Source organism: Dermacentor silvarum, chromosome 3 (genome assembly GCF_013339745.2).
Source record: "Dermacentor silvarum isolate Dsil-2018 chromosome 3, BIME_Dsil_1.4, whole genome shotgun sequence".
Taxonomy (NCBI): Eukaryota; Metazoa; Arthropoda; class Arachnida; order Ixodida; family Ixodidae; genus Dermacentor; species Dermacentor silvarum.
This window is the reverse complement of record NC_051156.1, coordinates 77,402,984-77,473,698: the sequence shown is the minus strand read 5'-3', so window position 1 is coordinate 77,473,698 and position 70,715 is coordinate 77,402,984. Positions and strand designations below refer to the sequence as shown.

General features: G+C 46.6%; 1 protein-coding gene across 1 annotated transcript; it reads left to right on the top strand.

Moving 5' to 3' along the window:
- Positions 1-41,162: 41,162 nt before the first annotated feature.
- Positions 41,163-62,561, top strand: LOC119444494 (lysosomal aspartic protease; the record flags this gene model as incomplete). The annotated part of the gene is made up of 5 exons (XM_037708887.2): positions 41,163-41,295; positions 43,151-43,586; positions 52,516-52,660; positions 57,163-57,261; positions 62,149-62,561. Coding segments are annotated over 5 exons (975 nt in total), but the record flags the coding sequence as incomplete, so codon positions are not given.
- Between the last annotated feature and the right edge of the window lie 8,154 nt (positions 62,562-70,715).

The window sequence follows — 70,715 nt, the reverse complement described above, 5'->3', positions numbered from 1 at the left end:
AAAACTATAACATGGGCTGCACGGCAACATACGCCGCAAGAAGCACCGATGGGTGTTGGACTACCCCTGAAGGCCGGTGAACACGTATGGGACAAAAAAGAGGATGCACACAGACGTGCATACATAGCGACAAATCTTTTGAGGAATGACCGAGGCATGACAGAGACTCTGCTGTGCATCAACGGCGATGAACCTGTTGTTGATATGTCGGCAAGTATTGTTTTAACAACAAGAGCGATGAGAATGCTTAGTACTTAGGTATCCGGTCTGTGTTTACTTGTAACATCTAACGATGGTACTATACCTTGCTTCTGGTATTCGGGGCAAGTGAAATGTGCTTATGACATTCATTTTAAAGACCAATCATTACTATGCGAGCTACTAATCAAAGCTACAAAATCAATGCGGGAGTATACTACGTTCCCTCGACTCCATTCAAGAGTGAGAAAGCCGCAGAGTCAGAGCGCACCCCCCTGAAGGAGCCCAGGACGCTATAGGTGATGAGGATGGCGATCTTGACCTGGTTATAGACTTCGCCTGCGACGCTTTAAAGGCAACACCGTGCTGAGAATCCAGTTAGAAGAACTCTGATGCGACCTCAAGAAAACTCCTAGTCATATTTCTTTTTCATAGAAGAGCATTGCACATTCTCCAGATAAAGTGACAGCTATATCCCAAGTCGGTTTGGCAATTTCTATTGAGAATATTGTTGCAGTTTTTACCGACGTGAAAAGCATTGACCGCGATAGTGATATCGTTTTTTTAATATCATCAGCTTTATCCACGCTCTCCCATTCACGCGCATGTGACAATACAACCGCCCGACCCATGTGACTCACGCGAACACAAATTGCAGCCTCCTGGATCAGTCCAGCTTACAATTACATTGTCTCAGGGATCGCCCCACATTACTCGGCGAAAAGCCGAACTAGCATGCAGACACGCCAGGCACTGGGGAGAGAGAGAGAGAGAGAAATAGAAGAAAGGAAAGGCAGGGAGGTTAACAAGACGCACGTCCGGTTTGCTACCCTGCACTGGGGAAAGGGGTGTAGGGATGAAAAGAGAGAGAAAGGAAATAGAGAGAGCACAGTTTCGCGCACATTTGACACTTCGCACAAAGTCTACAGACGGTCGCCAAGACCTGTCGACTTGAGGTAGTGCAACAAGGCTTTCGTGGCTTTCTGTGCCATCGACGCATACAGCCATGGTCCAAGGATCTTCATTTCCGAAAATGGTCGAGAATCCAGCCGGTTCAATGCTGTCCGGAGAGCTTCACGCTCGACGTCGAACTGGGGACAGAGACATAAGACATGTTCAATTGTTCCTCTGGTTCCTCAAGAGTCACACATGGGCGTATCCCCCATTCCAATGCGGAACGAGTAGGCCTTTGTAAATGCCACACCGAGCCAGAGGCGGCACAGTACTGTCGCCTCAGAGCGGGAAATGTTTGATGGCATTTGAAGCTTCATGGATGGGTCAATTTTATGGAGATGGCACTTCGGGTTAAGAGAAGACCAATATTTGTGTGTCATAGCTTTAGCCACGAAAAGAAGTTTTCCTGCAGCGTCGGTCCTGGATAAGGAGATTGGGACTGGTCGGCCTTCCAGATGAGCTGACCGGGCGGCTTCGTCGGCGAGGTCATTACCTGCAATGCTGGTATGTCCCGGTAGCCACTGAAATATAATGTCATGCCCTCTAGCGATAGCTTGATGGTGGTCTTCTCTTATCTCATATACCAGCTGCTCATGAGTCCTATGATAAATGGCAAAATACAGACTCTGAAGTGCTGCCTTAGAATCACAAAATATGACCCATTTCTGAGGTGTCTCTTGCAGGAGGTATTGTACAGCAGCACGAAGGGCAGCAAGCTCTGCCGCCGTTGATGTTGTGACGTGTGACAGTTTGAACTTGAGTGTGGTTTTCGTAGCCGAAATGACAACGGCACCTGAAGAACTGGTAGATGAGACGGAACCATCGGTATAGATGTGTATTCGGTCCCAGTAGGTCTCATTCATTAATAACAGCGTCATCTGCTGCAGAGCTATTCTTGGGTGATTGGCCTTTATCTTTACGCCCGGAATACTTAGGCGCACCTAAGGCTGTTGCAGGCACCACAAGGGGAATGAAGGCCTTGCTGCTGGGGTGTATCCTGATGGAAGGAAATCTTGATTGGTGACGATAACTTCAGAAAACGTGGAACGAGGTCTCTGCGAAGGCAAAAACGCCAAGTGATGATCGGGGACGCGGGAAAGATGACGGATATGCGCCCTGAGACAATCCACTGCAACGTATGTTTGGATCGGATGATCTTTGGCGAGGACGATTGTTGCAGGTGTGGACGCACCGCGAGGAAGTCCTAAGCAAGTGCGCAATGCTTGGCCCTGTAAGCTCTCCAACGAGCGAACATTTGACTTGCACGTATTGGACAACACTGGAAGGCTGTAGCGTAGGTATCCTAGAAATAGAGCTCTGTACAACTGAAGCATGGAGCGTACAGATGTGCCCCATGTTTTCCCGCACATGAATCTCAGTACCTGGACAATCGACGACAGTTTTTTCTTCAAGTACGTGCAATGAGGGCTCCAGGAAAGATTTCGGTCGATTATTACGCCTAAAAATTGATGGGTCTTTCCGTAGGCAATAGTGTGTCCGTTAATATAAACTGGGTATGGTGTCATAAGTTTTCGAGTGAATGCCACCAATGCACATTTCTCGCTTGATACAGTCAAGCCTTGTGCTTGTAGATATCCTGATGTCAAGGTTGCTGCCCGTTGCAAACGCGCACGCACCTGAGGCCGAGTAACTGCAGACGTCCAAAGGCAGATGTCATCTGCGTATATCGAGAGGCAGATTGTCTTAGGTAAAATGTCAGCTAGTCCAATGAGTGTCACATTGAACAACGTCGGACTCAATACTCCTCCCTGAGGCACGCCGCAGTACGTGTAATGTTCAGCTGTGGGGCCGTCTTCTGTTTGCACAAAAAACGACCGGCGAGTTATGTAGTCGGATAACCAACGAAGCATGCGGCCGTCGATTCCAATAGTCTCCAGGGAGATGACGATGGCTTCATGTGCAACGTTGTCATACGCGCCTTTCACGTCGAGAAAGAGCGCAACTGATATGCGCTTACGGCTTTTCTCCTGCTGCACAAATGTCGTGAGGTCAATGACGCTGTCCATTGAAGAACGACCCCTACGAAAGCCTGCCATGGAAGCGGGGTAGATATTGTAACGCTCGAGATACCATTCTAGACGTGCAAGGACCATCCTTTCCATAACCTTGCCGATGCAGCTGGCAAGAGCAATAGGGCGATATGCCGCCAAGTCCAACGGAGATTTTCCAGGCTTTAGTAATGGTACCAGCCGACTTGACTTCCATTGTCGGGGAACTGTACCTCTATGCCATGAGTTGTTAAAGCTGTTCAGAAGCGCTCTTCTTGCCTCTTGTCCAAGGTGTCCCAGGGCAGAATAGGTGACGCCGTCAGGGCCTGGAGAGGACGATCGTTTAGAGACTGCCAGGGCAGCCTCGAGTTCTTCCATGGTAAATGACACGTCCATTTCCGGTACCTTAGCCGCTGGGAGGTCACTTACATCAACGTTGATGTTGACAGGCTCGCCAGTGACTCTCGCACAGAATTCCTCCGCCACACCAAGCTCTGTTTGGCCAAGATGGAGGGCCAAAGCTGCAAATGGGTGTCGTTGTTGTGGGGATGAACGAAGACCACGTACTGTCCTCCAGATATGTGAAAGCGGCTTGCGAGGTTCCAGTGACTCGCAGAATGTCTTCCATCGTTCTCTCTCTAGTTTGTCTATGCGACGCCGAATTTTCTTCTGAATGCGACGTGCGTCTCTCAGATCATAAATTGATTTAGTGCGTCTGTATCGTCGTTCTGCACGCCGTCGAATCGCCCGAAGTCTTTCAAGTTCAATGTCGAAATCCGTTCGGCTTGATGACAATGATGATGAACACTTGGAAACTTTAAGTGCTTCTGCGATGGTGTCGGCGATGTCGCCGGCGAAATCTCCCCCACATGCTTCTTCCATAAGCGACGTAAACATAGTCCAGTCAGTGCTCTTCAAGATACCCCGAGAGAAAGACCGAGTGAGTCCATTAATCTTTAGGTATGTGGGAATGTGATCACTCACATGATTCTCGATGTCGCAAAACCATTTAACATGTGATGTGAAGTTCTGTGACACCAAAGTCAAGTCCAGGCAGCTGCTATACGTAGGACCCCGTAGATACATCGGGCTACCATCGTTCGTGATGCAGAGGTCATAATCAGAGGCAAACGACGCAGAAAGCAAAGAAAGCTCAGGGGTGCTATGCAGGATGCCCCGAGTTTGGCGGAACTCGGGATCTTCATGAGCTCTGGCGACGCCCCAAGATGAAACAACTAATGGTAACAAGACAAAGTTTGTCCGTCGGCACATCTCCAGTTTCATTGGTTTATCTAGATTCACTCTGGGTGGCCATCATCCCTTAGGCGTTGCCATATGGGCGGTCGACAAACTGGGCCTCACGTGATCATACGGTCGGTGCATGGTCGTGCATTCTTTCACTTGTTTGTCGTTCCATCGAGTGTTTTAGAGGTACAAGCAAGTTATCAAATAAATGCATTTAGTACAATGATATTAGTCACATTACCGTAGGGTATAAATGTGTATTAGACTAATTTGTAGTTTAATCGTTTCGCTTTATACCACGAGGGCACGCTCGCCCTCCTCTTTCTTCCTCTGGATTGGATTGGCGCGGCTCGCTACGTGCTTGCGGTAGCATTTCCGAGGACAGATTGGTGTGCGCTTGATTTTTACACTGGGCTTTCAACAGATCGCTCGTTGCTCGCGCTAAAGTAAGGCTGCGAAACGAGGGGAGCGTGGACTAACGCAGGAGTGGTTTGCCGCGCGCTTACCGTGTAAGCACTCAGGAATGTCGGAAAACACTCATGTAAGGATAAAAAAACTACGCTTTATTTTCTTTTACATTGTGACGCACCTTCATACTGGCTAGCGCCGAGCGATGGCTTCTAACAACCGCAGGAAAGATTATTTATTCTGGCTAGCCCGAGCGATCCGTGGCTTCTAACAACGCAAGAAAGGGTCTTTGCAGCGTACGTGGCCGTTGAGTGCCACCACATTCATCCCAGGTGGGACTCCAGCATCAGCGCAGCAACTCTGTACCCACTGCTGACGAGGTGGCACTTCACTTTTTGACAATAACTTTCTATTTTTTGCGTGTGAACGCCCGTGTTGGTTTCCACAAAGTGCACGCTGTGGTTAACTGTCTCCCAATGCAGATTGAGCATAGCCCCATTAGCACCCACTAAATTTGGGATACAGTTGTATGCGGCCAATTCGTCACTATGAATAATGGTCCTCGGTTGAACAATGGCTGCAATAATGGCACCAAGCGTCCGCCGCCTTTCGTCGGTCGACCTTGAAAAGTAGCAGCACCCCTCAGGTAGCGCAGACCATGCCGAAGACCCATGGGTCACCATCTTTAACACCACTGTAATTTTGGCGGCTCGGCAGAACGTTGTCACCCGTCATTAGGCGGCCTCGATTGCGCTTTTGCTCGCCGCGAAGAAGACACTGGTCAATTTGCGCTGTCTTCCCGGGGCCACCGAGTGGAGCTCGCGCCAGCAGCTCGTACCTCGCGACCTTACGGGGGTAGCTCCTCCAGTCGGCGATGGCGTGCTCCCATAGAGGAAACAAGTCTACGGTCTCTTTCAACATCCATATGTCTACGCTTTTGCTCACGCAGTACGTGAGCCAAATCATTTGCCGCCTGGAGAGGTGGTCGTTCGGACGGCCGAGGCGGTCCGTGTTGGCGTAGTAACTTCCTTCGCCTCTCTGTCCGTGCAGTGCAGCGGTACCGTGTACCTGCGAAAACTGATTTCGGCACCTGTTGCACCGGAAGGCAGCCCGGCGTCCATTCTGAATCTTCGAGTATAATGTGGACTACTTCGCCTGCGCAGGTTGGTTGGTCCGGGTTGAACCCCAGGTGCTCGCAGGTGCTCCAGTACTCCGATGACGACGCCGGACCTGGCCTGGGGCTGGGGCGCGGTGGACGAGCTTGCTTGAAACAGGAGAGAGCCGAAGCGATCGCACTAACTATTCCTCCGCAGCCTAGTCACACCAGTCTGCGCTGGGAAAACATCATTTGCCCGCCACCCTATCTCCGCAGACGACGGCCTTCGCCTAACTCGTCCACACAGCCAGCGCACTCACGTTTTGGAAAGGCAAAAATGACGCTGAAACTCTACGTCGGACATGTAGGTGAACGGGTCCAGACGGTCATTTTGACGCTTGCTGCCGCTGGATGCGATTACACAGGCTGCTGCTGCCTGCCACCATGTTCCCGAGTTCAACTCGAGGGGGGTTTCGCGATGTACGAGTTTGGCCCGAGTTCGCGTGTCAATAAAAACCATACGTCACGCCCCGCGCGAGGAGTGTAACTCTTGCACACACCCACTACGATTGGGCCACTCCCAACGTATTTTTCGGCAACAGCTACGTGGTGCGGAACTGAGAGGCATCAACAATCTTGACCGCCGACAGAAAATACGCACAGCACCTGTCATCGGTCATGTATTGAGAAGCACTTCAAAAAACAAAGCGGCGACTTTCGCTGGCTTAAGCCTCTATCTTCTTAGGCTGTGATCGCCCCACAACGTGGTTCATTGTCTGAATTGTAGCGACGTAGCGCACAGCAAATAATTATCGGAACGACACTGTAGCTGCTTGGAAGGCGTCGATGAGCCGTGGTGGATGACGATGCTGAGCAGTGCGTAGTGTTTTCCAACGTCAAGGTATCGCAGCTGTTATTTGAGATGGCTGCTCTATCATCGGTGATGTATCTGATCCGCAGTGTCGCAAACACGGTCAGCGCCGAGAAACGCTCACTTTTTAAAACCCAGTGCGATGACATTTCTTCATCCAAGCACGACGCACCAAACAGTTGCAACCCCTTCCTGCGTTCGAAGTATAATTTCATAACTGCACACAGGAGCCATCACCCGCCAAATGCGATTGCTGCGCTGTCGTTACTATATCCATCTGCGATCGCTGTTAGCTCAGCAGCAGAGGCAATCGGCAAGCACACTGGAGACAACAACACACTCAAACTCTGCGTATGCATGCGAATGGAGGCACCTTCACTGGGCTAGCGATGACCAGCGATGAATTGTGTCACTGGGCAGCGCGCTCTTCTTTGCAATGCATCGTGGAGGCTTCCCGCACGCAGGTAAACGGGCGCATTTTCACTGTGCTGCGTCGCTGCGAACCCTAGAATACCGCACAGCCATTTTGCAGTGACAACCGTTGCTCCCGTCGTTTCAGTTGGTAAAGCGGCGATCTTAATAGCCGCCTCAGTGAAGCACCTGCGGTGAAAACCATGCCGTAGCGCTGCGTTGCCATTCCCCTAATAGTCAGGGAATGGAAAGATCATTGTCATGACTGTCTTTATCAAGGATTAGAGTGCCTCGATGCGCGCGGGCATCAAGGCAGCCTATCAAGGACTAGAGTCCCTATATAAGAAAAGTACCGCCATCTACTCTTTCCACCGCCGCCTTGTCTCCTAAAGCGCTTGCTTTTTTCTTTACTTTTTGCTTGCGAAAGCCAATTCGACGGTAGCGCACCTAGACAGTCCACGTTGAAGCTTTCAGGCCGGGCGCGAGCCGCCGCCGGCGACTGCGGCTGCGCAGAGGACTTTCAACATGGCTCTGAGGCGGAAAAAAGAAAATATAAAGAAGTGAAAAGCGCGCGCTATCATCGTCCAATCGGAGATACAGGAGAGAGAGAAGCGGCGTTTATCAAAGGATGGCGGTACTTTTCTTATATAGGGACTTTATCAAGGACAGCACTGCAGTGCCCCCTGGCGACTGCTCACCGTATGAACTCCCTCGTGCGTGCGACCCTCTACAATGTATCCGCTTGTAAGCTTTCGTCTCACTGTCGCCACTCGCGCAAAAAAGTGCAAAATTCAATAATTCGCTCGATCGCTGTTTGTCATCAAACATTTATGGCATTCCAAACGAAAAACAGATACTTCAAGAAATAAAGTGTTTCTTATTTATTTGTTGTATTTGAACGTAATCGTTTCAGGGAAAGTGTAGGCGCAACAATGCACCGCATGTGCCCTGTTCGCATTCGACGGAGGATAGGAAGATAATGCTCGAAAGAGGAGGCACGCCCTTTACGCGCCCTAGAAAGGCGTGGCAAGTGGCTCACGGCAAGTCTGCAGATAGACAGCGGTACAGTCACGGTATTGCTAAATGGTGATAATACGTTGATAACAATACGCGGCGCTGGCGCGTTTTGCTGCGCAGTCTTCTGTGCTTGAAGCACGGAATCACTGTGCCGCGCAGGGTGCGCTCATGTTGTCATACGTTGCTTTACCTTGACATTTCTTTTTGCCTGCTGTGCTTGCACGTTCCTTGCTATCTCCGTTCACTGACTGCCATCGAGCAAACTCGGGTGAAACTCGTGCGAACGAGAAACTCGGCGCACCCTGCATAGCACCCCAGCTTTTATAAACTTTATATATATATATATATATATATATATATATATATATATATATATGGCATTACGGCACTTCGGTCATCTATTCGGTGAGCAAAGAATTAACTCACGCAAACCTCTCACCCTCACCGCATGTCTCGGCGGCTAATCAGCTGGTTTTAGGTTAGAAAGGCCATTACCAACCAACGACGACGAAAAATAATTTAATTCTGTGGTTTGATTATGATATGATTATGAGGCACGCCGTAGTGGGAGACTCCGGATTCATTTTGACAACCTGGGATTCTCTAACGTGCATCCATTGTACGGCACAGGGGCATTCTCGCGTTTCGCCTTCGTCGAAATGTGGCCGCCATGGCCGGGATTCGATCCCGCGACCTCGGGCATAACAGCGCAACGCAATGCCACTACACCACCACGGTGGGTAAAACGACGAGTGAAAGGGCTTACCAGATCGTGTGAATTTCGGAGCAGTGGTCGTTTGAATGTTCAGCTCCATCAACACTCCATAATATCACCGGAATGAACCAGACATGGTTCAAAAGCACCTACACCGTGTTTTTCACGTAAATTAAACGAGACATTTCTACTGGAGTGGTACAGCTTAGACAAATAAAAACAACGGCACTGTGCTCCTAGTCGATGAGGATGCTTTTCGAAATTCGATTAGTTTGCTAATTAGTTAATTTTAGTAATGTGAAATATAATAATTAATCGGTTGAGAGCGAAATTCGTACAGGGAACGTGGTACAGCATGCTCAGAAGCACGCAGTGAAGTTGCTTACATGACGTTATATTTCCTTCGGTATGTAGCGTGGTCGCTTAGTGGTTATGGTGTTGAGCTGTTGCGCACCAGGTCGCGGGATCAAATCCCGGCCACTGCGGCCGCATCTTGATGGGGGCGAAATGCAGAAAACACCCGCGTACTTAGATTTCGGCACACGTTAAATGACCCCAGGTAGTACAAATTAATCTGGAGTCCCCGGCTACGGCGTGACTTGTAATCAAATGGTGGTTTTGGCACGCAAAAACCCCATAATTTTTAAGTTTCTTGTGTAGGTACTTTTATGGCCGAAACGCAACTGAAGCTATGATGTGCCAGCCACAAGGTAAGATTTTAATTTAAAGTTAGATAGAAGTGTTTGAAGGAACAAAAATTATCGTTGCATAGTTATTGTTGCAAATACCCGCTTTGTAAGAAAACTCAAACCCATCGTGACTGCATTTCCACTAAGATCAAAGTGCGATGAAATGGCCTTCATGAAAGTATTTCTCCCCTTTCTCCTCCGAGACTGGACACATTATTTAAATCTATTTTACGATAAGAGAATACTGTGATCCATTGCACGCCGGTTTTGAAGCATTTAGCTTTCTTTGGGAACTGACCACAATTTTTTGTGGCTGTCTAACCCTTTTCGTGACCCTCTACCTCATATGCAGGGCAAAGCATGAAATACAGTTCCATAAACATTGTGTATTTACGTTTTCTCATACATTTCAAAATTTTAAATTTATAAAAAAATTTATGAATCTGTGTAGATAACATGTTTGCTCAGTCTTGTTTTCCTAATATGCCTAAGCGTCAATAGGAGTGCAGATGCTCTTCATTTATTCATTCAAATAACTTTATTGAGTGCCCTGCGATTTGGCGGGGTGGGCCTAGACCCCGCCTAGGCTTCGGCCAAGGGTTGTTGGCCCTTGGCGGCTTCCTCGGCTCGCTGGACGGCCCAGAGTTGGTGCTGCAGGTGCGAGCTGAGCAACGCAGACTCCCAGCGCCCGCGGAGGCTGTCGCTGTTTGAGGCTGCATCACAGTTGTCGTGTGTCATACCCGCACATTACCATAGGGTAAGTGACGCTGAAGTAAACAGTCGTAAAACTGTGTATGACGAAACTGATTCTTTATTGGGCGAACCTGTGCCCAAAAATAAGCTACACTCAAAGCACAACGAAAGCGGCGAACACAGTCGGCGGTCGTCGAAAATCTGATCAGCGGCGAGACGTGTCGGCTTTTATACGTGAGTCATCGAAGGTTCCAGATTAATCCCTGATGCCCGCGTGTCTTACAGAAAGTTCTAGACAATTCGCGTCGGTCACACAATCAGATAACATAAGCGTCGGTGAAAACAGGCAAGAAAAGAGGCATCGATAACGTTATAGAAACTTCCGATACAGGCGCGTCCTGCGCCGAGCGATAACGTTTAACATTTGTTAGCCGGTGGAAAGCGGCCACCGGTGAAAGATAAACATGTATACGTGTCAATATCATCTAGGTGGCTCTAGAGTCGCAATGTCTGCACTGGTCAGTCGTGTATAAATCTGGGTGTATTATGTGCATGATAGCTGGACTCGGATAGGATCTGGTTTGTAATTGCCGCCATTCGACAGACTGCTTTTTGTTTAATTTTGGGTGAGGCAGCGGGAATGTGCTTCTCGGCAATCTATGGGGTTGTGTTGTTCATGAAATCTGGTCATTCAATATTCCCACTCCCACTCTTCGGTAGTCTTTTTTTTATTGCGATAAAGACTTGCCGTTAAGGCATAATTCTTGATATGTATATGTGTACTATAGTGTGCTGTGAGGCCTGTGCTGTGTATGAATTGAAGCCGTGTTTTGTGGAATCTGTTATCATGTATCCAGCGGTCATAGCTGGTTGTCACACTGTAGCGGAGGCCGGATTGCAGTAGAAGACGCGAGCGTTCCGATTGTAAACCAGTACATGTCCATATTAGATGGTATGCATCTGCTTCCATCACAGGGACGGAGCAGTATGGACACGTAGCACTCAGTGGTAAATGCGACCAGTTCCACCTTGAGATCACAGCCGGTGTAAGGGCCACCCCGGCCCGAAGCCTCCTAAGCACAACTTCCTCCACCCTATTAAGGTGAAGGGGGAGGGAGCAGACACACGGGGGATAAGAGCGCGTGTGTCCTGCCGGAGAAAATTATTACGGGCTCGGAGCGAGTTAAGGGTTGAGGAGGAGGGGAATAGACGGAAGGTCTGGATTAGGAGTACAATGTGCCTGCTGGTAAGCAGCAATGTTGTGAGGGTTCGCTGCATGGCCTTGAATCCAGTGTAGCTTGACGCAAGTAGCTGTTTTTCTATTCACAGTGTGCATTGTCGCGCAGATTTCCATCGCCTTGTCAACCTCATTCAGTTCCTGAATAGCCACTAAAGAATCAGTGAAAATATCTAGTTGTTTAATGGTAGGCAGCTTAGATGTCGCATCTTGCTCAGCGTCGTGGATGGCTTGAAGTTCCATTACTAGAGCGCTGGCTTCCGTCGTAGTCGGTGACGCGGGGCTAACCGAGGCTCGTTCTGTAAGCTCTCGAGCCATGCGGTGCGCCGCCTCATTGCTACCGTCAGGTAGTGTGTGAGCGGGTGTTCAGATGAGATGGACACTTCTGTCGTGGTTATTAGCTAATTTTAGGAGTCGTAGTGCCTCTGGGGACATTCGACCGTTGGCGAAGTTTCGTATCGCCATCTGGGAATCACTGATGATTATATCTGCTTGTGTCTGTGCTATGGCTAACGCGATAGCTATTACCTCTGCGGTTTCTACGTGTGGCGTGTTGATTGTAGCACTCGTCGTGCATTTTCCCTTGTAATTTATCACAGTTGCTGTGTAGGCGCGCTTGTGTCTGTATCTAGCTGCGTCTACAAATGCGGTGTCCTTGCTGTTACCGAATTTCTGTATATCGCGTGCCCTGTTTTCCCGCCTACCCTAATGGTGGGTAGGATGCGTATTCTTCGGTATTACAGGGACGGTTATCATGCCTGTTATGTGTCTGGGCATATATAGTTTAACACCATATTGGGTATCATACCTATACCCAGGCGGTCTAATATTGCCTACTGTTTTAGTTTAGGACAGGCGTTAATATTGGGCTATGCGTTGTGCCTCGATTAGCTCATCCAGTGTATTTTGTAGACCTAGATGCAGTAGTCTATCGTTGCTGGTGGCGATGGAGAGTCCGATTGCTTGCTTGTAGATTTTTCGGATTAAGCAGTCTAATTTGTATCTTTCTGACGAGTACCATCGTAGGTACGATGTGACGTATACTATTCTGCTTATTGCAAACGCTTTGACTAGCCTAAGCAGATTGCCTTCTTTCACTTCACTATGTTTGTTGGCTATTCGTTTGAGTAGTCGCATGATTTGAGATGTTATATTATCTAATTTATGTATGGCCTCTCCATTGTAGCCGTTACTTTCACTGATGAGCTCCAGTATTCTGATATTGTCAACCTTGGATATGGGCGTACCATCCGCGGTAGTTAGGCGAATTTCCGGATTGTTTCGTTCCTCGCAGTTGCGTGGTTTTCGGCCACGTTGCGATGGTATATAAATGGGGAGCTCAGATTTCTCTGCCGAACACGCCAGTCCGCTTCCTGCTAGGTATTGTTCAACTGCTTCTATTGCACCTTGTAATGTGTTTTCAACCTGTCCATTGTTGCCGTCGCTCACCCAGAGGGCGATGTTGTCAGCATAGGTGGTATAATTGAGGCCAGCGATTTCCTGTTGCTTTTTTGGTAAACCAATCAGATCCAGATGAAACAGCATGGGTGATATTACTGAACCTTGGGGCGTACCTGCGCTTTCGATCTGTAGTTCTTCGGAGTTAAGGTCTCCTATCTTAATGTGTGCTTTTCTGTTAGTAAGGAAGTCTCGTATATAATTGTATACTCGCTGGCCTAGGCCTCGCTCATTTATTCTGTTTAATGTTGTTTCGTGGGCAACACTGTCAAAGCTTTCTTAAGGTCCAATCCTAAGATAGCTTTGGTGTTCTGACTTGTGTTATCTTAATTTGATGCTTAAGTTGGAGCATTGCATCCTGTGTAGACAAATTTCTCCAGAAGCCCAACACTGTAGGCGGGAGAACGCCGTTGTCCTCGAGATAGTTGGTTAGTCTCGTTAGGACAGCGTGCTCCATGAGTTTGCCCACACAGAACGTGAGTGAAATGGGTCTCAGGTTCTCCGACTGTAGCCGCTTGCCTGGTTTAGGTATTACAATAATCTGGGCCGTTTCCATTGTTGTGGTATTGTACCGGATCCAGCATTCGTTTATATACTTGGTAAGTTGTCTAGAGAGGCATCATGAGATTTCGGATCGTTTTGTTTGTTAGTCCTCTAGTCCCGGCCCTTAGAGTGAAGAATAGTTTTGGTTAAACTCACCAGTTACTGAGAAGGACGGTCCGACAGCTGCATAGGGCACACCAGCAGTAGGTTTAGAGCATAAATATAAAGATCTGCATAGGCATACTTGCACTGGAGTTCTAAGAATGGTGGCCCTATATGTGCCTCTGCGACGTGTCTTCATACTTGAACAATGATGTGTCAGCTTTTATACATTGCCATTACATGGCGCCGGTATGCAAGCTGGTGGCCTTAAAACATTATTGAAGTCGGACGCCCGTCTGCTGAGCCAGATGTACGGCGTTAAAGACGCGATATGGCGGCTGGCCGGTTACTACCAAGTGCAGCCTTGAACTATCATGAATCGTGGAATGACAGGGATAATCTGGGTTTTAGTAAGCCTTCAGGAAGTATGAAAAACTAAAATAGGCCTTTGGAGTTGAAGTGACAATTGTTTAACTCCACATATTCGACTTTGTACTGGGCTTGCTCTGAAGGCGCCTGTCACTAAGCGCACCTAAGGTACGGACATGTTCAACAGTACGTAATTAAATCATTTTATATCGGACTGGTGTACTACAGCACTATCAAGACCCGAGCCGGCAAGGTCACTCTGTAAGTTCAGAAAGCATTTCCTTTCACTTCCCCGTTATAGCTTCAGAAGATTCAATAGATTTATTATCCTCGGGCAATTAGCTTTCACGTATTTAATAGTAGGAATAATGCCAGTTTTGAATCAAGAATGCTGCCTTGAAACTTGTGTGTGTGCTTGTAGATATATGTATTCCCATTAATGCCGTTCGTTGGACTCATCATCGACCGTGATTTATTTTGAACGCCACTATTTCTTATATAAAGAAGAGGTCGACAGCAGTATCCCTTGTATTCAAATTGTTCACGGAAAGTCTTGAGTTGCCTCTGTGCAATCGGCGCTACAGCTACACCATGCATTTTTATGGGCTTCCAAAGATACAGCCTGCCAGTGCTGGGTAACACCAGTAAACGAACCTTCGCACACTCCATGATTACAAGCTCACGTTCTACGGACGTGCCTCGGCCTCCCTAAGGGTGCATCCACAGCCACAATCGCCATAGTGCGTGACCATCCTATAGCAAATACATTGCAGTCGACGCTCTACAGAGTGCACATAACACATGTCGCAAGGGTAGCATTTCACCATCTTGCTTGCCTGCCAGCAATTAGCAAACGAATTTTAGCAGTCTCCTGACTACTTACGGAGCATCGCTACCATCGAGCTACGTCCAGCAGGATGGCCTTCGTTGCCACTGTGTATTCATCTCGAGTATGCCTTACCATTTCAGGCATCAAGAAGGCACAAATGCCATCTGCAGCATTGAATCAGCCAGCATTATTGCTACTACGAAGTCCACAGTGAGCGCTTACATGTTTACACCGATGGTTCGGTCATGCACTCTACTTCAGCAGCTGCAGTATTTGTCCCACCAAAATCTACAGTGATAAAATTCAGGACATCGCACTTAACATGAACGACGGCTGTCGAACTTGCAGCTTTGCGTGCAGCGATTCAATTGATAAATCAGGAAACGCCCCAGGAATGGTCCATCTTCAGTGATTTCAAGGTCGCCCTCAAGCGGTTGCTCTCTGCATTGCGCTGTGGACCTCACGAACGATTGTCGCAGACAGACAAGAAATTTACCATCGGCCACTTGAGAAAGGCCATGGCATCGTATTTCAACGGTTGCCAAATCATTGTGATAACCATAGAAACGAGCAAGCAGACGCAGCCCCTCTATCTTCACATGAAGTGGCAATTGCGTCGCTGTCCCGATGTCAAGAACAGACGCAGTGGGAAAGCTGCGTGCGCTTGCTCGCGAGCTTGCGTTGGCCCAATGGAATTCGGCAGAATCTAAAAACCAGCGCCTTTGTTCCCTGAATCCTTATCTGAGGATCCGCCTTCCACGTGGCTTAGCACATCGGGAGGTAAATCTAATTTGTCGCCTATGGCTTGTAGTAAGTAGCCTTTGCTAATGCGTAGTCGTAACCCATCGGAATGGCCACAAGTCCAGAATGTGAAGTTTGCGGGTGCAAAGAGGCGATAACGCACCTTCTGTGGGATTTTCGTCGTTTTATTGCACAAAGAAAAGTCCTCAGCACCACGTTCGACAAGGCTGACAACGGACCCCTAACGGAAGCCAGAATTCTTGGACCCTGCAGTCCCAGCTGACGTCGGCCCGAACTGATTTAAAAGCATTAGTGTGCTGTAAAAGATGTGGGCCCCATTGACAAACTATAGCATGTGCGAACTGATCCGTTCCTTTTTTTATGTTCTCTTGTTTTCTCATCTTTTGCCTTTTCCCCATCCCCCTGTGCAGAGTAGCCAACCGGACACTTAATCGAGGGAACCTCTGACTTTCACCTCTGTTTTCCCTCCCTCCTGTATTTCCATAGAGCTCGATTGTAAGATGAGGTACAAGTCTTCTGTCATTTGTGAAAACAACGCATGCATTTTATCCGGTCTTCACTTAAAGCCGTTTTCATCAGCGCATTTAGCCACTTTATTTAAGGCAAGCTGGACATTCTTTCACAATAGCAATGCTGCTCCATTTAAAACAGACATGCGCGTCATCCTCATATAGAGAGTGAAGTATATTGGGTGGAATATTATTAGCTGTGCGCAGAGTATTTATTTTCACAATAAAGAGTGTACGCTAAGTACGCAACCTAGCGGCACACCAGTTTCTTTGATGAAAGACCTAGAGAAGGTGGTGGTGGTGGTGAATTGTAGCAACAGGAGGGTTTAGCCTGGCGATAAAGGCCGGCAATTGCTCCGCTTCAGCGTCTCTTACAATATCGCTGAATGGTTTCACTATATGTCCATCAAACCAGTCTCTCTTAAGAATTCCATAAGGAGACGTGAAGTTTCTGTGCGGGCTATAACTGATCCCTCGAGAAATAAAAGGTGTTGCAGTCACGCGTGCGGAAGGTCCTTTTTTGTAGATTCTCCAGGAGAGCGTCCCTTTCAACTTTGAATTGCTGGCACGACCACATAAAGTGTTCAATATCTCCTGTCTCGTCACCATGCCGACAGCTCGGAGAATTGATTAGTCCGGTCTTAAATAACCAGGCCGGTGTACTAGCAGATCCTGTCGGTCTTCCCAATTCCTACGTGGAAGCTACGGTTCGACAGGTAGCATCATGTTTGGCATACTGTTAAGGGACACCCATTGCAGAAAGATCTCGGAGAATTCTGAAACGACCATGCCGTATTGTACGCTTTCTCTTGCTCAAGAAATACTGAATGAAAGAGCTATTTTTGTAATTAGACATCCGTAATGTTCACGTCCACCCTAACAAATGGTCTGTTGTTGGCCTACGTTCTCTGAAACTATAGGGGAAAGTATATAGTTTTTTGTGTTTTCTAAGATTGATGAGGCGCCCGTTTACCAATTGTCAAAAACATTGCACAGTCATTTTTCAAATGATTGGCCTGTAACTGCTCGCCACGGACTGGTGTCTGTTTTCTCGAACTAGGGGGATGACAATAGCCCCTTTCCAGTCCCACAGGATGTACTCAGCAGCCCGCATTGCATTGAAAAGAGACAGGAGTGTTTTCGGGATTTTAGGATGTCGGTATACTTGATAATTTGATGATAATGATGATAGTGGCATGAATTACACACCAGCTCTAAAACTGTGTGTTTCTTTGGAAGGAACCGTGAGATCTTGTGACTGATTGTTTTCGGGAGCCAGTACCACATACACAGCGCAGATCATAGAATACAGTTCCATAAATACTATGTATTTTGTGTTTTCTCATCCAGATTATTAAGGTTCAAGATCCAATTTATCAAGGTTATCACATATTCGATTTCATTGTTAAGAGCGTCGCCACCTGGCGGGGACTTGTTGCAACAATTGAATGATTGCTCAAGTTAAGCTAAACTAAGTGGAATATTGTATGCCCCAATCCGCACATATTTACGCTCAAGGAGCAGTCCCTTTCGTTTTCTTTGAGCCGTGTGGGTGTTGTATGGCGCACCAGAAATAGACCTAAAGGGCTCACCCGCAAAATCTGCTTGCTCTTCCAAGCTTTGGTACTTACGAAGAATAGAAAGCTTGCCTCCAGGCGCTTTTATTTATTTATCATGTTCCGCCCTTTCCTCAGAGCAGTATAAAGATCCGTATTAGATATGTACCTTTTACAACTACCTTGTTTACCCTCTTGACGTATTTTTCTGTCCTGTGGACTTTACATGCCTAAAATTATTGACGTTTACGGTGTTCGAGAGTCATGAAGTAGTTTGCAAGCTTTTTTTTTTTACTTTTGCATACTTTTTTCAGTCATCATTCCCCAACAGAATATGACGTGCATTACGCAGGTTGCTAGTCTGTTCGATGCATTTTGCGGCAGCATGAAATATCAGACATGTTAAGTTGCCGCTGCATCCTCCACAATAAAAGCCGCAATATCCTCCCTTCTTTAATATTTATTATCTTAGAACGGTTCCCAGTTGGCTGAGTCTACTTTGGATCAGAGAACATGTGAAAAACACTCATGTTTGTTAGGTCAAAATCTATTGGAAGTGGTCGCTTCCGTAGGGATCTTTAATACCCCTCCACTCTAGGTACGGCATGAGTGTTATCGAGAAGTATGTTTTGTGGGCAAAGTGCAAAATGTAAACTAAGGAAAATAAAATTTTCTATTAGGCGCCCTCTTGCATTGCAACGCGAGTCACCCCACAGGGTGCTATGCGCACTGAATCTCCAACGACAATGTATGGTTAAGGAAGTTTCATCGATGAAGCTCTTAAATTGGATTTATAAACTTGATAACTAAGAAGAATATATAAATACCTAATGATGACCAACTTATCGAAAAGCACTGTTCCGACAGCAACTAAAGCAAGGAGCGTTGGCAACACCATGGTAAAAATGGTCAAGCAACACGATCATAGACCATATGCCCACATCACGTGGCCCACGCCACCCGATGAGGTTATAGCGTCATCGCGCTCTTTGTAAAAAATGACATATTCTATGAGAAATGACGTTTGTGAATGTTTTGGGTGTTTCTTGAAGACACAACACCCCCAATAAGTTTACGATGTTCATTGACATCAAAACAAGTCCAGGCCGACACGTGCTCGAAAAGCTCGGCATCACATACCACACGCAACACGGCATCAAGGTGTAAATTCTAAGAACCATGCACGAGCAACTATACGTATCCCCCTGACGTTCCAATTTAATATTTACATAATAATATATAATAATATACAAATTACCTTACAGCAGCCTTTCAGGGCCCCGTAGCGCGGGGTTTGACTTTTTGGACGTGGTCCAGAGACTTACGTTGTTCCATATAGGGATGGGTGCTCCACATGGCTAGCAGTTCTATGCATCGCCTCTTGTACACTCGCCCACTCGCATGAGCCGTATGTCCGAGGGGAAGATGATGAGCCTTTCTTCGAGAATGGCGCAGCAGCGCTGGCTGGTATCGCCAAGGAAGCTGACGGCAAAACCGTGGCCAGTCTTTTCAGGTCGACCAAGGGTAGGAGTCTGCTGCTTCGCCGCCCCCTTACGTATACTCCATCGGCATAGCTTGAGCTATGAAAGAATTGAAAAGGGGCTTCGCGCTTCCTTAAGCAGACGTTTTCATTTCCTTTTGCCCCTTTTCTCTCACAGTGATTACCTATTTTTTTTATTGATGTAAGGCAAGAGCTGGAGCAAGATCTGCGGTCGCCGCCCTAGTTTGCGCAATGGAGTGTACCACTTCAGTTGACTGAGGGGTGATCGTGGTCACCGCTGTTTGCATAGGTTTGTCGCCCTCGGAAGCTTTGTCAACCATGGCCATACGTTTACACCTAATAGATCTCCGAGGGTTTGCGATGTAGAGTTGTTAAGATAGTCGTTAAGGAAATAATAGACAAGTCCTTCAGTTCAACAGTATTCAAAACCTGTAAAGTCGGCTATCGCCAACTTGAGCCCTTCAGGACCGAAAGTTCTGGTCGAATTACCAAACGGCAACAAAATGAACGCATTCAAATGTTATTCATTACTTCAATATAATAACTATACATGTCGTCGTTGGTTAGAGGCCCACAGACCTCAACACTATCGTCGGCGCTGAAAAAACCCTCAGAAAGAACATCGCCAAAGCATAGTGCAAATTGTCATCATCCAGCAGGATAAGTTGCTGCCGTCACTGTCATCGCTTGAGGAATCATTAGCGGCGTCTGTGGAATTTTCGGTGTTTTGTAGGTGTGTAGTAAACACTGCGCGTCTGATGAGGGACCGGTGGGGTTCGAATTAACCCAGGCGATATCCTTTTGCGTTAGAACTAGACGGGTTTTCCTCTCATAGTAATCTAAATCCGCGCGAATGGCCTATGAACGATTACCGAAGTATCACAATAGTGCCGGGATTAATTCATAGTATGGTTTCTCACCGAAACAGTCCAGCATGTTCGAATTAAGGGAAAGGTTGAATTAACCGTGGCAGAATTACTGGCAGTTGCCTCTGTAACACTATTGTGCCCAAACTCCATCTGGAAAAGTTTACCGGGAATATAAGGTGGGGAAATTTCATTAGCCCAAACGGCACAGGGATTGTCTGCTTCCCACACAGCTCTCACGCAGAACCCAAAGTTTACCGCAATCTACGCGCGGAAAATACGTCCAGGCATAATTCGGGAAGGCCATGAAGCAGACAAAAGTCATTCATTGATTTGAATGAACTTTTGTCGATTGTTATGAAAAATCCGCGCGAATGGCCTATGAACGATTACCGAAGTATCACAATAGTGCCGGGATTAATTCTTATCTAGCTGTGGCACCAAATTGTCATGCTATTTTATCTTCTAGTTGCCCGATTTCAGTTTCCCGTCTCGCTTCACGCGTCACTGTCTGCTTTTTCTCACGTCAATGCCATTCGTACTTTGATTCGCTACAAAAGTGGCACTAATTTTAGCCTTCGGCTTTCTCATTGTCTCATGTACGATGAATGACCCCAAAAGCAGCAGCGCCTATAGTATCGACGTACACAAGGAGGATGAGATAATGGAGATCTCGATTCTGCAACAGGTGCACTTCAGGGAACAATGTCATTAAGGTTGGACAAAGGCAGAAATGTTCAACGAAGAATACAGCAATAAGTAGTCCCGATTGTTATAAAGAGCCGTAACAAAGACATTCCAATAAGTAGCCGTAAACTACAAATATTTTTACGAAGGCCAAGAGAAAACGTGCTCAGGGCCCGCACACCATCTGCAGCGTAGCCATGTATCAACTGGAATTCCCGTACATGTTAAAATCATAGCGCCAGCGTTAAGCCTAACTGCTCTCAGGTGTACACCTTTTTTGGGGGTTTGGCTGCAATAAGCTTTCAATTACAGTGATAAGCTATAAATATTTGCTCTAATATATTATTTACGCAATGCGTTATTGTTACTAAAACATTCCTCACATACGTCAGAATCAAGTAATAATTCAATGCGAATTTCAACCGCAACACCTGAAAGAAGCTACCTTTTCAAGTAACAATAGCGCTGATCTGTTTTCGAGAGGTGACAACCTTACGACTTTGTCGCGCGAGTCACCAGGTTTTGTTAAGTTTAGTTTCATTTTTATTTATTGTTTTATGGACAGTGAAATAGTAAGTAAATCTAGTTGTTAAAGGCGTAGCAGCTGAATTGCGATTATAAAGCAACAGGAACAGGCTTGTTTGTGGTATTCTATTGCAATTTTTTAATCCGAATTAACATGTTTTGCAGTTCCCAATGGTGTGCCATGGGACTAACGTTTATGCAAAATGCCTGCGTTTGCAAGACTCCGTGGATTCTGTATTTCTAGAATGCGCTAACGAAGTTTGGCCCTTTCTTTTATTATTAGTGGCTGAAAATATTATAAAAAGATAAACCCCTCCCCTACCGGGAACAGAGGTGCACGCTAAGCTTGTCTAACCCTAGGGGAGGGGTTGGTTAATTTTTTTGAGCGTTTGAGACGTTCACGGGCCCGCTGCCGCTGCCATTCCTTCAACGCAGCCGGCTCTTCGGCAGAACGAACCAAACGCGGCCTCCCCATCTGGACTGCCGGGCCTGAACTGAGGGGAAATGGCGGGCGCGAGGCGAGCAACCACGGGATCACACCCTTTTCCTTCTCCGGAGGGAGCGGACGCCTGTAATTGGCTGGGGTTATGGCGTGACCTCGCGCACCATCTGCGTACTTCTTCATGCATATGAAACTCCACTTTACAGGGCGCGTATGATGAACCGATAGTGGCTGAATCGGCTAGCGTGGTGGTCTCGCAACCCGGAGGTTGACACGACGCCGTCACGAGGGAGGCAATACAAGCTTTTCTTGAAAAACATGCCAGTTCGTCGTGCTTTTTAACTCGGCATACGGACCCGCCGTGGTTGTTCAGTGGCTATGGTGTTTGGCTTCTGAGCACGAGATCGCGGGATCGAATCCCGGCCGTGGTGGCCGCATATCGATAGGGGCGAAATGCGAACATATCCGTGTTCTTATATTTAGGTTCACGCTAAAGAAACCGAGGTGGCCCAAATTTCCGCAGTCCCCCACAACGGCGTGCGTCATAATGAGATCGTGCTTTCGGCACGTAAAACCTCATAATTTAATTTTTAACTCGGTGTACGTACGGGTTGTTCGTCGTTTACTTAAGAGGAAGCTTTGGCTCAGTCTAATCTCACAATTTTGACACAGCACAAACGCTCCTGTTGTGAGCGGTTTCTCCATTTGTTTTAACTGTCTTCATAATGGGTGGCAGCAGTGTTGTACGAAACGGCGTTCCAAGGAGCGGCGTTCCTGGAACTAGTTCCTTTTGGGTGGAACGGAGGAACGCCACCGCTCCATTAAGTGGAGATGAAACAGTAACGGTAACTCGTTACGTTTACGAAAGAACGATAGAGGGAACGGCGTTTCTTCTGTAAATGTTCCATGGCATTGAACAGATGCATGCACGTACGCAGCACATCATGCAGGGCCGACAGGCGACCGCGTGAGGCGCAAAGAACTACAGCTTCCCTATCACGTGACTATGGTGCATTTTTTTCGTGAGTTCTCCCTTGTATTTTTTATGACTAGGCTTCAAGATTGTCACGTGACGCTCCCTCTTGTAGACCATCTACATAAACACAGAGCTGACTGCGATGACCAAACCAGCGAGCGCAGATGTTTTCACCTCATCCGCGCCCGAAGATTTCTTCTCGTTCGGGCACCAAACCCTTCCAGCCGAGGAATAGGATGAGCTGTCGGGGTACCTGCTGGTACCAGTTGACTACTCGCAGTCACAGATAAGAACTTCGAGGGACTGAACCAACTTTTCCTCAAGTACAGCACGGCAGTACTATCAAGCACTTTGATGGAACGGCTCTTCAACATTGCCAACGAAGTGCTGACGATGAAAATGGTTCGGCTGTCGGACACCAACATCGAGATACAACTCTTGCCGAGTTAAAACAAGGGACTTTGATAAGTTGCCAATATGTATAGTGGACATTTTTTATCCGCTCATACTGCAATGTTGAATCAGCATTCATTAAACACTTATGTGTTGTTCCTTTCGATGCTGTTTCTGACTGACTGAATAAACTTTATTAAAACCAGCAAGAGGTGGTGGCTGGGCCTAGGCCTCCCACGTGGGGACGTCGAGGTGTTGCCTCTTCGCCGCCTCGCAGGCTTGCTGGGTCGCCCATAGTTGGTCGTCGAGGTTGGAGCTACGCAGGGCAGCGTGCCATCTCGACGAGAGGGTCGTGGGATTAGTGTCGGGGTACTGTTGTGTACAGTCCCAAAGCATGTGTGTAAGTGTGGCTGGCTGTGCCTTGCAGATATGGCACGTGGGATTGGGGTAAATGTCTGGGTAAATCTTGTTGTAAAGGTGTAACGAGGGGTAAGTGTTGGTTTGTAGCAGGCGGAAAGTTGTAGCCTGCGCTCGGGATAGCTTGCTGTGCGGACCGGGGAAAGTCCTACGCTCTAAGTAGAAGGATTTCACTACATCATTGTAGCGTGTCAGGCGATCCCTACCGGTGGGGGCAGCCTCCCCGTCTCCCGCGCGGTAAACGAGCCCTCGCGCTAGGGAGTGGGTAACCTCGCTGAGGTTGGGCAGGTGCCGGTGGACGGTTCCTACATGAGCTGGGAACCAGACGAGTGTAACCTGATGGTCGGTTGAGCGGGGTGCTTGTTGCAAGATGTGCAAGGCTTGGTGGGAGATACGGCCGTTGATGTAGTTGACAACGGCGGAGCGGGAATCAGAGACGATGGTATGGCATGTTGGGTCTAGTGTGGCTAGCGCGATGGCCACTTCTTCAGCTTCCTCAGCGTGTGGGGTTACTAGGCTGATAGCATGGTGGAGAGAGCCTTCACGTGTGGTGACGGCTGAAAAGCGGGTACCTTGGGGATATTCGGCGGCGTCGACAAAACTCACACCGTCGTTGCGAGCAAGGGCTTTGGTGAGAGCCGTGGCACGTGCTGTGCGGCGTGCGCGGTTGTACTCGGGGTGCATGTTTCTGGGGATAGGGTCGGCGTGAATCCAGGGTCGTATGGTGGAGGGGATCTGGTGTTTATGGCCGTGTTGATGGTGGTAGGTAATACCGAGCGAGGTAAGGATGTGGCGGCCCGTCGCTGTGAGTGTGAGTCTCTCCAGCTGAGAGCGGCGTTGGGCCTCGATGAGCTCGTCCAGTGTGGTATGGACGCCTAGTTGAAGGAGAAGGTCAGTGCTGGTGTAACCGGGGAGGCCGAGGGCTTGTTTATAGGTACCGCGTAGGAGGATGTTCAGTTTGTTTTGTTCAGCCTTGTACCAATTTAGAAACGCAGCAACGTAGGCGATGTGGCAAATTACGAATGACTGGATTAATCGGAGGAGATTCATCTCTTTCATACCCCCACGGCGGTTGGAGACCCGCTTCAAATGTCTCATGGTGTTGAATGCATCGACCTGGATTTTTGCGAGGGCCATGCCATTCGCTCCGTTCGCCTCTATAAGCATGCCGAGCACACGGATATTGGTGACGAGGGGGATGGGGCTGCCACCCGTGAGGTGAAGCGCGATGTCTTCGTATTGGCGTTTAGCGGTGGAATGTTTCGGACGGCGGCCACGGAGAGTGGGCCTGTAGAGGAGGAGTTCGGACTTCTCGGGAGAGCGGCGAAGCCCAGTGCCTTGGAGATAGGTCTCGACTGTTTCAATGGCGGATTGTAGTGCCGTTTCCATTTGGCCGTCACTGCCTTGATGGGCCCATATGGTGATATCGTCAGCGTAGATGGTGTGGTTGACACCGTCTACTTGCTGTATCTCCTTGGCAAGATCCATCATGACGAGATTAAAGGGCATTGGGGAGATAACGGAGCCCTGGGGGGTTCCCGCGCTGCCCAGAGTCCGGGCGTCGGAGCGGAGATCCCCCACCGAGAGGAACGCCGTGCGATTAGACAGAAAGTCTCTGACATACTTATAAGTGCGGGCTCCGAGGTTAAGTGTGAGATGCGGTCGAGAATTGTGGAATGGGCTATGCTGTCAAAGGCCCTTTCGAGGTTGAGGCCGAGTATTGCTTTAGTAGTGCGTATTCTACCATCAAGTATATGGTGCTCAAGTTGTAGCATGGCGTCTTGGGTCGACAGGTGAGCCCGGAAGCCAATGACTGAGTGAGGATACGCTGCAGTGTCTTCCAGATGAGTGTTAATTCGGGTGAGGAAGGCATGCTCCATAACCTTTCCCACACTTGTGCAAGACATTTAATTATATTGGTGCATGTGAGTAACTTTCTATTTGCACATCTGAAGCGCAGCATCCTGACTGCGCATTTGAAGACCGAAGCGGAAGGTGCCATATGTGTTGCACTTGTAATAGACGAGCACCAAAGTTGCAGTTAGACAAGCCTGGAGAATGCGCGGTGCTCCCTGAACAAATTCGTCTAGGAGCGGTTCTTTGGATTCTTCTTATCTCCAGGTTATCTGCCGTCGGAGATGTTGAAATTCGTATAATATGCGAGTTGGATGAATTGCTCACTTTATTTCGCCTCAGGATTATCCGACACTATATTTTAATTTAAAAAGATCAAATGTAACGTTAATGTAACGACACGTTGCAATGTTCGAAGTGTAAATGGAACGCGTTCCTTTCACATTAAAGGAATTTGAAACGGGAAGTCGTTTAAATATTGTGAAGAAATGAGGAACGAGCTTTCGTTCGTATTTTGAGGAACGTTTACAACACTGGGTGGCAGTAACAGGATTTACGAATGTAGGTCAGCATGCTCAGTATGTTATGCCGGTGGCCCAGTTGGAAATAGACAGCAGCAAAATCGATCATCGCGCTCGCTAGTCTGTCTACTTCTTCGTTGCCCTGAATTTGTATGTGTCGTCGTATCTAGCCAAACTCAGTTTCTTCGCCTTTCCCATACTTGACATGTTCTGCCAGGATATTTTGCACCATGGAGTGTTTCTCTGTTGTGCTCGACGGCAACATTAGTGTGGTAAGGGTATTCAATGAAGGTTACAAATTGTGCAAATTTGCGGTGGTTTATGCATTTTAGTGTCACAGGCATAGCGAAGAGTCCGCCAGTAAACATCTCAATGTTACCGCCATCGCACGATTCTTTTCAAGCGCTGCAGAACTAGCGTGGATCCGTTTCGTTACTCATTTGAATACGATTGGCCAAATTTCATTTATTATACCCTCAAGGCCTGTCAAGGTTTTACAGAGGGGAGTGGGTTACAGGTCATATCAGAATTATTACATGAGAGAAAAAGAAAAACCATTACAAAAACATGCCAGATATACAGGCACATGATACCGCATTCTAGTAAGTAATGTTGTCTAAGATATCACGAAATGAGCAATTATCTTTCATACAGACAATGTTTGCGTAAAGGTGGTTCCACTCTATAATATCCGAGGAACGAATGACTGCGACAATGTATTTGAGCTCCAAGAAGGGACGTGAAATTTGTAAGAATCTTCGATTCGACGGGCTACGTACTGTGGAGTATGAATAAATACATCATGCAGCAAATGTATCGCGCTGCGCTTGCATTCTCTAAAATTCCTGCAAGCGAATTTGCGAATATTTAGCTTATTCGTCACTAGAACTTACCACTGCGGAAGGAACGTGACCGTCTCCACAGGAAGGCCAAGCTCACGAGATGGAGGCAAGCACAGCAGCCACAGTCACCTACAAGTGCGGCAGGTTCGAGCGGCGCAAGGCAGTCTCGGGCACGGTGAAAAAAGGAAGGTGATCCGACGACGGCGCGAGGCGCGGCCGCTTAGTGTGACTCTACGCACGCCGCTGCCGCAAGGGGCAGCACCTGTTCTGGGGGCCACTTTTTCGGTCGCTTTGCTGGCGCTTTTATGGGCACGCGTGGCAGAAGTGCTTTATTTCGATGAATATATGTCGTTCGCCTGCTTAAAACGACTCTACTTGGTTGGAGGAACGTCCCTTTATATTTCTGCCGACATTCCGATTGACTCCGACGGGGCGAGCAGCGGTAAGCGCAGCACGCCGTCTGCTCGAGCAGACGACGCGTCTCTCTCGTGTTCGAAATCACGGTATTTTGACTGTAAGTGGCATGATACCTTCTACCTGCTCAGGATTTGGCGTCTAAATAAAGAAAAATTGCATATCTTTGGGTATGAGTATTTAAATGCTGACGGAGCTCGTAAATTATCCACTGTTGTCCAAGGCCTCCTGAACACGTGCTGCCCCTAGCGGCGGCGCTCACTTCCGGTCACACGAAGTGGCCGCTCTCTCGGCCCAGCGCGGGCGCGCCGTCGGAGCACCTATCTTCTTACACCGTGGTCTCGGGTGCCACCACTGTGCTGGGTTACTGCTGTACCCTAGTGGGGGTGAAAACATCCTTCGCAAAACAGACGCACCCACTGCGAATAGGGAGCGAGCATAATTGCAAAATAAAACCGTAAGGCCCGCACTAGCTGCAACATAAGGTAAGTATGCTAGCTTTCTACTTCTTTCTGGTGTTTTACGTGCCAAAGCCAGTTCTGATTATGAGGCACGCCGCGGTAGAGGGCTACAGATTAATTTTGACCACCTGGGGTTCTTTAACGTGCCCTACAACGCAAGGACACGGGCGTTTTTGCATTTCGCCTTCATCCAAATCCGGCCGCCGCGGCCGTATGCAAGCTTTGGAATTAGTGAATAAATGCAACTACTTGTGTATTTGGTTATGCCATTTCTGTACCCCCTAGAGCCCATACACCCTCTGCAGCACGGACAAAACGTTTCACGCACCGCACTGCTACTGGCTCACTGATAAAGCTTAACCACGTTTTTACAGCCCATAAGCTGTTATCGGCTCATTCCAATAGACGTTTCGGTTCGCAATGATGCCGCCGGCGTTGGGCCGTAACCGCGAAAAAAGTACGCGTTTCCCGCTGGAATCGAACCCGCGCTTGCTGCGTGGGAGTCAGATACTCTACCACTCAGCCACGCAAGCGCTTGCTTTCTAGCGGCGGAAAATGCCCTATAAGGCAAGCGCCCAGGGGCATACGACCCGAGCCTCCGCCAGTATGGTGGCGCCATCTTGTTAAGATGGTGCGTTTGTAGGCGCAGGCGTTTGCGTGCTCAGGCGCAGACGACGATATTCAATTCAGACGAGGCACCCAGCCTCCGCCAGTATGGTGGCGCCATCTAGTTACGATACCTGCAAACGCGGCGCACCCGACATGTAAGTTGCATTTGTAAGGCTTGATGGGGGTCAGCAGACTGCTGTGCAGAGAGCATTACAAGCCGCAGCTCGCGTCGACACCAGGCGGACAGTTCAAATCGTTCTCGTGAAACGAGGCGAACAGACTACCGCGAAGACCCTGTTGTGCGTGGTGCCCAAATTGGAGCTACTCTTGAGCCGCTCCACCACCTTACGCTTTGACTGTGCTGGGTGTGCCGCGCAGGCCTGCGACTTTTTTTTTTTACTTTTCTGTCTTTTCTTTTTTCTTTGCTGGTCACAACTACACCAAGCGAGAGACAGTGACGCCAAAGAAAACACAGCTGAAGTTAATTCTTAGGTTTAGTGTAAATTGTCGAAACAATGGATGAAAGGGAAATGAATGTGGACCAAACGATAGCTTGGCAGGTGGAGGCCACACCCACATCCCCAGCATAGGCATGTGGTGCGTTACCAATTGAGATACCCACGCCCATTTTCTCACGTATCCGTGCATATGTACACAATTATAGCCCTAGAAAGATAAGCCGTAGGAGAGCCAAGGTGTAATAGCAGAGGCTTTGTACAGAGATAAGTATAAAATACTCGCCTAGTGTGTGTCTCCTGCGATATGCGGAAATACTTTTTTTCTTCAGTGTATTCAATGTATTTACGATACCGAAAGTAGTATCTACACAAGAAAGAAAACAGTCATTTACGTTAGACACAGGCGTACAATGCCCGTGACACAGGCGACCGGATAGGTTGCTGCCTCCAACAAGTCGCACGTGCGAAGCTTCGACAATAGGGATGCCACAGACACTTGACTAGCGTTTATCATAAAGTGCCCTATCATAAATGGGCGACGAAGTGTTCCATTTCTCCCATTGTCGTCCCCTCTGCTCTCCGTCCTGACGAACCATGAGCATAACAATGCGACGACTACCAGTTCTCACCGTGTGCGTGCTGCTGCTGGGAGATGCCTCGGCTGTGTTACGGTGAGACGTGGCTAATCTCGTCCACAGCATTTTTCTGCTGTGCCGATGATTTATCGCTGATTTTTTACAGCGAAGCTGTCTATGGCTAGGGTTCCATGAATTTTTCGCGTTCGTTAACAGATCTGCCTGTGCGAAAATTCAGCTCCCTAATTTAATGCAATATCGCTGCATTCTATGCAAAAGCTTTTACATCTCATCACTTGGATATACATTTCCGTAGATAAGCTATCAATAGGTACCATTTTAAAAATCTGTAGACTCTCAGGTTTTCTCAAAGATTTGCTGCTGTGCGACCCGCGTCGGCCATGTGTACGCACCACGGTGTAAGAATAAGCAAGAGAGGTGCTGACACTCTCCCCACAATGCGCGCGAAAGCGCCGCCCGCTCGCGTCCATATTATGTTCGGCTCGGTTACAGCTCGGTCGCGCCGTCGTAGAGGGCGCTGCGGAATGCGGTCCCAGCCTCGGCGGCAAGGCGCGTGCTGCCACTGTTGGTCTTCCTGCTTGCATGTGCGGTCGCGCTGTTTTGAAGGCACGCTTTTTCTTCGCGTGCCTTTCATGAGCTTGTGCTTGGGTATTGTCGCCACGGGCCCTCGACAAAGGTGGGGCGTTTGAAATGCGTAGAAAGTGCTTCGTTCCGAACTGCAATTATGGATACCGGCCTTGTGCGGAGCGTGTGCCTTTATTCAGAGCGCCGTCTGACAGCGGTCGTATAGAGTAGTGGCACCGTGTAAACCTGAGGGCAGACCGAACTCTAATGCCTACCGACCATTTCTGCGCCAACCATTTTTCAGAGGATGCGCTATCGGCGCGGAGCTCGATAAAAGGGTTCCAACCTTATTTCCGAACGGTCCAAAGAAACTCACACGGTAAAATAAACCTCGAAAGCCGCTGCGGAAGAGAGAACCTTCGGTGTGCCACAGCAGTTTGTGCAAATTTTGCTGCATGTACAAGATCTCTATTGGGTGGCTTAGCTATCATGCACTAATATTTAAAAATATGCAAATGTCACGTAGCTGGAGAGAACCAAGGTAATGTTGTCTGCCATGGCTTGCAGATACTCAGATTTTTTTTGCATTCCGCCTAATTACATAATTATTTTCATAATTGAGTTATCAACTTTTTAATGCTATAATTGGATGAAAAGTATAAACTAGAGAATTGTACAGCAACATGCGAAACTCCCGATACAGCTTTCTGTTGCTCAATGCGTGATACATAAAAGCGTTTTCCGAGTGTGAAAGAAACCCGCGAATACACGCAAAATTGCCGCGCGACTGGCTGCTCGAGGCACTTTGCGTGTATTTGTGGGGTTCTTTCACGCTCGGAAAAACATTTCTACGTAGCGCGTAATGAGCAATAGAAAGCTGTATCGGCAGTCTTTCATGTTGCTCTACAATTTCCTCATTGACACTTCTAATCTAACTATAATATTTGAGAAGGTGATTAATTGATTAAGACATGTAAATAGGCGGACTGTAAAAAATAATCTGAGTATCTCTAAGGGACGGCAACAACATTACTATGGTTCTGTCCAGCTAAGTGATATTTGCAATTTCTAAATCTTTGTGCACCCCGTATAATACTGCTGTTTTCTGTGCTGATGTGTGCCTGATTTTCACATTTGTTCCATCCTGGCTACTGATTTTTTTACAATGCGCGTGCGGTGTATAGTACACGCTTGTATGTTTTTATTCAACATTTTCCCATTGTGGGAGCGTGTCAGAGCGTAAGCTTCTGGGATGGTTATCCCCTATTAAAATTATCGAGCTGCTTCATGCACATTTTTTTTCGTATTGTGTCTTTGCAAACAGAATGTATATGGAATTATTTTGTCGTGGGCGTAAGTGTATTTGTGGATAGGCTGTAGCGTGCACTGTCAAACACGCTTACATTGGCATATTCTCGTATGCAATTTAAGAAAAAATAAAGTCACCTCTTTTTTTAGATCTTGCAAGAACCACTCAGTCCCCAATGGACGAAAGCCAACCGAGTAATATACACGGTCTATGTTAAGTGGAAGTGAAATAAAAAAAGGCATTTGCTGAGGTTTTCATCAGTAAACTGTATTAGTGATACTGTAATCCAAGACGCGCCTTCGTCCCGCCTAATAAATTCCGATTTGAAAGAGTTTTTACATACCTGGGGGGATGTGCATTCTTCTCTTAAGTTCTAGCCATTAACAGCCACTTTACGCCAGTGAGTTGCATATCGCAAGATTGCCCCGTTTCCTTTGTTAAGTTATATCGCGGCCACACTAAATTCGCGCTACGGTGCTTGAGCGGTTTTCTGAGTGTTAATCGGAGCATGCAGCGATAAGCATTAATTACATTTTCTGGTGCAGTCACTATTTTCTTCTGATCAAGGGGTAGCACGTAGGCTAACAATTTTATTTCTTATGCTTGGATGAACGACTAGACCAGACGAAACGAATTGTGCGCGCGAGCGAAACTTGAGTGGGCTTTGAGTGCTGCCCGATCGATCCGTGTTCATGTCATTCACGCTCTGCACAAGGAACCTCCATGTTAGCGAAGCCTGGTATACTTATCCTTTAAGCTGAGATGGACTTCCTTCGAGATTTGAGTTTTACTCACTCCAGTATGAACGAAAATTTTGCGGAAGCAGAGCAATGTCAAGCCGCCGGCGCCGCTAAGCTGGGACCGCTTACCGCGGCGCCATCTATCGGCTCGCAGCAGAGCTACTCGGTGCGGCCTCGCGCTGCCGAACATAACCTGGACGCTCGCGCGCGCGCAGTGTCAACACCTAAATGTTCTTACACCGTGGTACGCTCGCACCACGCTCCCTTTGTCATCGTTCCAAGCTCTTCGGTGCCTAGTTTCCTTCCGCTCTCCCGGCGTGTGCGATCCTGTCGCGCGTGTCTAGTTTCCTCCAGCTCCCCGAGGTGGCGGTTGTCTCCCACGCGAATGTATGCCACCGATCAAGACCACCAATCAAAATAAAAGTGCGGGTGCGTATGTCATTCTTTGGGATGACCGCTGTCACCGCTCAAGAGAAATAACATTTGCTCATACATTTGATCTAAATTCTGTGTTACCAATGGGCGCATATCGCAAGAGGCGTATGACATACTCAAGCGACATCCCATACACCAAGGAGAGGCCGACGTCGATAACCGCAGGCACTTGCTTTGGATCCCGGCACACACTGGACTGAGCACCCCCAACGAAGCGGCTCACCGCGTTGCTCGAGGCCTCACTCACCGAGCATCATCGGAGGAAGAGCCCCCGCGGGGTACTGCAAACGTCTGGGCGTGGGAGGATCGTTTGACCAGGTTCCACGACATCACGACACACTACCAGTTACAGAGACGCGTATACCCATTCCCTCACGCTAGGTTAGACAGGGCGCAAGCAGTACACTACAGGCAATTACAAACTGATTCTTACCCAAGACTCATGCACGCCATGTATCCAGACATGAACACAACAAACAGATGCACATCCTGTGGCGAGGTTGCCACACTTAATCACATGTTATGGGAATGTCAGGACATAACAAACAATTCGGGCAGTGCCGACACATCCGTCTCTTCCACCGCCAGCCTCCGCTCGCGTTGGAATACCGCACTGCTCAGCTCGAACCTGACAGTACAGCTCTGGGCCGTCCAGCGAGCCGAGGAATCCGCTTCGAGACAAGGTCTCGGAACCGCGTCCACAACGGGTGCCCAGACCCACTAAAAATACGCCGGACTCAAATCTTATCGATTTGATAATAAAGTTTACGTTCTTCTTCTTCGGTGTCGCGTGCTAAACTGCTTCGCTGGTAATCCACCTCCATAGCAGTGGAATGGCGCGTGATTTTTTTTTAACAGCGGAGCTGTTTAAGCCCAGCGTTAGTTCGTAACGTGCGACCAGATATTGTGGGCCGATACTGGCGGGAGAGCAGAAAGGGTCCTAGCATAATGGCACATACCCCTGTGAACTAGCGAAGCTGAGCCCGGCGATGTCTAGTTAAGCATGGTTGGGACTACTTAAGCTTAGTCAGTCATCGATAGCCAATTAATAGCCAATCAATGGCTAATTGATAATCAATCAATTATAAATTCCGGAAAATGCTGGGTATTACTTGGTAGTGCTTAGTCTAGCCCAAATACGTGACCAATACCTTGCGATGGCCAATCAATAGCTAATCGATTATCGATCAATAATCAATGAGTTCCGAAAAGTGCTGGAGATGACTTGGTAGTGGTTAGCCTAGCCCAAAAAATGTCTCTGAGAACAGGGTGGAAACCAGCCTGCCTGGCTGGGCTAAACGACTGGTCGAGGATGGGTATGCTGCACGTTACTGACTTCGCAGGAGGAACATTTGGCGGATGTAGGGAGTGCGAATTGAAAGGCACGTGCAGAAAAGCCAAAGTGACAGTTGTAACACACATTTCGCCCAACCCTAAAAAGATAGGTAACGAAACAGGCTCCTTTGTGGTATTCTCTGCCCCTGAGCACTTGCAGGGTCATTGCAAGCTCGTAAACAAGAGGGGGCGAATGGTAGCGGTCGCTTGTTCTGTGCAGCATCGCAGGTGTTTTGTGGAATGCGCCTTGAACGTAGTTTATTCCATTCCCTTGTATTGTGTCGAGGCGGATATAGGGCAAACGGGCAGGTGAATAAAGGAAAGAATAAAAGAGTGCTATTACGACAGTTAGGAGACAGGGGTAGAGCGGTTTGGATCAGAGAACAAACGGGGATAGCCGATATTCTAGTCGACATTAAGGGGGAAAATGGAGCTGGGCAGGTCACGTAATGCTTAGGACGGATAACCGGTGAACCATTAGAGTTACAGAATGGGTACCAAGAGAGGGGAAGCGCAGTCGAGGACGGCAGAAAACTAGATGGGGTGATGAAGTTAGGAAATTTACAGGCGCAAGTTGGAATCAGCTAGCGCAAGACAGGGGTAATTGGAGATCGCAGGGCGAGGCTTTCGTCGTGCGGTGGACATAAATATAGGCTTATGATGATGATTACAACGTTAACAAAGCCATTGTTGGTCATTTGGGAATACACTGCCGAGATCGTTTGTGCCTACCGATTTCGACACTGCAGCAGTGCTAAGCTGCTCCCATGAAAAGATAGATGAGAAGATTAATAATTGAAGCATCATTGATATCTAAAGGGAGCGATGCAAGTGTGGGCGTGCCGCCCCCTGAGGTTCACATAAAAGGAGATACACTTTCAAGCTGTACATATTTAGAGGAATTAGCAATTCTTATTAAAGTGCAACCACGTGGGTGTTATTGTTGGAGTTATTTCTTTATTAATTATCTGATGTCCCATTCACGAAGGAAGGAAATTAACTAGGAGGGAGAATTCTGTCATTCAGCCAACCTCGGCAAACGAAAGAACTCTCCGTGAAGTGATTCATCTTGCCCTTACCCTCGCAATATTGGCCCAACACGTGATTTCAGAGACAGCATATTGCCCGCTCTATCGGCAGAGCGGATGCACTGAAAGCTAGCGCATGCTCTGGCATGGTGGTCCCGTGTTGCGCCTATATGTGTGACGTCGATCGTGTTGCACAAAGCTCTCTTCTAGTTCTTTCCTTCCTCCGTGATCCTATTTATGCCATATATTTAGTACACTTCCGCCAATGAAAGTTTTTGAAAATCAGCACCCATTTCTGTCGCCCACTCGTCTTGTCCTTCGTCTGTTCGCTCTTTCATACATTCGCCGTGAAAATCTAAGGTTTTTCTTTATAAGAAAAAAATGAAACTACCATTTTCACATCCAACCTTTAACCTGTATTGTAAACCGCAATTGCTGGTGGAGTTCTGTAGAGGCTTCCAGATCAAAATGCGCAAGAACTGGAGGCGTTTGCAGTCGCTGGCGTAGTTCGTGAAGTTCTGCTTGCTCATTTTCCCCCTACCGAACTTCACACCAATGCGAGAAATGTTGCTCTGGGGGCCATACTGGTGCAGTGGCAAGACGGCTTTGAAAAAGTCATCGCTTGGAGGAAAGCTACTCGACAACCGAGAAAGAATGCCTCGCCGTGGTGTGGTGTGGGTGGTTACCAAGTTTCGCCCGTATTTGCACAGGCCGCTCATTTAAGGTTGTCAGCGATCATCATTCACTTTGTTGGCTGACTAACTTGAAAGATCCATCTGGCCGTCTGGCGCGCTGGAGTCTTAGGCTTCATGAGTTCGACATGACCATAATAATTAGGTAAACATTACTAAAATTGTCCGACGGCGAGAACTGAACACCGGGCCCCTAAGCACTGAAGCCCGTTATTGAAACCATTGCACCACGGACGCAGGGACCAGCCGCTCCACTGCAATTAGCAGCCTTTATGTGTGTTCGCAGGGTCTTAGGGCAAGGAAGGCAGATAAAGCGTAAAACACGAAACCACACGAACGTCAGAAGCCACAAGCACGAAGATCATACAAATCCATGTACTAACCATCATTACCATGGTGCCTTAACGATGATGCCAGAGTTGCTTCTAGTAATTATTGTTGGAGACTTTATGCTGTAGCGAGGACAATGACAAATGACATGTTCGATGGTTCTGTCGCGGCCGCTATCGCCACCGGCAGCACTGCCAGCCATTCTTATGTGGCAAGCGAAAGTATTCATAAAAGACACACTAAGCCAACGGTCGGCATAACACAATTGTCTCGGTTCGAAATAGGCCAGATTCCAACTCAAGCGAAATTTCTATTACACTAGCCAGTACAAGCAACATTATATAGTATTTAAATAATTTATTTATTTATTTATTTATGTCAGCATACTGCAGCCCCGATGGGCTATCACAGGAGTGGGGAGCAAAGGATGCAACGACGAAAAGAAAAAAAAACAGGAGCAAAAGGGAAAAAAACACACGCAACACAAGATGCACTGCCCAATCAATGGTTGACTGTATAAAGGAGGAATGCAGAGGGCGATAAATCTCGAACATGGCCGGGTAAGGCATCCCACAGTTCTATAGTTCGGACAAAAAAATCTATTTTGCAGGAAGCTTTAGCTCGGGGCCGCCTGTCTAAATACATGGGAAAGGAGAAATAGTTTTTCTCGGCAACCACTGCAACAAATTTTGTGAGTTGTTGCATTTAAGAGAAGTTAGAATATAGTGACTGTTTATTGCGAATTTTGGTTTAGGTCATCACGTTTTACCAAAAATTTACGACAATCAGACATTTTCAGAAAACGAAACTAGCAAGTTTACACTCTGCAACTCAGCAATGAAAAATGATATCACAATTATGTACATTACACGTAATATTTCATCTAATGCGAACAAAATTGATATATTACGCATGGCTCTCAAATAGACCAATCATTTGTGAGTAGAACGTTTGCAAAAATCTTGTAACGAATGTAAAAAATTCACCTAAAATATAAATTGACATATCAAATTTGTCCGCTTTCGATGCTCTAATGGCGGCAGTCTACAGAAGTGCGATATCTCTTTTAGGTGCAGAGCTGCAAATTTGTAAACTTCGTCCTTCTATTTTTTCACACCAATTTTTGAAAATTCACTGAAATGATTCAGGCCCTAAATCAAAATTTAGATTCCAACAGTCACTATAATTTAAGCTTCTCTCTCAAATGGAACAAATTTCATTAAAATTGGTCCAGTGTTAATTTCAGAAAAGCGGTTCGCGTTTTACATGTTGTGATGTAATAGTTTGGCACGTATGTCTGTGTGCAGTCAGGCGGTAATGAACGTCAGAGACGCACGAACGGATGTAAACGAACATTTATCTAACATGATAGGACTGAGACAAGACAAGCACTAAACACAGAATACAGAGCAAAAGTCCTTACAACAAACACGTCTACACGAGGTCCAACGCGCAGCGTTCAAGAGAAGAGCAAGTGGGTCTCACGGGTTCAGTCCTGATGTCGTCGATCGGCGGTATGTCGTCTCGAGCAGTCGCGACGATTTCCGTTGGAGATGAACCAACGCACGATGACCCTCGGGGGAGGCGAGCCAAGGCAGGATGACAGCACGGGTCATCAGATGAGGCAGACGACGGCCCACGGCTGCATTACCGTGGCCAGAGCACTCGAACGGGTGTTAGGCGGGTGGCTTCCACCGCCACAACTCCACGGGCCACCTCGGGCAAGAGGCGGTCTCAACGCAAAGGCCTCGGTTAGGCCTCGAGAAAAGGCCTCAGTTAGGCTTCGAGCAAAGGCCTCGGTTAGGCCTCGCCCCGGACACAGCCTGAAGCTACTCCAACAGGCTATGATCTGGCAACAGCCAGGCCTGCTCCAAACGGCGTCACACCAGGCGCCACTCCGCGTCTGCACCGACAGGCAGGCGCGTTGTCCTCAGGGCCGCCTCAGGTACCGTGCCAGGAGCTCCCGGAAGAGCGCACTGGTCCTGCGTCTTCCAAGTCACGAGCCCGCTCTGCCCGTTCGGCACCCACCTCTCTTCTTCTTCCTTTTTTCTCTTGTTTCGTTTTTTTGACCGCTGCCAAGCGCGCAAGCTGCCCCTGGCCCCCTTCTTCTGCTTCTTGTTTCTTCTTGCACTAGTCTCGAGAGTTCTCACAAATAGTCCACGCACATAAACAACACTACTAATGTCCCTGCACTACACATGTATTTGAATAGGCGACATTCGAGCTGGCCCCGAGTTAAAGCTTCCTCTTGAACACCTCGGTCAGTGATGAAAAGGAGACATATGCAACTCATGATGGTGTCTACGGGATGTAGGTCTAGCGGGCGTCATGTAGTTGCTCTGTAGAGGAAATCATGGAGAGTTAATCAGAGTATGAACAAATTCCAACGAATCGGCATGGCGATGGGAAGAGAGAGGGGCAAAGGTCAAGATGTCGAAGATGGTAACTAGGTGAAAAATACCTAGCGACGATAAATGACACGTACAGTTTTCTTCAAGAGACTCACTTTTGTCGTTATCCATTTTTTTATTTTTTATTTTTTTGTGTGTTCCATACAACCGAGCCATGATCGAGTATTGGACGAACCAGTGTTTTTTTAAGTGAGGAGCCTTCTGTTAAGAGCGGCCGAACGTAGGGTACGTTGCTGCTATCCAACTTTCTAAGCGCGCGGTTTGGCTTCTGTTCACTGTGATGGGACCAATATGAATTCTTTGAGAATAGAAGACCAGGGTATCCTCTTAGTATTACCCTCGTATCTTCCTATTATCTTTGTATGGTATATCGTGCTTGTGTGGCGGTGAACTGTAGCAGCAGGTAGATTAGTTTGGTGACCGATAAGTGTTCTGTTTGCCACATGTAGACCCGAGCAGGCCAAAAACCACGTCCTTTATTACCAGATTTCTCTCCGCGTACAATAGTTTAGGTATTCACGACAGTGCATTGGAGCATTCTTCCGCGTTTCCAACATCTTATGTCAAGGCGCATTCTGTCTCATCGGAATACCGCTCGTAACGAAGGGTTGTAATGGCCCAAACTATGCCTCGTTTAATCAAGGGTTTTCCTTACAATAAGTCCCAACCAAATGGCTGCACAGAAGTAAGAGTATCCAATCTATGCTCTGCAAGTAGACCATCACGTGTTCCGACCCTCTTAGTTCTCACCCGGGTTTGGCAGTTACGCGCGTACCATTACTGGTGCATGGCAGGCTTAACACCCGCGTTAGGCGGCCTTCATTGTGAAATAAAAGATATTTACGCATGGGGGGTTGTATGTACGCTTCTTTCTTTCTTTCTTTATTTGTTCTGCGATGCGCCTTCTATCGAACCTTAGACGTTTCATTAAACTGGTGACTATAGTGGCTTTTGTCGCGAGTGACACGACCGCGAGCCTACGGAGGCGCATGCACTAGAAGGGATAGACTGAATTGTACCAGGGCCACATTATTTCTATCTCCTCACGAGCAGCCGAATAACACCACCGGTCTTGCACATACTTGCTCCAGTACTGAACGAATACGGCGAAATATAAAATGCCACTGTACTGGTGAAGTCAAGGAGCCACTGCAAAAGGGGAACGATTGTAATTCACAAGACAATAATTTATTTTCATGAAACTTCCTACACATTATGTTTTTTTTCCCTCAACTGGTTTGCCATATTTGTCAGGGATCCGCTGTTGCGACTTCCACAGTTGCAGTTGCAGAAATATGGTTAAAGATATGAATAGAGTCATGTCTCCATCTGTTTTAAATCTTGCTACCGGATGCAAGTTGAAATGACTCTGCACCCTTGTGTTCTTTGTCAGGGTTCCCCTGCAAAGGGTGAAAGGTGGTCAAGATGGTTCCCGGGGAATTGCAAGGTCGTTGAGGTTTTATAATCCCACCGTGAGTTTCGCAAGAAAGCGTATCTCAGTGACGCTGGAGAACTACTTCAACGTAAGTATTCCACGGCAATTACCCGCGAGTATTGCAAAGCTAATCAGAGCACAGCAACTCTTCACGATCGTGAACACAGTTTCACGCGCTACAGGTATGTTTATTGGAAGTATAGGAGAGTGCATCATGACTATCCTTAAAACGTGTCGCATTAGTGTGCCAATAATAAGACACGCAACAGAACGTCTCCTCTGTAACCTAGTTCAGCAAGTGCTCTTTCGTTCGTGCAGCAATTACATTAGTTCATGAGCTCCAATAGCTTCTCAGCAGCCAGCTCTGTTTGGCCAAAAATAAATACAAATAGAAAGAGCGAAATCAAGCTATATGTGACACTATTCAATCCGAGGTCAGAGAATATTGCACAGGGTGTCTGGCAAAGGAGCATAGTGGTCATTACCACTACGCTCCTTTCACTGCTTGGGTGCAGGGAAACTCGCACCACATATACTTACTAAAGTATCTCCACGGTGCATGGTTGCACGAATTTATATATTTGCCATCATAATTTACGCAATGCCGATAGTTCCTATTGTTGTTACTAAATATTGCTCATAGAAGCTTCTTTTACTGTTTAAGGGAGCTTCGCAAGAATCAAAGAAAAAAAGTTACACCAGATGCGCACAAAAATACAGAAATACAGCGACCGCCAGTATACGAGTTCGTTCGGACGTTTTCAAGTGCACCGTTGTGAGAGAAATCATGTGGAATGTGGAAGTATGTCTGAAATGTTGTATTCACCCTCTGTGCAAACAGGATATTTTATATTCCAGCCCAGAAATTCCGGACATTTCTCCTTCGGCGATCTTTATGACTTGGCCAGCGTAACTTAATAGGCAGCATTTAAAAAATCACATTTGAGAAAAATCGGCCGAGTTTCAAAAAATTACAAATAACAACGTCCAGAAGGTATTTTTATTTATTATTGTTACGCGAAGGACGAGTCAGTAAGACGAGCATGCGCATTTACGGCACTTAGTGCTGCGTTATAGCGGCGTCCTGGTTCTCACGAAAATACTGCTATAATGCAGGCATTAGAGCCGGCAATGAAAATGGGAATGCGTATGGCAAAACTGCCGTAAATGCATATGGCATTAGAAGGGAGTACCCTCACGACATTGCTAACAGAAACTTGTTGAAACTGCCTACAAGCGAGAATGAATACCTTTCTGACTCCAGCCTCCTTCAAATGCATCTTCTCCAATAGAGAATCTATCACCTCAACACCGGGCCGGCAGCACATCACCATAATGGCCCTGCCACTGTGGCGAAGCAGCGAAACTGCTCAACACTTTTCGCAATGTTCATAAATATTCTACTTGTAACTAGGCATTAGGGTGATGGAGTTATCGAAATAAAGGTTTCCTCTTTTACCTTTTGCTGTCAGCAATGCTGGGTGAAAGCAAATAATTTTCCCTATTCTGGGCTGATCATGCCACAAGATCCGACTTCCAGCGCTGCTGTTCTCGCATTTCCGGCCCCAGCGTGAAACGGTGATAATTTTTCGCGGACGTAATCGCTAAACTCTTGTCACTCAGCTCTGTCTAACATGATTCATCGCAAATCATCTGCAGGCCCAGTACTACGGAAACATCACACTGGGCACGCCGCCTCAAGTTTTCTCAGTCACCTTCGACACGGGCTCATCCAGATTTTGGGTTCCCTCGAGCAGCTGCCCAGAGAGCAGCGATGCCTGCCGTGAGCAAACTAATTTTGTTGTGTCTTAAAACCAAATGTGGCAACATTTTGGCTGTTGTGAGTGATTGTGGTGTAAGTAAAGAAAACGATGCTGCTAGGCATAGGTTGCCACTATAATCATCATCATCATCAGGCTATATTTATGTCCACTGCAGGACGAAGGCCACTCCCTGTGTTCTCCAATTAACTCAGTATTGCGCAAGCTGATTCCAACTTGCATCTGCATATTTTCTAACTTCATCACCCCAACTAGTTGTCTGCCGTTCTCGACTGCGCTTCCATTCTCTTGGTATCCATTCTGTAACTCTAATGGCCCCCCAGTTATCCATTCTACGCATTGCATGGCCTGCCCAGCTCCATTTTTTTCGCTTAATGTCCACTAGAATATCGGTTATTCCTGTTTGTTCTCTGATGCCACACCACTCTCTTCCTGTATCTTAACGTTAGGCCTAGCATTTTTTGTTCCATCGTTGCCACTATACTAGCATTTTATTCCGAGCAGTAAGTTTGAGTGACGGGAATCGGTACTCACAGCGCTTAACGCCACACGGCAATTGAACGAGCGACATAGAACACACAGTAAACAAGCGCTATCTTTCAGCTGATATCTATCCGGTCTACAGGAGTCTTTATTGTGTCATTTCTATGGTGCTTTATTATTAAAGGGCTCCATAAAACCCGCCACTAGCGCTCTCAAATCGAATCGTAGCTTTCTGTACGGAAAACCAATTATTCACGTAAAGCGAGCCGCACGCTAGGCCACCATTTCTTCTAGAAATTTAAATTAGGTTGCGGCTGCACGCTGTAACAAGTCCCTTCAAAAATGTATACAGCAGATTTCGCTGGCACCATGAAGACAACACCGGCTAGCAGCAGCGGCACTTGCCGCGAAACGTTTACACGCATCTTTTTACCCTCAGTATTTGACCTGCCACTTGCGAAGCCGATCTGTCTTCGAAACCTTAGTGAGCACGGCGTGTTGTTATAGTGGTTTCATGGCGGAGGTTTTCGTCGTCATAGAGGTTTCATGATAAAGTAATCGTAACGCCATTGTCATTATCCTATTGTTCTCATGCTGTTGTCACGCCATCGTCGTATACGGTCGTCGTCATGCATTCGTGATCATACCGTTGTCGTAACGCCGTCACGATCATTAAATCGTCGTCACGGTAACTTCGTCATCCTACTTTCGCCATGCCATCGTCGTGAGCCATCATCGCCACAGTCATCGTCATCATGTCATCGTCGTCACGCTGTCGTTTCACCTTCGTCATCACTTCAGTAAAGTAACCCCCTTGTCATCCCGTGGTCGTCTTACCACCTTCGTCGATCCATCGACGTCATTTCTTGTTCGTCATTCCATCGTGATCTTGCTGTCCTCATTCAATCTTGATTACTCCGACGTTATCATGCCGTCGTCGTCATTGCATGGCCGTCAGACAGATGCTGTCATGCATCCGTTGTCATACCCTCACCGTCATGCCGCTATGTTCGTGCGGGCCCTTGGCAAGTGAGTACCATAGCAAAGTGGGACGATATTGGAGCATGTGGCATATATCCGAAGCAATGTAAGTTTCAGAATTACCAGTATACGTGTTTAATAAGCGTCACTTCAGGAATACTGTCTGTCACTACATTGCTCGAATGGTATTCGCAATACAATCGACAGTAATCTCGAGATGAGTTCTGCCGTAATTTATTCTTCTACATTCAAGTAAATCGCTGGAACGCATTCTACCACAACGGCAAGAACTGCAGCCGCTGTATTAGCTGTGAGGAATCGTGACAGACTGCGTCATTTCGTTTACTGGGCCACTAACGTGTTCTTGCCCATCTATACGTGCAATTTACGCAGGCGAGCGCAACAGGTACTACAGCAACAAGTCGACGACTTACGTCAAGGACGGCACTCCATTCGAGATCGAGTACGGAACCGGCTATGTCAAGGGCGAGCTAAGCACCGATACCTTTGGCATCGGCGGCGTGCGTTTCGAGGGCCAAACGTTCGGTGAAATCACGCAGGGGCAGGGCGCCTCCTTCGACGGCAGCATGTTCGACGGCGTCCTGGGCCTTTGCTGTCCGCACGGCAGGCCGCATGACGTGCGGCCTGTATTCGACCACATGATGGCGCTGGGCATGGAGCCCGTATTCTCTTTCTACCTGAACCGCGACGCCAGTGGCACTAACGGTGGTGATGTGGTCTTCGGAGGCATCGATCAAGACCACTACACAGGAGACATCACCTACGCGCCAGTTACCAATAAGGGTTACTGGCAGTTCCACATGGACGGGTGAGGCTTCTTGCAGTTTTAATATTTGTTTTTCTGAGTGAACAAGGAGCAACGAAACTTGCTTGGTTAGGTTTGCTGTTTATACTGCACTATCGCATTCTTCGCTGACCAACGCAGGTTGTTAAGGCTTCTATGGCTCCTGTTGTGCTAGCTTTGCTAAGGCACCTTTATCATCGCGATGTCGGTTGGCGAGGAATGGTGCCGCCAATTGCCGGCGCCCCACATTTCTTCGAGGCGACGTTCTCGTTCGGCGGCCGTCTTGGTGGCGTGGCGTGTCATCACTTGCCGAGCGCGTCCTTTCTTCCCCTTTTACGAAGGCTTTTGAAGGCCTGTAGCATTTTTAGAGAGCGAAAGCGCGACTCGCGCTTAACGCCCGATAGCCGCCGACGTGGGAGCACCATATGAAACAAACATATTCGGCGCGATGTTCCGACATCGTTATGGTCGCTAGATTGATTTTTATTGCGATAGCAATTATATGGACACTCAAAAGCAGATTTCTGCCGTCGGCGTCGCCGTCACCGTCGCCGTGAGGTTCCGTATGACGTCATTTGGAGAAGAAATCGTCGCCGCGCGCCGAACGCTGTATGTGCGAGTGAAAGGGCGCGAGGGGCGCGTCTTTCACGGGGAGTGAACGCACGGCGGAGAACAAACGCGCGTTCTGCGCCGTGCTCGCTTAAAGGCTGCAGAAGTAGGCGTCTCTGTTCTCCTTCACAATCACCATGTATGTAGAGCAAACGCGCCTTCTTCCGACGAGCGAGATGCCGTGGGGGAGGAGAGGGAAGGGAGGCGACGTTTAGCTGCGGCACGCAGTGCCTATTTATATCAGAGGCTCCCGCAACAGTCACCAACGCCGCACGCATTTTGAGCGAACGCGGGCAAAACGCCGATGGAGTCGACAACAGTTCTGCGTGTTGCCGATGCTGCTGCATGTCCAAGTTTATACAGCTGATAAAGCTAATACCATTACTCCGTATAGCTCTCTACAAGTTTGCTATCGCAATTGATGCTTCGCCTTTCAGGTGAAACTGCGACAACTTTTTTTTATCAGGAGACCTTAGATGATGATCATGATGATGATGATTTATTCGCGTCTTCTTCAACATGTAGCAGTGACAAAGAGTCACGTAGCCTGCTTGATTTAATCAGGTATACTGTACATGTCTTTCATTCTAGCATTTTCTGTATACAGCTCCTTATTCTTCTTTTTTAATAATGCCTCGGTGAAAACTACTCTATCTTGAACAGCTACCTATGCCTGTAATGAATCGGGTCGTATCAGCCTCTTCCCTGCTTTTTTTTTCCACCAATACTCGAAGCGTATCTTATCTGATGTTTCCGTCCCCTTTAAACTCAAGCGCTTCTGGAAAGTGCACGTTACCTACGGGTCTTACTGGGTGAATACCTCCGCATTCAATTAGGACTTGTTGAATGGTGACCGTATGTTTGCTGAAGCATACACACGCATCATCTTGTTGCGAATATTTGTTCCGGTATGTATTTGCCCTTAGGCAACCAGCTCGAGCCTCAAATAGCAAGGCACTGCACTTTGAGTTATCGTAGAGATTTTCCCTTAGAGTTTCTATCTTGCCATCTTGTATGTCACCGTGGTCGTTCTTGTTTCCATCCTTTGCATCCAGTACGCTGTATCAGTTTCTCTCATTGGGCGGAGGGCTACGCCATCTGATGGTGTTGCGGGGAACCAAGCTCCGCGTGACGTGCGGCGCTTTCCATTGTCCATGATGGCAAGCGCGTGCGCCCACGCGGAGCCCTCAGGAAGCGGGACAGGCCACAGCTACCGCCGAAATGTGAAGCTGAGGCAAACAATGCTTAGCATTAAAAGCACAATTACATCAACTGTGTAATTGTGCTTTTAATTTATATTATATATACTGTGCCGAGGAGAGCATAAGTTGCCTTGAAGAAGATAAGTCCACTTGTCGAAACGTTGGCTCCTGCTCTCACCTTGTTCTCGTGTTGCTCAATTACACCAACCGTAATGCAAGAGTCGGGTGTGAGCGTTTGCGTGCTATTGTATTGTGCGTGCCCTTTCACCCACACGTAAGGCCAAATGTCGCATTGACAAGGTCAATTCGCATTATTATTATTATTATTATTATTATTATTATTATTATTATTATTATTATTATATGAGCCTATATATAAACTATAAACAGAAAGGAAAGTGGGATAACAATTGTTTCCTAAAATGTACACCAAGTCTACAACCATTCCAGAGTTACGCTCGCACAGTCGCTTAACCTCCGCGCGCGCGTTTGTGTGCGCGTATGTGTGCGTGTGTGTGTCTGTGTACGCGTGTTTGCGTGTGCGCGTGCTTGCGCGTGTATGTGTGAGCGTGCCTGTGTGTGCGTGCGAGTTTGTCTGGGCATATGTGTGTGTGCCTGTGCGTGTGCGTGCGTCTGTGAGCGTTTATTTCGTACGTGTATGTACATGTGTGTGCGTGTGCGTGTGTATGTGTGTGCGTGTGCGATTGTGTCTGTGTGCGTACGTATGCATGCAAGTGTGTGTGTGTGTGTGTGAGCGTTTGTGTTTGTGTGTGTGTGCATCCATGTGTGCGTGTGGTTTTGCTTTCTTAAGTCCTCAGACCTGAAGACAACTCAGGCACAGAATTGTTTTATAAATACGAAGCATCTCTTGACGCACTTTTGCCACTTTGACAGTATCTATCTAGTCGCCTACGTCTTGGTGCTTTCATAGTCGTTTCGTTAACTTGTTTTTTTTACTATATGGTATTTAGAAATTTTGGCGCCTTTAATTGGCGCCGGCTACTCCTTTTCACATAGAGGTATGAAAGAAAAATCTAAGAAAAAAATAGAATGAACGTACACGCATTAAAATTAAATGTCAACTCCAAATCACAATAACACAATGTCCAGTCACAGAAGTGCACTAATACCACACTAATACTGAAAGTCAACTCATAAACACAGCAACACAAAGTTCAGTCATAAAGGCGCATTAAGTACACTAATGTCACACTAAAATTGAAAGTCCACTCGGAAAAAGGGCACACAAAGTCAGTCACATAGCTGCACTAACACAATGTCCGGTCACGTAATTATACTAAAATCACGGCACATAAGATAGCATGGATTCGATTCAAAGGGAACTACATCAACCCAGGTGTCGAATTGACCATAGAGTGAGTTTATCACATATAAACACTTCTTTTCAATAGTTTCCGAGAATATTGCTCGCTTCTAGAAATCTTTGGAGGGCCATTAACGCTCGTCTTTGCAACGAATATGTTCGTCAAGGACCTACTATCTTCCTGAGGCTGAAGGGCCTGCGGTCTAATGTCTCTAAATAACGTGCTAAACGTTGTCTGTGTGTATCGTGTCGCGGACATTCTAACAAAAGATGCTGCACATCCTCATCCGCGTGGCCACAAGTACATTCCAGACTATCAGCTCTTGATTTTGTAGAAAATGTTTTGTGTACGCGGTACCGAGCCGCAGACGGTGAATGAGTGTTTCGAAGGCTCTGGTTGTATTTAATGTGGACAGGATTTTGAATTGAAGTGCAGGGTCAATGTGAAATAAATCTGGAGATTTCGAGTTCTGATCAAACCATTTCGCTTTGCAACCACGGACTGAGATCTGTCTTAGTATGTGTCGCAATTCTCCTTGTGTTAGAGGGAGACCGTGTGTGTCGGTATTAATATGCGTTTGTCTAGCAGCCATGTCTGCTGCAACATTCGCAGGGATATTGCAGTGCCCAGGTATCCACTGGAACATTATTGTATGAGTTTTTTCACTTGCTTTTGTGAGCTCCTTTAGTGTCTCATAAACTAACGCCATGTTTTGGGAATTGCTGATGCCACCACGAAGTGACGACAAAGCTGCTTGTGAGTCACATAGGATGACCCATTGGTTCCCTTTTTGCGTTGAATTTATGTATCGTAACACAGACAATATAGCAAAAAGCTCTGCTGTAGTTGATGATGTCGTGTGAGAAAATTTAAACGTCTGTATTCGGTTCCATTCTGGAATGACAAAGGCAGCTGTAGAAGAATTTGTTTATGAAGAACCGTCTGCATACGCTTGAATATATCCAGGGTAGCGAAGGTATATCTGGTACAGCGCCAATTGTTGGGCTGCCAGCATAAACATGTCTCGTTTGCGAATAATTCCGTCAACCGAAAGTTCAATTTTTGGGGCGACAAGTCGTCATGGAGGGTAGGAAATATTTGAGATCCAAAATTCGTTGTGTGGTAGTAAATCTTTCTTGCAGCCTGACTCACAGTATTGAAGTTCGCCCTGTCTCCCTCAATAAGTGTAATTAGCGGGTGCCGTTTGTGCTGCACTGAAACGCGAAAGTAGCGTCGACAGGTTTCAACCGTCCTCATAATTGGGAATGGAGGAGGACGTGCCTCTGCAATTACTAAGGAACTTGAGGTTGCTCGGGGAACACCTAACCATACTCTAAGGCTCCTAGCTATTAACCGTTGAAGTCGCTCTTCAGATGAACGGGAGATTCGATGCAGAACAGGTGAAGAATAAGCTATTCTTTGCCTTTTAAGTGCATTATGCACTTTCAGTAGAGAAGAAACCGACCCTCCCCGTGTCGTGCCTGCTACGCGGCGAAGAACATTTATTGTTGAGCTTATTTGTTCTTCGAGTGCTTTAATGTGAGCATTCCAAGAAAGTTGTCTGTCTAGTATAACCCCCAGAAATTTATGTTGTTTTACTATGTCTAGACGTTGTCACTCAAGGCACAGCTGAAAGTCTTTTAGACATCCTCTGGTAAAGGGTAGCACAGCCGTCTTACTGTAAGACAGCTGCATTCCTCTTTCTTTTAAGAATTTGTCCACAATGTTTAGGCCTTCCTGCAAAGTTGTTTGAACAAGGCTAGCACATGAACCAGAGGCCCAAATACAAAAATCATCCGCATATATAGAGTAGTGTAGTGCAGGTGGAAGTCTCCGTGGTAAATCCGCCATTACACAATTAAAGAGAAACGGGCTTAAGACACTGCGTTGTGGGACTCCTTGAATAAGATTATGAGAGGAACTTTTTCCTTCGCTTGTTTGATAAATATTGATCTGCCATTCAAGAAGTTGGATATTCACCGTAGCGTCCTCCCAGAGACTCCCAGTTCTAGCAGACCACACAATATATGAGCATGACTGACTGTGTCGAAGGCTCGCTTAATGTCTAAAAAACCGTTATTGTGACATTTCCCATAGCTCGTTCATGTTCAACATAGGTGACGATATCCAAAATTGAATCCATGGCGCATCGCCGCCTTCGAAATCATGTCATGTGATCTGGAAGTACTTCTGTTTGCTCGCACCACCATTGCAGCCTAGTGTCAAACATTTTCTCCATGACCTTGCACAGACCGCTCGTCAGGCTCACAGGACGAAAAGACTCAAGAGATAGGGGAGTTTTACCAGGCTTCAATATAGGTATCACACGTGCTGATTTCCAAGAGTCAGGGACATACTCTTGGTATTTACCAAAATTGGCATCGTATGACAAGAGTGTCTGACGAACACAAACGATAGGTGATGCCATAAATGTCATGACATAGTGTCATGTAGGTCACGAAACAGCTGCCTACGTCTTGGTGGTATCGTGGCCGTTTTGTTAACTTAGTAGGTACCAAAATTGGCATAGTATGACAACAGTGCATGACGAACATAAATTATGGGTCATACCATGAATATCATCACATGATTGTCATGTAGGTCATGAAACAGCTGCCTACGTCTTGGTGCTCTCATGGCCGTTTCGTTAACACTGGTAGGCTCCAGACACACTGCTTCACATAACATCGATTTCTATGAGGCGTGGGATCTGCCGGCATTTTTTAAAAGTTGGTTCGTAATACCGATTGGTATGTTACGAACGCGAAAAATGCAATTTTAATTACCCCAATTAGATTCGGAAGGCAGCATCTCAATGAAAGCGGAGAACGTAGCCGTCTGCCGTTTGTTCTTGCAGCAAGAACTATTTTTATTGCCCAAACAGAGATGATTTACCACCATTTGGTAGGCTCTCATATTGGATGCTGAATCCGAGATTTTCGTGTCTACTCGCGGTATTCGAAACAAACTTCACGGATGGTTTAAATTGTCTTTCACAACAGATCTGTCAGACCTAGATTGGTGAAAGCTTACGGAAATAATGGGCCGTAAATTCCTTCCATAATGTGTGTCGTGCATATGAGTTTATATTCGTGAATAATATGTTACATTATGGCTTCTCAGTTCTGAAATTGCATAAAAACAAGGTACCCAATTGGGTGACAAACGACTGAGGAGGAGGCTAAAGAGCAAACAAAGCAAAAAGTATTTGGGAAATGCGCCCGATATGAAACAACGCTATGCTCAGTTGGTCGAACTTTTCTAGGCATTGCAATTATATATTACAAAAGTTCTTAACATCATTCACCTCTAACACGATAATTTTTTGGCAAGAATTACCCATTGTAAAAAGGCACAGACGTACGCAAGTTTCGGCATCCATGCACCATACGAGCACTCACGTGCCCATGGTAAAATTTGCTTTCAGTTTAAGGATAAAATAAACACATAATTCACCAGGGGCCGTATTGTGTAAACGCTTCGGTTTTCGAAGAAATCGGTTTGCGTGAAGCTATTGGTCGCCGCCTGGGTGACGCCATCGCCTCAGGGCGCGAACGCATTTTTTGATGACGTCACGCACATGTCAATCACGCGGAAACCGAATTCGTCGTCTGATACGAAGCGAAGCCGCGCGCGTTGCTTCGGTGTGATCCGAAGCGCGGTGTGATGTGTGCAGAACCGTGTGCACGGGCGAGATCGCGGCACTCAGAGCAAAATGGCGGCGTGTGCGGTGCCTTTGGCGCCTGTTCTCGTGCATTTAGCGAGCCTCCGTGAGAGACAGCGACGGCCTCGACATCGACAAGACACCTTTGAGATGACGAGGAATTCAGGCGACAATTCCGACTTTCGAAAGAGACGGTGCTCCGCGTGCGCGAGGCGCTTGAGTGTGTGTTGGGACCGCAACGCCAAGTTAGCGTACGACGCCCCACCTAGCGGCATAAGTTGGTCAACCGAAGTAAGCAGTCACTCCCCACCAGTAAAACTCACACACGTTTTATAATTAAAAATATAAACTTCATCAATTCCACTGACAAATTATTTTTATTGCGATAGCAATTATATGGACACTTCAACCGGATTTCTGCCGTCGGCGTCGCCGTCGTTGTCGCCGTCGCCGTCGTCGTCGCCGTCGCCGTCGCCGTGAGCTTCCGTATAGATAAAATCTTCGCCGCGCGCCGTATGCCCGAGCGGAAGCGTGCGGGGACGCGCGCTATGACGGAGAGCGAACGCACTCATCTCCCACGCGCAAGCAAGGAAGCAGGAAGCCAGCGCCGGAGGGAGCGGGGGGGGCACTACTACTCTGCCAACAACTGCGCTCGTCGCTCGTCCGAACCGTCTCTTATCTCCACACGGCTCTGACCTTTATGCGCCGTGTATTCGCCGCTCAGTTTCCGTTGAAGCGATAGACCACACGTACCTTCGCCCGCTGCGGCGTATGCTTGCTGCCAGCGTTTTGAGAGTCGTTGTCTGCAGTCATTCAGTGTGATCTATTTGTGTTTGTGCGCGCTCACACCACGGTCGTTCATTCAGTTAGTACTAGTCGGGCGACATTTTCCAACGCACGCTACACATGCAATGCTGCCCGGAACGGCAGTGCAGCGCTACAGGTGTGTCCCTTCGCACGCACTGCCCATGGGAAGCGCTTCTCATCAACACGACCGTTTCACACGCGTCTTCTCGTGGTCATCGAGTCTCTCTTCATGTCGGTCTACTTACACCGCAGCACACCTGCTTACTTAATCAGCTCATCTTTACTACAATTCATATTGCTACCAAAGCCGCTCACCTTACTTCGTATGACATTGCTGTGTTGCTATCGCATTCGTCGCTTCACCCTTAGGGCGAAACTGTGACATTTTTTTATTTACCAAGAAGCGTTCGTGATTTGCTAGATTTTCTCTCGGTTTGTGACGTTCACTTCCACAAAAAACATGCGTGCCGATTGGCCTCTGTCCTTCCACTCGTTTTGATTACGTCAACGGACCGCCCCAATGTGACGCCGCCGCCAAACCTAATTCTTCGAAAACCAAAGCGTTACAGAATACGGGCCCAGCATACTAGATGATTGTTTCCAATGTGCAGTGTACCCTCCATGAGAAGCTCTAGAAGTCTTACATTGGTTTCCTTTATTTTTCAAAGTCGGCATCGTTCTTACTGATACCACTGCTAAAGGTTACTATTATTTCCAGGTCATAAGAAGCCAACAAACAATAACACCAAGGAGAACATAGGGGAAATTACTTGTACCTAATAATTGAATTAAAGAAATGATAAATTAATGGAAAATGAAAATGGATGAAAAAACAACTGTCCGCAGCTGGGGAACGAACCCACGTCTTCGCATTACGCGTGCGATGCTCTCACCATTGAGCTACCGCCGAGCCGTTTTCCCATCCACTTTCTGGGGTATTAATATTTTTACAACTAGAACCAAACCTGGGAGCGTTAACCAGCGCCACCACTCACAAACCATATGGTTATGGTTTGTGAGTGGTGGCGCTGGCTAACACTCCCAGGGTTAGTTCTAGCTGTAAAACAAATATCCCAGAAAGTGGATGGGAAAACGGCTCCGCGGTAGCTCAATGGTGAGTGCATCGTACGCGTAATGCGAAGCCGTGGGTGCGTTCCCCACCTGCGGACAGTAGTTTTTTTCATCCATTTTCATTTTCCATTAATTTATCATTTCTTTAATTCAATTAATAAGTACAAGTAATTTCCCCTATGTTGTCCTTTGTGTTATTGTTTTTTCGCTTCTTATGATATGGTTATTAAAAATCGGGCCCCTCGGTTCCCTTTCTTCTCGTTTATTATTTCCAGAGTGATACTGCCCAACAATGTGACTTTCTGCCAAGGTGGCTGCGAAGCCATGGCTGACACCGGCACTGCCTTGATCGCTGGGCCATCGGTCGAAATCCGCAAGCTGCACAAGATCTTTGGGGCCAAGCAAGACTCGTCTGGACGGGTAAATCTTCGTTTTAAACGATGTCTATCATAGAGATCTGCGTCTGTAAAGTCCTTCACGAGCATGTACCTACTGGCAATGATATAACTCTGTCAGTTTTGCACGAAGGGGAAGCTTTGAAAGGGATGTCAACATTGAGCGTTGGAATGAGGACCTCTCACAACGCTGGCATGATGGCACGCCATCTGCGTGGCAGGCGCCGCACCTCGATGATGCACGAGAATGGAGAGAAGGAAACCCATCCGCGTTTGTCATCGTCCAAAGATAAGATACATAACCTTAGCTTGGAGTTTCCTCTCCGTTCCACTAAGACTAATGTACGCACCTTGGTGCGGTACGCGCAGTTACTCATAAATGGAAAGCTAACGCGTGCGCACAACACTCAGGCCAGCAGTGGAAGCCGTAACACTGTACTTGCTCCGGCAGGGCCGACGTAATGGGGCTTGGCAGTACGTCCACTCGGTTTCGTCGCTTTTGGAGCCGCAAGCCGTGCGCGTCTCCGGGGCCCTTCTATTCCTCTGACGCGCGGGTAGCGCATGCACCGTCGATAGCAGGATAGCCCGAAACACCAGGTCCATTCGATTCACACTGCACTTTGTGAACAACCGTATAGACTCGTATAAGGGCCGCACCATGTCAAAATTGTTAGAAAAATGCGGCCCTTATGCGAGTCTATACGGTATAGCTCCCGCCAGTTGAGTGCCAGTTCCTGCTTGTGCGGAATCGACACGGTATCCTTCCTGCACGACCGCTGTACGAATGCAGGGAATGCTGTGTACTCGTCCTGCACGAAGCCTGCACTGAGTGATACTAATAGATATTTGCAGATGCCGCCATGTCGAACGGGTGAAGCGAGTCAAGGCTCAGACACAGCGCTGTGTCAATCGTCTTGACTTTGTCCTGTCTGAAGCGATGTTCGATTCCCTTCTAAGAATGCACGAACCAACCCAATTCGGCACACTTTTGTAGTTATGGTTAAATCTAAAACGCGCCTCCTTGAAAACTATTGTCATAGTGCAGTAGCCGATGTTATCTAAAGCCCCTATATATAAAAATGGGTTGATCCCTCTTATATAGGAATCGGTATAGAACACGAAAGTGAAACGTGTCTTCACAGAAGTAGTGTAATGTTTATTGCACATTGATATATAATGTCTATTGGTGTTTTGTGGCTAAAGCGCCCTTAGGCGTTGATGCACCCACGCTGACGCCTGGTGGCACGTCTCCTCCATCACGACTACCAACGTCGATGACCATGAGCAACCGTCGTGCATATGGAAGCTGCACTACGCTGCACACGCTAGCACAACGCGAAAGACGAAGCACGTAACTGACACACTAATACAACGCGCAAGACAAAGCACGTAACTGAATCGTCACCGAGTCAAATCAGCGCGTACAGCGCGTCGTAATTGCAGCCTCCGCGATCAACTTCAGAAACATTTTCAGAGCTAATTGAGGAGGCCACGCTCCGCTGTGCTGAGTACGGTGAACGCCACCTAGGTGGCGTTGGTAGTGCTTCTTGATGCCAGCGTCCCTTCGAATGCTGGCATCGAGGCGTCGTAGTGCTGAGACCACCGAAGCGTTCACTGTCGGTGCGCGTTAGTGTCATAATGCAGTACTTCTCTTTTCTGCTCGTAGGCGGCGGCACCGCCCCGAGCAAGAGCGCGGGTACACGGAGGAGTGTTAGATATATAAGGCGCGTCTGTGTAGCTGTCTGCAAATGCGTTTGTGGCGCAATGGGTTAAACGCTCGGCGATCTATCGTCGCGGACCGAGAGGTCGTGGGTTCGATTTCGAAATTTTGCATGTTTGTGGAACTTTTTCTTCTGGTTTCTTTCTTTGTATTACGTTCGTGTACATTGTAAGCTGACGTATTTCCGTGACGGAAATACGTCAGTGAAGTCTTGGTGGACCCCGGCATAAAACACTTTCGTGTTAAAAGTAGCGCCATTCTTAGATCTTGCCGCCAACGCGCTCACCCCGCGTTTCCTACTTGCCGCCTCCTGTCGCCCCAGCCTCCTCCGCTCCCCCATTGGCCAATCCGTGTCACGTGGAAGCACGCGTTGCGCTTTTGTATATTTTTTCTTTCCAGCGCGTTCCGACTGCCATTCTCGGGCCTGTGCGACGAAAGTGCTGTACGCACAAACAGATCAAACGTGTTGGGGACAAGAACTTCGTTGTGATGGCATGCTGCTGCGCCTTAAGTTGCCGCAACCGACAAGGCGAGGGCAAAAGGCTTTTTTTGTTTACCATCCGGCGTGCGCAAACGCTTGCTGCACACTTCGTATTTGCGCCGTCTCGCATCGTCGCGTTGCTACTTCCAAAACGGCATTATTAAGGCCAGTTACTGGCTGACGAAGCAAAATCGCGCCTCAAAAACTTCTGCGCAGTGCGCGATCGAACTTTTACTCGGATTTCGTGTGGTAGTGCGTTAGCTGTCGTCTGCCACGGCAGGCCTGACGCAGGCGGCGCCACTGTCGATATCGCGCCTCCATCGCGCTGGTCGCGCCGAGCGCGATAGTGGAACGGAGGAGGAGGGAAGTGGATGGCGCTACTTTTTATATATAGGGGCTTTAATGTTATCGTGTTCGACGCGCAAACCTTGCCTTGGGCCTGAGCGATCGGCGGGAAGCCATTTTCTATTTCTTTCGGAATGGGGCAGTCTGTGCCTATTCAGAAAAATTTTCGGTTTTGTTCGGCATATTAATGCATTTTTTTTCGCGTACACGTCACTTTGACGTGGTTAGTTTTCCCGGTTATGTGAGGTCGCGTGACAGACATTCCAATGGGGCGTAGCCAGAAAACATTGGACCAATAGCAGAGGGCTAATGGTAAAAAGGCGTCGAATCAGGAATGATTGTTTTTCTTTTGTGTGGTTTAATCATGCATAATCATTGTGTACACGTTATATCCTATGGGGAGCTGTCGCGATTTTCGTGACGTCGCATGACAGACAGGCGAAGTTGGGAGTGGCTCGAAAATGTTTTGACTAATCGTGGAGGCTGATTGCAGAAATGAGATTAAAAACAATTCGGAATCATTTTACGTTGTAGCGCCCCAAATTCAAGACAAACCATGACTATGACTCTTGTGACTATAATTTTTTATCGGTATGGCTTTGTTTTATCGCGATCAATTTAGCTATAACCTTTTTCGTCACTGTATGGTAAGATAAAAGATTATTACGGTCCCTCGGAATGCGCGTCAGCCCGTAGCGGGCCGCTACCACGTCGGTACAGAAAGGCCGAGCCTCTCTGCTGCGTCGCGGGCCCGATGGACAGCCCATAGCTGCGCTTCAAGATCGGGGCTGCTTAGGGAAGCCTCCCATTTGGATGACGTGACACCGTCGCGTAACGCGGGGCACCGCCAGAGCATATGTTCCAAGTCAGCTAGGGCTGAGCATAGCTCGCAAACATTGGTCGATTGTATCTCTGGACAGATTCTGTGTAACAGTGCGGGGTTAGGGTATGCCCCGAACTGGAGTAATCTGTGTGTTAACGTTTGTGGTCTGCCTAGTTTCCTATGTGGCGGAGGATATCGTCTCCGTTCCATGTAAAAATGTTTGGTAAGTTCGTTATATGAGGAGGGAGGGTCCCGATTGCCCATAACCTCCGCGCCGCGCCACCCGGTAGCTACGCGGTCAACGACTCCTCGCGCAGCTCTGTGGGCCGAATCGTTGAGGTTGGGCGGGGCGCCCTCGATCTGCCCCCTGTGTGCGGGGAACCAGATGATCGTGTCTGACTTGATGTCGCTGTCCCTCAGAATGCGGAGGACCTGCTCCGAAACGGTGCTCTTGGCGAAAGCTCAGACAGCCGTCTGCGAGTCGCTGTGTCACAATTTTTTATCTGTGCAAGGAAGACAACATATCGCAAGCGCACAAATATCTGTAGTGCCGAAAGACGCCTATGCCATATATAATGGTACCACACGTTCTTTGTAGCTGGCCGAAATGCGAGTGGTTCGCTTTGTGGCATAGCTCTTTCCCATATTTGTAACGCCCAGGTCGTGTCGCAATCTAATGATATGCGGAGGGCGTTTTCTTTGCATTTTTTAACCTCTAACGCCTCGTTGACTTTGAAATCACCAGTCAACATTTCAGCACGAATCATTGCACCAGCAGTACTTCTAACGCGAACGCCTTCATTTCCCGTTGAAGGCTTTTTCGCTCACTGTGTAGATAGACAATGACTGCCTGCAAGTGAGGTTCATTGTTTGTTACTTATTCTGCTGAACAGATGATAGCTCCTTTTCTGCAGACTTGCGAGCATGGGATTCTAACATAAGAATCTGAAAATAATTATATTTCCTAGTTTTTTTCCAGGATAATTAACTCAGAGATATACTCGTAATATAGTTTTTACTCGTCTAATATCTGAGGCTTTCGTTTCTTTATGTCATGTGTACTTATTTATTGCGCATTGTAAAACCATTGTTAATTGAAGTTGGTGACATTTACACTGTCCCGAAAATATACTTATAATGTTTATTTCATCACTGCAGTACGCCGTAAGCTGCGACTCCATCCCCAGTTTGCCGAAGATTTCTTTCCGCATTCAGAAGCGAGATTTCGTGCTGAACGCTGAGGATTACATGCTGAAGGTAAGTACTGCCACCCCACAGATATCTTTTTTTATTTTGACACTGAACAAAAATGTGAAGAAAGTAAAATGAAGAACGCCTCGGAATTGGCACTCAGAACATGTGTTTATTCCGATACACAGTGATTATATCACGTATTTTTTAAGAGTAGCCCCCATTTTCAGAGGTTTCAGAGCAAGTCACACCGTGCGGGGCTGTGCCAGCGCCATCTAGACACCACAAGGCTGTGCACTCTGATCCATGATGTCATGCTACCTGGCCCGACTGCCATAGAATCTAATGGCGATGCTGCCGAGTAAGCCGCGGGCATGAAATGTGGAGGATGGATAACCGGTGGACAGTTACAGTTACAGAATGGGCATACCAAGAGAAGGGAAGCGCAATCGAGGACGACAGAAAACTATAGGTGGGCTGATGAAGCTTGCAAATTTGCAGGTGCAAGTTGGAATCAGCTAGCGCAAGACAGTGGTCATTGAAGATCGCAGGGAGAGGCCTTCGTCCTGCAGTGGACATAAATATAGGCTGATGATGATGATGAAGCCGCGGCGATTTTGACGCCACCGCTGTCATGATGACAGCCTTGGTAATGGAAATTTCGGGCATAGTAGCATGACGTCGTAAATGATAGTGCACAGGCGTTGTGTTATCTAGGTGGCGTTGGCTGTGCGCCGATGGGCGTGACGTCACGCTTTCACGCCTGTGACGTCACGAGCAGCAGCGTAGAAGCGGGTGGCTAGCATTACACATAGCTTGGCTGATGTTCGCTCGCCTTGTGCTGTGCTTTGTGAGCGCAGATATATAGAGAGAGGGGGGATACACAAAAAGGCAGGGAGGTTAACCAGATGGAAGTATCCGGCTTGCTACCCGCATTGGGAAAAAAGGGGAGGATAAAGAATAAAGGAAGAGAGAAAGGACATCGTAAAGGTGAGTCGTGCAACACAAACTGGGAAAAAATCGCGCTTAAGTGTTCTAGTTGGTCGCACTTGTGACCACATAAGTATGCTAAGTGCTAACGAAAGTGATGTTACGAGTGGCGATTGTGAATACGACACACCGTAACCGTACGATCCGGCGTCCGACTTGTCGTAACAACAGCACACCACCAATTTCCAACAAAATCCCACAGGATGCGGCGTCGGATCGGATGGCGAACTAACGATAAACTTCTTGAATATCGTCGTACGATGGCGGGAGTGATCGGACAGCCGCAGCCAAGGACAGCGCAGATTGCATGTGACGTTGCCTGCCGCATAGCAGGCGTCGTCGATAGGCCTGTTCCCCGCCGGTCCGATCGCTCAGGCCGAGAGGTTCGCTTCTATCACCGTTCGCAGCGAAATAAAAAACGGCTACAGTTAATTTCTGACACACAATAGTAACTAATAAAATAGGGTTACGTCGAAACTGCACCTGTTCTGCGAAAAATTTCAATCTGTGGCTAAACCACTGGCGAGATCAAGAGTCGCAGGCAGTCACCACACACCGACAGTCTCAGTGATGCGTCTCCTTTGGCTTGCCCGTTTGCTCTTCGTAATGGATGCGTCGAGAAAAGCCAAGTGTCTTTACGCGTAAAATAGCTGTACAAACGTTATAGTGTTTAAGAACAGACGCGGGCTATGCGAGTGAGCGGGCGATGGCGTGCGATGTTGATGGAAAAACAGCGAGCGCAGCAGCGTGGCCTCCGAAGTCGCACGGAGAAATTTTGGAGGACGTGGCGTCAGGGTCCGGTGGGGTTTACGTTACATTCTGTGTTTCGGACCGGGCCACTATGTGCGCTCGTTTATGACAAAATCATTAAACTCTTTATTTCCCGTCTATTTCTTTCCAAACACAGTGCCTGTATTTACCACTTACAGCGCCCCATACGTTGTTTGGTTAAAAATCTCGGCGGCAATAATTTTTTTTCGCTATCCCTTTACACAGACTTTGAGCACATTTTGCCAAAGCCGCCATTTCTTGGCCGGTGCATTTTCCCCTCTCCTAACATCAATGTTACTAGATAGGCCTGTCTCGTAAATGTTTTACTTTGTAGGGAATAAGAAGACGCGAGCCGCTGTACTGCCGCTGCGGCGAGACCGAAGGAAGAAACCGTGAGAGCGGAGTGCGTGCTCGCTTGGATTTTGACTGCCTTGTGCTTTTCGTAGTTTGAATTGCCTTAGTGAGAATAAATCGAGTGACAAGTTATTTATTTATCTATTTATTTACACTACTGTAACCCTTGAATGAGGGTCATAGCAAGGAGGACAAAAGAAAGTTTAAAGAACTGAATAATATCCTTCATATTCATGAAAAAACCGGCAGCACATAGACATGTCGTAGAACATTCATGTGGGACACATTCATTGACATTATTCAATACAACAACATTATTGCGTAGATCATTCACATTTCTTTCAGATCCGGAAAGAACGAGTAGCGAAATGTGCCACTCTGAGCTCTGTTGGGCTTAATAACACAATTTATTTTCATTTATTTATTCCAAATACCCTTAAAGGTTCTCGCGCAGGAGGGTATTACATAGGGGGTGGTCAATACAACAAAAATGTTATACGGTGGGGTAAGTCAAATGCGGAAAGAACGCATGAGCGAACACAAATATCACAAAATAATATTAGCTCCAAATAACACAAAGATAGACATGGACGAAGCAACAACGAACAAAGAAAGAACAATGTGTCAGAAGTTATACAACAGAAATAGCGATAGTTTGATTTTCATTTCACAACTTCCGTTATTATGAATTCATGAAATTTAAAAGAATCAAAGACGGTGGCAATGTGTGATGGCAGTGCGTTCCAGCCAACGATTGTACGTGCAATAAATGATTGTGAATAGTTCAAGGTATGACACGCAAAACGCTTCACTTTGAAAGGATGGTCACGTCTGGGAAGGATGCAAACTGGTGAAGAAAAGAAGTCGTCATGAAACAATGGGTGATGATAAAGTTTTTGAAACAGTGATAACCGTGAAGCTGATAACCATTGCAACAAGTCTGGCAGATCTGCACTAATTTTCAATGCTGAGACACTAGAATGACGGGAGTAGTCTGAAAAGATGAAGCGAACTGCGCGGTTTTGACGTGATTCGATGTTGTTGATTAAGTAAGCTTGGTAAGGGTCCTAAATGACACATGCATACTCGATTTTAGGCCGTAGTAGGGTGATGTAAGCAAGTTTACATAGGTGCGATGGAGCATGCTTCAAGTTATGTTTTAAGAGACCTAGTGAGCGGTTAGCAGATGCGAGTATGACGTTGATGTGATGATTCCAGGATAAGTCTGAACTAAGGTAAACACCAAAGTATTTGTAAGTAGTACTAAGTTCACCTGCAGTGTTATTTAAAAAGTACGAGGTGGAAATGCGATTACTGCGTTTAGTGAAGGACGTAAGCTTAGTTTTTGAAGTATTAAGGCACATTAACCATTTATAGCACCAGGAGGTTACGCAGTCCAGGTCAGCCTGGAGTGCCCGTTCGTCCTCTTTACACGATATTTTGCGATAGATCACGCAATTGTCCGCGAAGAGCCTGATTTGAGATGAAACTGTGTTAGGCAAATCATTAATAAAAATTCAAAAAGCAAGGGGCCCAGGACGCTGCCCTGAGGAACGCCTGAGTACACTTTCCCAAGGGATGAGGAACTGTTATTGACGGATGTGAATTGAACTCTTCTTGAAAGGAAATCTTTAATCCATGCGAGTACAAGCGGATGAATATTAACTTGTGTTAATTTGATTAACAACCTGTGATGAGGCACACGGTCAAAGGCTTTGAAAAAATTAAGAAAAATTGCGTCAGTTTGTATGCCAGAGTCAGCGGAAGAATGTAAATCATGAACGAACCCGTCAAGTTGAGTGTCGCACGTGCAGCCCTTTCGAAAGCCATATTGGTACTTGAAAATAATGTTATGCTCTTCCAGATTGTCAATTACCTGCGAGTGAATTACGTGTTCGAGAAGTTTGCAAATGGTGCTAGTTAATGATATTGGTCTATAATTAAGTGGGGATGAACGATCTCCAGATTTAAAGATCAGTGTTATTTAAGCGATTCGCCAGTCTTCAGTGAATAAACCAGACGACAAGTACTGAGTAAAGGGAGCAGATAAGATGCGATGAATGCCCTGAGAAACATTTTTTTAGTATCTTGTTATTGAATTCAAGGTTATCAGATGCTGAAGTCGTTTTAAGTTTGCTTAGAAAGGAAAAGATACCGGCTTCGTCAATAACTATTTCAGGCATTGAGTTAACGGAAAAAGGGATTACTGCTGGCGATGACGCAACGCCCTCTCGAGTAAACACTCACAAAAAGAAATTATTTAGGTTGATGGTTGATTCGTCATGGTTGAACAATTCATGGTTGGTTTGCAAATCTCCTTTACCTGAAGCATATGGTCCTCTTTGATAACATCTGTGACGTCATGCATACAGGCAGAAGACATGCACCAGAGTGGATTGCAATGCCTAGACTGGTCAAAGCTAATCTGGAAATTTTCTAATGCGGCCTCTTTCACAGCCCACTGGGGAAGTTTGGAAGGTTAAACCACACAAGCCATTTCAATCCATAAAGCTGTTGAGTAACCCTAGCAGGCGAGTAGGAGTGTCAATTACATACATCTTATCGTCTCGGCTTGCTCCGAAATCTTGACAATGATTCACTATCATTATATGACAGTTGTGCTCTACGAAGCCATCAGCCGACTAGCTTTGGGATTGTACAGGATGTCGCACTAGTGCCTTTGCCCCAATATTTCGCCGCTCTAGCGCTGCCTTACCGCGCTGACCAAATTGAGAGAATTTCGAGAAATCCTTGTAGGTCAACATGACTCGCATCTGTTTATGGACACAGTTGTCGCATCCATAACTATCACTGTCATTTCTCCATCTGCTGCCGCAGCTACCACAGGACAACAAAACCCTGTGCCTGAGTGGATTCCAAGCCATGGACTTCCCGCCACCGATGGGTCCCATGTGGATCCTCGGAGACTCGTTCATCGGTCGCTTCTACACCATTTTCGACAGGGGCAACGACCGTATAGGCTTCGCTGAGGCTCGCTGAACGCGCACCTTGGCTACTGATTTTGAGTACACTCGGCATTCATCATATTACTGTTTCCAAAAAGATGTGCGTACAAATTGTAACACCATAGCTCTTGCTGACAAACCATGAGTACTTAGCATGTTTCAAGTTAACCAAGCACCAGCAACTGCTATTACTTTGAAGAACAATATAAAGCAACGATTGCGCCACCTGAAGCAGTATTCTCACTTGTTGCCTAATCAAGGAAGGACAAACAAAGAGCGAAGAATGCTGCCTTCCCAGCTTAATTCCAAGTAATGTAAAAGAAACCTTGGAAATCAAATAAACTGCGTCATTCTGGGCAGAAATGGGAGAACTAAACATATAGATGACGTGCAAGAGTTCAGAAATGTATACACATTGGCCCAGCACATATTAACTTTACATTACTGCGGCAAGTGAAGGAAGCTATGCCAAAAAAAAGAGCAGCAAGACTTGGAGCTGAAAAACTGCATGCCATATTCCTAACGACATCAGATTTTGCCGTGACTGGCAGAAATTATGTCAATATGTACAAGCATCAATGACCAGCAAATTAAACTTCACCAAGAAGGAAATGGACTAAACGAGACATATGCTTCAGCTTTAACAAAGTGTTATCAGGCCGTTTTCATGGCTTCCGCAATAAAATATTATCGCATAAGTAATACAATTTTGCTCATGCTGTGATGTGCTTTTTATTGTGTATATTTGCATGTTAGTACGTGATTTTTATGTAGTTTTATAGGTGCAACAAAGCGTTAATTTTTTTGTTATAGTTAGTATTGAAATATTTGAATAATGCGGGTTGTTACTCTTGTCATGTTTTTATGCCAAACCATGTGACCCAAGTTGTATATTACCTAGCTTATGCCACTAGACATGTGGTTGGGTTCGTGATGCAATCGTGGTCGTTGCATTATCATCCAAATCTCACACTATCTGCACTCCTACCAGGTGGTTCACATCAAAAGATTCGGGTGTCCCAACAGCAGCACACCCACCGGTTTTTGGTCGCCTCCGTATGAACAACCACTCAAAAGCGTTTCACACGAGTGTTGATTTCTAAACGCATTAGAGCAATGCTCCACCTTTTCATAGCCTGCAAATTAGCCTGCATAGTAGTCTGCATAGCCTGCAAAGTACCTTGCTTAACATCAGTTCCCACACTGCATGGGATTTACACAATTTTATCTCATAGTTTTCATGTAGAGCCTCTTGGACCTTTATGTGGGGAATAATGACATGGCTGTTTATGTCTAGCTCCTCTGAAGTACATGTAATTTGACAGCTTGCATGTTGAGATGTAACTTCTTAAGTCTCAAATTAACATCAAGAAAGCCAGCTCCATAAAAAATACTGGGCTGGACAAATCAGTTTCCAAAAATTTCTGTTGCCTTCTTGACCACAGTTCCTGTAACAAGTTTGTGTGAAAGGACATTTCCAAAGCCAACATATGTACAGACAAAGCCGAGAACCTTAATCTCACAAGAATGGCTTAGCTGGCTGATGGTGCCTTTGGTGGAGCAATGAATTGTAGTTACACCAGTTTTGATGATATTATACATATAACACTAGGGCATGCAGACATATGCAGCAGCTTTCTTTTATACCACGACAAGTCGTGGCATAACTTTAGTGAGATGTCGCTTGACCCCACCTGTGGAACTTGCACCACAGGTGCGCCAGCCACAGCACACCACTTGCTATGGACATGTCCTGGCCTATCCTCACTGCGAAGAATCAGCCTTGCTGGGCTGCAGAGCTCAGTCGTCACACTCAATGACTGGATCCTTCCTAGAGGGACCCCTCAACGCCGCAAATCTATATATGACAGCTTGCTCACCTACCTTATAAGAAGCGAAACCATTAACTTAATCTAGGCACCTCACCGAAAAAACCACTGGGGTTGCCTTTTAATACATGTACAATTTTCAATTTTTTATATTTAATAAATGTCTTTCTCTTTTATGCTACGAAACACCAAAAAAGCATACGAGTAAATGCAAAGTAATCTGCATTGTATCCTAGCTGTATTGTGTGTGCCACATTACCAGAGAATCCTGCCGACCATTAATTCACTTTTCTAGCTCAACGTGTCTTAAAAAAGCCATATCTTTACAATGTGTTGGTATGTGTAGGTATTCCTTTGCACCTTCATGTCAGCTCAGATCTGTCAACAGCACATGCACTAAAGCTCGTGCTACCTACTTTGCATTTTGCAACTGAAAAAAAGAAAAGAAACATAGGTCTTGAGAAAAAAATTCTTAATGTGTGCATTTAAATAGTTGTGCAACCTTCTTTTCTGGAAGACCATGTGGTGCTTAGTGGTGCAATGATTTAGCTTGGGAAGCAAGAACTGATGAGATTCTATCTAAAAATAAAACTGATTGATGTATCGTGGGATATGGTGCCTCATGTCTCAATCAGCACCCTTTATGGCTGAGAATATTGTTTCCATTGGATCAGCTTTAAAAACAAGGCAGAACCTTTTGTCTTGGCTCATTAGAAAACACCTTGAGACAAAACGAATGTAACTCCTTTCATTTAAAGAAAGGACCTTAAAAAATTCGGTACACACAGCAGAATGAAATGCAGGAACTTAGATGGGAAATCAAGTAAGGAATTTATAACCATGTTATGAATGCAAGAGACTGACAGTTAATAGAAAAAGAAAGCCCTGGAGAAGGTGTCTCTGACTTCCAGTGCAAGAGCCAAGCATGCTTATGATGATATTGCAGTACTGTATTCATGGCTGAGACAGGACCATTCAACCTTGCAATGTACACTGTAACACTCTGTGCATCTCTTTCAAATCTTGTGCTAACAGGTGTAAACTGCATGCTTCAAACAGTAAAAGCATTGTTATTGTAATACAAACAGTTTTCATGTTTATTGGATTCTCATTTTAACAAATGACTTTAAGGAATGAAGGAAGAATAGGTGGAAAGATAGGTAGGTTAGCCAGTTCTGACCGGCTGGCTACCCTGTGCTGGGGAAAGGGGGTAAGGAGAATAAAAGATAATAAAAAAGAGATGTTACAAAAAAGGGGGAAAAGCACAAAAGAATATGGCACTGCTTAAAGTCTGTCTCTAGACCCTAAGAAGCACAACAATGCTTTCAAAGCCTTCTGTGCTGAGGACGGTCTCGGCCAGTGTCTCAGGATCCTTTCCTCCAACAAAGGGCGTTTGTCAGGTCTATCTAATGCTCCTCAAAGTTCTTTTCTGGGTGCACTGAAGCGAGGATACTCACAAAGAAGGTGGGCGATAGATTCCTCGCAGCTACAGTTATCGCATGTAGTGCTGTTGGCCATCCCGATCCTAAATGAGAAAGCATTCGTGAACGCCCTGCCAAGCCACAAGCGGCACAGAAGCATCTCCTCAGCTCTAGATATTCCTGACGGAAGATGGAGCTGTAGATTCTGATCCAAGTTGTGGAGGCGAGCGTTGGCAAATTCCGTCGGGTTTCACTGTGCAAGTGCAAGTTCACGTGCGTGTGAACGAAGCCTTGCAGCTGCGTCTGTTCTGGATAGGGGTATAGCAACACAGTGGAGACCATCATGAGCAGATCGGGCGGCCTTATCTGCACAGTCATTGCGGTAGATACCGCAATGGCCCTGTATCCAATGATACGCTCCATTGTGTTTTTTTCTCTATTACGTGACATTTAAACTTCCAGACTGAGGCCAGGAGAATTGAGAGCGGGGTGAGTTGATGCATTTTTGAAAGACTAGAAACTGCACAAAGTATGAAGGTCAGTGAAAACGCAACATGAGCGCTGACTTGCAACTGAATTTTTATTCAAATATATATACAAGAACAATACGCACGCATCAAGCAATGTGAAAAAATCTAGCAAATGAAGTGCAGGCTATTAATTATGATTGACATTTTACTGATCCTCAAGTCTGCATTATTTTTTATAAGGTACGCTTCAATGGAGAGCCAAAACATAATGCCTGCATTGTGTCTACACCACGGCATTTGTTTAGAGTGTCGCGTTGTGCCTGTAGCGATGAAATTAATTGAGTTTCAAAATTTTTATAACTTGTGCCCTACTTTGAACTGGTTCATAGTGGTGCAGGTGAATCGAGAAGGACCAATTGTGATAGCTTATGTCACAACAGTAAATATGTGCAGGAAGGTCTGCAATGAAGACTTGCTTGTATACAATAATTACGATGCAATTATTTTGGAATCTGAATTCAATTTTTGAATTATGTTGAGAAAGACTATTTTACACATAAAACTCTCTTTTGTCTTTCTCGATTTGACAGCACAAGTTCTCAGACGAATGACACTATCATTTTTTTAATCTTTCTTCGCAGCATGGCATGTTTAATGAGCACCCACTTTCAAACTAGTTGGCCTTGCAATGCAATTACGAATATTTCATGCAAAGCAAAAAAATAAAAGCTGACAAACATAGCCTCAACGTTTACCTCTTTTCTTGTATTGGTGTAAACGTAGCTTTCATTTAACCTTTCAAAGCTAGTGAAGCATAACAAACAAGACCGGCTTTCAAACCTAGATATTGCAAGTTTAACAGACTGATAATTCAAGGAAAATGTGACTGGATGGGGAAAGTGACGGTCGAGCTGTCTGTACACAAGGCAAATGGCCTTCTCCTGGACGGCTTCCAGTTTGTTAATGTTGCTAGTTTGTGCACATTCCATACCCATACCCATCAGACCACCTCATCATACAACGACAGCAAGCGCAGAGGGCAGCACGCAGCTGTTGCAAGTAGCGCCAGCGTGCGGAACGAGTATAAAGGGACACCCTTTGGAATACGCGACCACTGGGCATGGTGGCACCGAAAGAATGCGGTTCAACCCTCTGCTTTTTGTTGTGCAGTTCTGCCTCCTGCGCACTGCATACTGCCTGGAGCACACCGTGGTCACGGCGGCTACGTACGAGCACGGCGATCTCATCTGCCATCAAGCTGCTGATCAGCCTTTGATGCCACCCATCAGACCACCTCATCATACAACGACAGCAAGCGCAGAGGGCAGCACGCAGCTGTTGCAAGTAGCGCCAGCGTGCGGAACGAGTATAAAGGGACACCCTTTGGAATACGCGACCACTGGGCATGGTGGCACCGAAAGAATGCGGTTCAACCCTCTGCTTTTTGTTGTGCAGGTGAGAAAGGATTACGGCAAGTGTTACCGTTCAAGCGACCCTTTTCTACTGGTGCTGCCATGCCCTTGGCTGTGTTACTTGCTTGATGTGTTTTGCCTCCGGAAATTACTGCTTTTAGGAGGGGACATTGAAACTAACCCCGGGCCCGAAACTGCTCAAATCTTGAAGCAACTTAAGGAAATCGCAGCTGATATTAAGGATATCAAAGAAAACCGCCTGGTAGAAATTGAAAAAAAGGTAGACGCTTTATCAAAACTTGAAGACAAGGTCACTTTATGCCAAAACCGGCTTTCACATATTAACGAAGTTGTTCTGACCCTTGAAAAGAAAATAGACGAATTAGAGAACCACAGTAGAAGACCTAATTTGATTATTTTTGGCCTAACAGAACCAGAGAGTGAGAACGGCGAATCACTGGAAACAGCCGTAAACAAAGGTATTTTCCAAGAGCTTCTCAAACTGAACCCGATAGCTATTGAACGAATACATAGATTAGGTCGGCCGTCCACAAATAAGAAACGACCGGTCATCCTGAGATTTCTCGATACAAGAGACAAAGCGTTAATTTTTAAACAGTGCCACAAGCTGAAGAACACTACTATATCGATAAGTGAAGACTATTCGCGAAAAGTTCGTGAGGTTAGAAGGAAGCTGTGGGCAAGTACGAAAGAAAACCGCGAGAAGGGTGACAAAGTTTCCTTAGCTTTTGACAAATTGTACATCAATAGGACAGCTTATGTTTGGAGCGAGGAAAAAAATGAAAGAATTCCTGTTAAAAAAAACGACGCAGAAAAACCACACCGCCCAACGACCCGCCGTCACGCGCAAGCACAGAAATAGGCACGACAGTCGCCGATGTTCCGGATAATGTTTCAGAACTGTCATGTTTAGAAATCTTCGAACCTGTCATCCACAGAAATTCAGTTTCAGCCAAGGAAAAACGTCTGCGTATCGTGAATTTCAATGCTCGTAGCGTGGTGAACAAGGCAGATTCCCTAGAAATTCAATTGCTACAGCACGATCCGCACATCGCAGTCATAACGGAAACGTGGTTGCGTAGCGATATAACAAATGAACTTGTTTTTCCGCCCCGTTACAAAGTATTTCGTAATGATAGACTGCGCAGAGGCGGTGGTGTAGCCGTTCTAGTTAAAGATCAAATCGGAGCTACGCTTATCGGTGATACTCCCGAACTAGAGTACCTATGCGTCAGGTTATCGTGCTGGGGTCAATGCTTTGTGCTGTTCGCATTTTATAGACCACCTGATGCTACACCAGACTACTTGAATAAACTTCAAGAGCACATGTCTCTCTACCAAAATAAGAAAATCTTTTTGATCGGCGATCTTAACTTGCCTGGTGTTAATTGGGAGCTCCTCCAAGCAAACAATAAGGCTGATGCAAATGCTAACATTATATTTGACATTATGCTAACACATGATCTTATTCAAGTGGTTAATGAACCCACGCGTGTACAAGGGTCATCATGTTCCATATTAGATGTTATTTTTTTAAACCGAACCTTTTCCAAGCATACCGTGTCAATCGAAGATGGTTTATCTGACCATTACCTTGTTTCGCTTTCCTTGCCCATTGTCAGAATTACCGTTCCTAAAATTGCCAAAACCAAATCTTTTAAAGATTACACAAGAGCTGATGACGCCAGCATCGTTGACTACATGGAAACTTGTCTTACGCGCTTTGCAGATAATGGTAGTGATGTGTGCACACTTTGGACAGTGTTTACTACAATGTGCAGGCATTGCATAGATACATTCATACCCACTAAAACTAAGAAAGTCAATAAAAGTACGCCTTGGATGACGCGTGCAATAGTACAACTAAAGCGCAAAATTAAACGAGTAAAAAAGAAGCATCCGTGCACGCACGGTCGCTATCACGGAACTACAAAAAAAGCTGTCATGCGCCGTGCGTGATTCAAAAAATTTTTATTTTACCACAACATTGCCCAACTTTATAAAGAACGCACCGGATAAGTTTTGGGGATACCTTGGCGATAGCAAGAAGACTGTTACGGAAATTGCAGTTAATGGAACCATTCTTAACGACTTGAATGCCATCGCACAACAGTTTAACAATTATTTTCATAGCGTATTCTCCCGTCCATGCTCAGGCCCATCTTTGAGTTCTGCAGTGTTTGAAGAGCATGAGGCGGACTTTATATCTTACCATGGCATTGTATCTATGTTACTCAATTTAAAAACCAAAACAACTCCTGGCCCTGACAACCTCCCGAATGTGTTTCTTAGGCGATACGCCGAAACTGTTGCTAAGTTCTTAGTTGTATTGTTCAGAGCATCTTTGTTATGCGCGAAAGTGCCTGAAGATTGGAAGATGGCTCGAGTTGTTCCGGTCTTTAAGAAAGGCGATCGATTGTTGCTCGAGAACTACCGCCCCATATCATTAACGTCATCTTGCTGCAAACTTTTCGAGCATATAATCGCAACTCGCATTACTGAATTCTTAGATCGACACTCTATACTATCAAGTGCTCAACATGGCTTCAGGAAAGGCTGTTCCACTACTACACAATTGGTAACAATTATTGATTCCATTGCCAAAGCTTTGGATGCCAACGGTCAAATTGATGCTGTGTTTTTGGACTTCAGTAAAGCCTTCGATAGGGTAATTCACAAAAAGCTAATTCTAAAATTAAGGAACATTAGCCTTCCAGACATCATAATTTCCTGGATTACAGACTATCTGGATAATCGCCAACAGTATGTTTCAGTTGACGATCACAACTCGGGATATCTGCCAGTAACTTCAGGCGTTCCCCAGGGCAGTGTCCTGGGTCCATTGCTCTTTCTTTTATATATTAATGACATTGTTACCGTCGTCAAACCTGGAACACAAATAAGGCTGTTTGCAGATGACTGCGTTGTATTTCGTACAATTAAGTCCATGGATGATCAGAAGGAACTTAACTCTAGCTTGAATAATATATTTTTGTGGTGCGAAGAATGGGGCATGGCTGCAAACGTAGATAAAACTGTCTCTCTTCGCATAACCCATAAAAAGAATCCCCTGGAGTACGCGTATAAAATGGGATCTGTTCCACTAAAGCAAGTTGAGAGCTACAAATACCTTGGCGTAACGTTCACTAATAATTTTTCCTGGAGCCTTCACATTGACAACACATGTTCTTCTGCTTTTCGGAAGCTAACTTATCTGCGACACAAACTAAGAAACGCCCCCTCAAACGTTAAGCTACTCACTTATCTAACTTATATCCGGCCAAAA